Source organism: Chlorocebus sabaeus, chromosome 12 (assembly GCF_047675955.1).
Source record: "Chlorocebus sabaeus isolate Y175 chromosome 12, mChlSab1.0.hap1, whole genome shotgun sequence".
Taxonomy (NCBI): domain Eukaryota; kingdom Metazoa; phylum Chordata; class Mammalia; order Primates; family Cercopithecidae; genus Chlorocebus; species Chlorocebus sabaeus.
Window position 1 is genome coordinate 85130829 of NC_132915.1, and position 72089 is coordinate 85202917.

Genomic DNA, 72089 nt, shown 5'->3' on the forward strand with positions numbered 1-72089 from the left:
AGGTCAATTAAAGTTTTTTGGAGAGTCTGTATCCTGTGCTGGGTTAGGATTTTTCTCATGTCCTCTAACCTCGGATTATCATTCTAAAGTCTTTATCTCATCATGTTCCTTCCTGTTGCCCAAAGGATCAAGTTCAATTTTCAAATGTTGAGCAAGGCTTTCTAGAGTCTGAATGTTTGTCTTCTCTCCAAGTTCATGTTGAACCAAATCCTCAATGTGATGGTGTTTGGAGGTGGGGCCTTTGAAAGGTGATTAGGTCATGAGGTGGAGCCCTCGTGAATGGGACTAATGCCTTCATAAAAGAGACCCCAGATAGCTGCCTTTCTTCTTCCACTGTATAAGGGCGCAGCAAGAAGACATCAGGAAGGGGCCCTCACTAGACGTTGAATCTACTGGTGCTTTGATCTTGGAATTCCAAGCCTCTAGAAATGTGAGCATACATTTCTGTTGTTTATAAGCCACCCACTCCATGTTATTCTGCTACAGCCACCTGAAAAGACTAAGACAACTTTCATGGCCCTTTGTGACCTGTCCCCAACTTGCTTCTTTAGCCTTATCTCCTGCCTCCACCTGCTAGGTGCTGACTCTAACCTCTGCTTTAGATATGATATGCTTTCTATTTATCGAAATGTCATGACCACATATGGCCCCATGCTGAAATGTGTGCTGTACCTTCTGCTGGGACTGTCCTCAGTTCTTACTCCTTAATTAAGGCTTTGCTCAAATACTACCACTTCTTATAGAATTGATCATACTCATACTATCCTCTCTGATCCCTGGCACCTTGAGTTTCTTCTAATGTAGAGCTTATTGCAGAGCATCTCAATTACTTGTTGAGTTTGACTTTCCCTTAGTAAACTGTGACTCTTCAAGGGAAAAACCTGTATCTTCTTGACCTTGGTAGTCCCCAGTCCTAACCCAGAATGTGGTGCAGAGTACGTGTTTAGGAAAACTTTACTGAATGAATCAATGGATAAGCCATTTCAAGATAAAACTGAAGCAACAGTAGGTAGATGACATACCTTTTTTCCTCCCACCATCTTCTTGCTTTGCCTTGCCTTCACCCCCAGCTTAGCAATCTGCTCAGAAAAGAGAGCATCAGAACTGACCAAAAAAGGAATGAATATCCTAAGAAATGATGCAATTACATATTGCTTTGCTTGTGTTTCCCAGATAAGGCATTGATTCCTAGGCACTAGAATTATATACTATAATTAAAGAGATTTAAAAAAAATCTATCAACAAAGACCTAGAGTTTGAAAATCTTTCAATTTTCTAATCCAAGTTAGGGAAGAGTTACACAGGGTAGCATAGATCAAAGGGTAGGGCCATAAGACCTGGATTGGCTGGCTGAGGATAAATAAGGAAGTGAAGACTTAGTCCAATTGTAGCCCAAACTTGACGTGTAACATTTATACTTAGAAAATGTGTCATTCTTTCTTCCTTTATACAGATTTGTCTATCAGTACATTGGATTTTCTTAAACAACTACCATTTGATTCCCCTATTATAATTATTTAAGAGAATTCACTCTGATAAAATACAGTCCTTAGTAGTTTGCTTTAATGCTCTCTAAAATATTCTTGGAAAAATATGAACCTTTTTAAGTTGACAAGTGCTTTTATTATAAGTTTAAATAGTTGTGAGGGATATTGAAAATATAGTCATTTAAAATAAAACTGTCTAACTATTATAAATAGATTTAATGGATCAAAATTCCACTTTAATTTGATACCACCATTCATCCATTTAAAAATATACAAATAGAATCTTCCCTAATAGTTGAAAACTTACATAGTTTTTTTGTTTTCCTTAAATCTTTATTTCCATTTCATTTGCTCTATAGAAATGTTTCCTAATGTAGTAGATTTTTTATATTGGAAATTCTTTCACTGATCATATTATTATATTATTCTGCAACAAAACATGTATATAAATTCATATTAAAATTTCTTTAATGTTCTGTAAATATAAGATGCTAACAAAACCCAATTTCTTCTGCATTAAATTATCATAACAATTATTAGAAGTATACAACTGATCAATCTACCATACAGTTATTAAAATTTTGCTAAATGTGATGTGAAACATAAGGTTTTATTAGAAATGTTTCTCTGAATGAGGTGAACTTTTTAAAAAATTAAGCCATATGTCTGCTGAGGAATATTCATTATTGCTAACATGAAGTGATATTTCATAAATTATATTTACTTTTCATTGTTTGGTTGTAAGCACTGAGAAACCTATTCACAGAAATAAGTAGATGGGAAAATAAAAACTTTTGTTATAGCAGTGTTATAACTTCTTACCAGGTTGTATGCCGAAAATCACATAAAGGTCAATCATCAAACAGCATTTTTAATACTTTCTTAGCTGACATTTTAATTAGGTTCCCCTTCAGTTTTGTTGTAACCAAAGCATTGAAAGTCATCTGACTTGCAGAATGATTTGCTACGAGGTCATTAGTCATTCACTTTCTCAACACTTTTTCTCAAAAGAATTTTGAATTGTACCTTTGTTTGGTCCCCCAGAAATTTTTATACCCCAAGGCAACTCGAGATGAGTGAGAGGCATGAATTCCCTTTGTAAAGTGAAAGAAAAGCATTTAAGAAAAAGGGACTCTCTTCAGATTCCTGAGAAAGAGTGCAAATGAAAGCTGAGAATCTGAAAATTTCCTTATGTCTGCCAACTAGAGCCTGTGGAAAATCTTTGAGTAACTCTGGGGGTACTATGCATCACAGTCTGAAAATTATTGTATGAGATATCCTTTCCATATTTAAATTAAATTTCCCCATGGAGGCAGCATTGTTATACAGGTGACAACGGTATAACAATGCAAAGAAACCAGAAGTCAAGTTCATATGGACTTATATAGCTCTGTCTCCATAAGTCAGAAACAGGAAAACCTGACTTGTTCTTCATCAATCTAGGCTGACTTCGTGAACAAGCTGGCGTTCAAATGAATCCTTGAATTATGGAAACAGAATGTTAAATCTGGAATGAACTTCAGATATCATCTAGTATGGAGAGGACAATTAAATGTTGACTTTTATGTCAACTTGGATTAAATATTTGTGATTGCTTACAATTCTGTGTCAAGAAGGAGTCAGAGGAATCATTTGAGATCTGTAGGAAAGCATGCTGTAAATGGTTAGTTATGCCTGTCAGAGGAAGCAGGGAGAGAGGGGCACAGGTGATCTGCTCTTGCCACCCCAGGTACATAGTCCTTATCACATGAGCCACAGGGAAAACTGAGGCCGAGTGAGAGCAGGAAGCTTGACCAAAAGTCCACAGTGAATTATTGCCAGGATGGGTAGAATTACATATGTTTTATTCAGCATTTGGTGGTCATTGTAAACTTGGTAACATTTGCAACTGGAAAATATGGGATGTTTTAGAGCTGGAAGGGAGCAAATTCTTTTTTTTTTTTTTTTTTTTTAATGAAAAAGGTTTGTTTTAATTTTAAACTAAGATGACTATAAACAATTTCTTTAACCAATCTGATTATTTGATGGGCTTTTATTTCCAAGTATAAGGTTCAGTTCAATTATCTTTTTTTTTTTTTTTAATTTATTTATTATTATTAAACTTCAAGTTGTAGGGTACATGTGCACAACGTGCAGGTTTGCTACATATGTATACTTGTGCCATGTTGGTGTGCTGCACCCATCAACTCGTCATTTACATCAGGTATAACTCCCAATGCAATCCCTCCCCCCTCCCCCCTCCCCATGATAGGCCCCGGTGTGTGATGTTCCCCTTCCCGAGTCCAAGTGATCTCATTGTTCAGTTCCCACCTACGAGTGAGAACATGCGGTGTTTGGTTTTCTGTTCTTGTGATAGTTTGCTAAGAATGATGGTTTCCAGCTGCATCCATGTCCCTACAAAGGACACAAAATCATCCTTTTTTATGGCTGCATAGTATTCCATGGTGTATATGTGCCACATTTTCTTAATCCAATCTGTCACTGATGGACATTTGGGTTGATTCCAAGTCTTTGCTATTGTGAATAGTGCAGCAATAAACATACATGTGCATGTGTCCTTATAGCAGCATAATTTATAATCCTTTGGGTATATACCCAGTAATGGGATGGCTGGGTCATATGGTACATCTAGTTCTAGATCCTTGAGGAATCGCCATACTGTTTTCCATAATGGTTGAACTAGTTTACAATCCCACCAACAGTGTAAAAGTGTTCCTATTTCTCCACATCCTCTCCAGCACCTGTTGTTTCCTGACTTTTGAATGATCGCCATTCTAACTGGTGTGAGATGGTATCTCATTGTGGTTTTGATTTGCATTTCTCTGATGGCCAGTGATGATGAGCATTTTTTCATGTGTCTGTTGGCTGTATGAATGTCTTCTTTTGAGAAACGTCTGTTCATATCCTTTGCCCACTTTTGGATGGGGTTGTTTGTTTTTTTCTTGTAAATTTGTTTGAGTTCTTTGTAGGTTCTGGATATTAGCCCTTTGTCAGATGAGTAGATTGCAAAAATTTTCTCCCATTCTGTAGGTTGCCTGCTCACTCTGATGGTAGTTTCTTTTGCTGTGCAGAAGCTCTTTAGTTTGATGAGATCCCATTTGTCAATTTTGGCTTTTGTTGCCGTTGCTTTTGGTGTTTTAGACATGAAGTCTTTGCCCATGCCTATGTCCTGAATGGTACTACCTAGGTTTTCCTCTAGGATTTTTATGGTATTAGGTCTAACATTTAAGTCTCTAATCCATCTTGAATTAATTTTCGTATAAGGAGTAAGGAAAGGATCCAGTTTCAGCTTTCTACTTATGGCTAGCCAGTTTTCCCAGCACCATTTATTAAATAGGGAATCCTTTCCCCATTTCTTGTTTCTCTCAGGTTTGTCAAAGATCAGATGGCTGTAGATGTGTGGTATTATTTCTGAGGACTCTGTTCTGTTCCATTGGTCTATATCTCTGTTTTGGTACCAGTACCATGCTGTTTTGGTTACTGTAGCCTTGTAGTATAGTTTGAAGTCAGGTAGCGTGATGCCTCCAGCTTTGTTCTTTTGACTTAGGATTGTCTTGGAGATGCGGGCTCTTTTTTGGTTCCATATGAACTTTAAAGCAGCTTTTTCCAATTCTGTGAAGAAGCTCATTGGTAGCTTGATGGGGATGGCATTGAATCTATAAATTACCTTGGGCAGTATGGCCATTTTCACGATATTGATTCTTCCTATCCATGAGCATGGTATGTTCTTCCATTTGTTTGTGTCCTCTTTGATTTCACTGAGCAGTGGTTTGTAGTTCTCCTTGAAGAGGTCCTTTACATCCCTTGTAAGTTGGATTCCTAGGTATTTTATTCTCTTTGAAGCAATTGTGAATGGAAGTTCATTCCTGATTTGGCTCTCTGTTTGACTGTCACTGGTGTATAAGAATGCTTGTGATTTTTGCACATTAATTTTGTATCCTGAGACTTTGCTGAAGTTGCTGATCAGCTTAAGGAGATTTTGGGCTGAGACAATGGGGTTTTCTAAATATACAATCATGTCGTCTGCAAACAGGGACAATTTGACTTCTTCTTTTCCTAACTGAATCCCCTTGATTTCTTTCTCTTGCCTGATTGCCCTAGCCAGAACTTCCAACACTATGTTGAATAGGAGTGGTGAGAGAGGGCATCCCTGTCTTGTGCCAGTTTTCAAAGGGAATTTTTCCAGTTTTTGCCCATTCAGTATGATATTGGCTGTGGGTTTGTCATAAATAGCTCTTATGATTTTGAGGTACGTTCCATCAATACCAAATTTATTGAGCGTTTTTAGCATGAAGGGCTGTTGAATTTTGTCAAAAGCCTTTTCTGCATCTATTGAGATAATGATGTGGTTCTTGTCTTTGGTTCTGTTTATATGCTGGATTATGTTTATTGATTTGCGAATGTTGAACCAGCCTTGCATCCCAGGGATGAAGCCCACTTGATCATGGTGGATAAGCTTTTTGATGTGCTGCTGAATCCGGTTTGCCAGTATTTTATTGAGGATTTTTGCATCGATGTTCATCAGGGATATTGGTCTAAAATTCTCTTTTTTTGTTGTGTCTCTGCCAGGCTTTGGTATCAGGATGATGTTGGCCTGATAAAATGAGTTAGGGAGGATTCCCTCTTTTTCTATTGATTGGAATAGTTTCAGAAGGAATGGTACCAGCTCCTCCTTGTACCTCTGGTAGAATTCAGCTGTGAATCCATCTGGTCCTGGACTTTTTTTGGTTGGTAGGCTATTAATTATTGCCTCAATTTCAGAGTCTACTATTGGTCTATTCAGGGATTCAACTTCTTCCTGGTTTAGTCTTGGAAGAGTGTAAGTGTCCAAGAAATTATCCATTTCTTCTAGATTTTCCAGTTTATTTGCATAGAGGTGTTTATAGTATTCTCTGATGGTAGTTTGTATTTCTGTGGGGTCGGTGGTGATATCCCCTTTATCATTTTTAATTGCGTCGATTTGATTCTTCTCTCTTTTCTTCTTTATTAGTCCTGCTAGTGGTCTGTCAATTTTGTTGATCTTTTCAAAAAACCAACTCCTGGATTCATTGATTTTTTGGAGGGTTTTTTGTGTCTCTATCTCCTTCAGTTCTGCTCTGATCTTAGTTATTTCTTGTCTTCTGCTAGCTTTCGAATGTGTTTGCTCTTGCTTCTCTAGTTCTTTTAATTGCGATGTTAGAGTGTCAATTTTAGATCTTTCCTGCTTTCTCTTGTGGGCATTTAGTGCTATAAATTTCCCTCTACACACTGCTTTAAATGTGTCCCAGAGATTCTGGTATGTTGTATCTTTGTTCTCATTGGTTTCAAAGAACATCTTTATTTCTGCCTTCATTTCGTTATGTACCCAGTAGTCATTCAGGAGCAGGTTGTTCAGTTTCCATGTAGTTGAGCGGTTTTGATTGAGTTTCTTAGTCCTGAGTTCTAATTTGATTGCACTGTGGTCTGAGAGACAGTTTGTTATAATTTCTGTTCTTGTACATTTGCTGAGGAGTGCTTTACTTCCAATTACGTGGTCAATTTTGGAGTAAGTACGATGTGGTGCTGAGAAGAATGTATATTCTGTTGATTTGGGGTGGAGAGTTCTATAGATGTCTATTAGGTCTGCTTGCTGCAGAGATGAGTTCAATTCCTGGATATCCTTGTTAACTTTCCGTCTCGTTGATCTGTCTAATGTTGACAGTGGAGTGTTGAAGTCTCCCATGATTATTGTATGGGAGTCTAAGTCTCTTTGTAAGTCTCTAAGGACTTGCTTTATGAATCTGGGTGCTCCTGTATTGGGTGCATATATATTTAGGATAGTTAGCTCTTCCTGTTGAATTGATCCCTTTACCATTATGTAATGGCCTTCTTTGTCTCTTTTGATCTTTGATGGTTTAAAGTCTGTTTTATCAGAGACTAGTATTGCAACCCCCGCTTTTTTTTGTTCTCCATTTGCTTGGTAAATCTTCCTCCATCCCTTTATTTTGAGCCTATGTATGTCTCTGCGTGTGAGATGGGTCTCCTGAATACAGCAGACTGATGGATCTTGACTCTTTATCCAGTTTGCCAGTCTGTGTCTTTTAATTGGAGCATTTAGTCCATTTACATTTAAGGTTAAGATTGTTATGTGTGAACTTCATCCTGCCATTATGATATTAACTGGTTATTTTGCTCGTTAGTTGATGCAGTTTCTTCCTAGCCTTGATGGTCTTTACATTTTGGCATGTTTTTGCAATGGCTGGTACCGGTTGTTCCTTTCCATGTTTAGTGCTTCCTTCAGGGTCTCTTATGAGGCAGGCCTAGTGGTGACAAAATCTCTAAGCATTTGCTTATCTGTAAAGGATTTTATTTCTCCTTCACTTATGAAACTTAGTTTGGCTGGATATAAAATTCTGGGTTTAAAAATCTTTTCTTTAAGAATGTTGAATATTGGCCCCCACTCTCTTCTGGCTTGAAGAGTTTCTGCCGAGAGATCTGCTGTTAGTCTGATGGGCTTCCCTTTGTGGGTAACCCGACCTTTCTCTCTGGCTGCCCTTAAGATTTTTTCCTTCATTTCAACTTTGGTGAATCTGGCAATTATGTGTCTTGGAGTTGCTCTTCTCGAGGAGTATCTTTGTGGCGTTCTCTGTATTTCCCGGATTTGAATGTTGGCCTGCCCTACTAGGTTGGGGAAGTTCTCCTGGATGATATCCTGAAGAGTGTTTTCCAACTTGGTTCCATTTTCCCCCTCACTTTCAGGCACCCCAATCAGACGTAGATTTGGTCTTTTTACATAATCCCATACTTCTTGCAGGCTTTGTTCATTTCTTTTTCTTCTTTTTTCTTTTGGTTTCTCTTCTCGCTTCATTTCATTCATTTGATCCTCCATCGCTGACATTCTTTCTTCCAGTTGATCGAGACGGTTACTGAAGCTTGTGCATTTGTCACGTATTTCTCGTGCCATGGTTTTCGTCTCTTTCATTTCGTTTGTGAGCTTCTCTGCATTAATTACTCTAGCCATCAATTCTTCCACTTTTTTTTGAAGATTTTTAGTTTCTTTGCACTGGGTACGTAATTCCTCCTTTAGCTCTGAGAAATTTGATGGACTGAAGCCTTCTTCTCTCATCTCGTCGAAGTCATTCTCCGTCCAGCTTTGATCCGTTGCTGGCGATGAGCTGCGCTCCTTTGCCGGGGGAGATGCGCTCTTATTTTTTGAATTTCCAGCTTTTCTGCCCTGCTTTTTCCCCATCTTTGTGGTTTTATCTGCCTCTGGTCTTTGATGATGGTGATGTACTGATGGGGTTTTGGTGTAGGTGTCCTTCCTGTTTGATAGCTTTCCTTCTAACAGTCAGGATCCTCAGCTGTAGGTTGTAGCTGTAGGAGATTGCTTGAGGTCCACTCCAGACCCTGTTTGCCTGGGTATCAGCAGCAGAGGCTGCAGAAGATAGAATATTTCTGAACAGCGAGTGTACCTGTCTGATTCTTGCTTTGGAATCTTCCTCTCAGGGGTGTACTCCACCCTGTGAGGTGTGGTGTGTCAGACTGCCCCTAGTGGGGGATGTCTCCCAGTTAGGCTACTCAGGGGTCAGGGACCCACTTGAGCAGGGAGTCTGTCCCTTCTCAGATCTCAATCTCCGTGTTGGGAGATCCACTGCTCTCTTCAAAGCTGTCAGACAGAGTCATTTGCGTCTGCAGAGCTGCTGCGTTTGTTATTATTTACTGTGCCCTGTCCCCAGAGGTGGAGTCTACAGAGACAGGCAGGTTTCCTTGAGCTGCTGTGAGCTCCACCCAGTTCGAGCTTCCCAGCAGCTTTGTTTACCTACTTAAGCCTCGGCAATGGCGGGCGCCCCTCCCCCAGCCTCGCTGCTGCCTTGCCGGTAGATCACAGACTGTTGTGCTAGCAATGAGGGAGGCTCCGTGGGTGTGGGACACTCCCGGCCAGGTGTGGGATATGATCTCCTGGTGTGCCTGTCTGCTTAAAGCGCAGTATTGGGGTGGGAGTTACCCGATTTTCCAGGTGTTGTGTGTCTCAGTTCCCCTGGCTAGGAAAAGGGATTCCCTTCCCCCTTGCGCTTTCCAGGTGAGGCAATGCCTCGCCCTGCTTCAGCTCTCGCTGGTCGGGCTGCAGCAGCTGACGAGCACCGATTGTCTGGCACTCCCCAGTGAGATGAACCCAGTACCTCAGTTGAAAATGCAGAAATCGCCGGTCTTCTGTGTCGCTCGCGCTGGGAGTTGGAGACTGGAGCTGTTCCTATTCGGCCATCTTGCTCCGCCCCCCGCAAATTCTTAATTGAGCAATGTAACCTGTCCTTTCTTTCAGGCTTCTTCACATTTGATCTCTGTGCAATTTGATAAGAGGAGGAAACGGGCTGTCAATTATGAAGAGACTGAAAACCTGAAAATACTGAGTATGGTCTTAGTTTCCTCTCCAAATGGACCTCAGGAAAAAATGCTAAGCCATACAAGCCACTGATCACTCATCTGGCTATTGTTTCTACCTCACCCTGGCCAAGGAAGACAGATCTACTGAGGAAAGGTAATAGAGGCTGGCAAGGTTCCTAACTTTTACATCTATTTATAATATCCACTCATTCTTAGCATCTTGCACATCCACAGGGCCCTACAGGAGTCCTCTTGCCTTGTGTTATTCAATCTTGGGGTTGGGGTAGGAACAGACCGAGGTATTAGCAGAGGTCCAACAGGATGTAAAACATACATGTTGATGGAGGGGTTAACTCTATGTATAATAAATAGATTTTTACCATGCGTATCAAACTGAATATTCCTTCCTCCCTTTTCTCTCAGACCTCTTTCTATGTGTGGCTCATTCTTTTACTCTACAACATAATGTTCAGTTGATTCTGGACTTTTTCTGTGGCAAACAATGCTGTAATAAACATCCTCCTTGTGCATTCATCTGGGTGCACTTCTGAGAATTTATCCTTCAGATAAATTCCTATGCACTTTCAATTTCCATGGATTCTGCCAAACGGGTTTCTTAAGCTGTTATACCAATTTACACTCTCAGCTATGGTATATGGGAACCCCTGCTTTCCCACAACCTGCCAACACTGGTTATTTACAAACAAAAATAAATGGAGGGTTTGAATAGTTGTAGTTTTGAATTAGACTTGAGGCATCCCTCTCATCTGCCCCAACTTGTGTCTCCCTAAAGCAACCTAACTGGGGGATGGCTAATGCAACAGACTCTGAGGCTTACTCAGAGCAGAGGCCGAATGCTCCTGCTTCAGTGGGAACAGGGGGTGTTTCTTCAGTCTGTGCCCTACTTGGCATCTGTCCCTGACAGACCCAGCCAGTGTGGGGAGCCAGCCTCTCTAACCATAAGAAAGAATGGATTGGAAACAAATTGATCTTTTCACAGCTGGCTGTTCCCCTCTTTCCCCTCAACTTGGACCCAGCTCAGGACAAGGTTGCCGATGTTCTGCTGCAACAAAGACGGCATTATTGAGGACTGCCTTTTTGGGGGGAAATGTCGTTCTCCAAGAATCGCCTCTGTAGTTTCAACTATGACAAGGCTGGAGACTGAGCATAGCTGTGCATCTCCAAGGGTCTCCAAAGCGACACCCAACTCTATCCGTCCTGTTGATGACCATGTACTCTTCTATTGGTGTCCACAACTTTATTTAAATGATGTCAGATGGCTCAATTCAACAGAATCTAACCCTTTATTCATCCTCCCTGGAGACCTGTGGTCAGTGGATAGGAGAGTTTGGGATTCAAAAAGAGAACTGTGTGAACACAGGGAAAAAGGATCTAGTGTTTATTTCTAGCACCACCATTACTATTGCTGTCCATCTATTATTCTGCATTCTTTTGCTTCATAGCATTTTTTTTTAACTGAAAGAAATGGCTCCATGAAGGCAGAAATATTGTTTGGTTTACAACTGCATCATCAGTTCCTAGAATACCTCCTTGTACATTGGAGGTGCTTGATACACATTTATTGAATGGATGAATGAATTCAATGAGCACCTGTGTTGGACAATTTAATGTACATGATGACATTTAATATTTTAACTCTGTGGGGTATAGATATTATCTTTATTGATAGCTAAGGAAACTGAGTCTCGGAGATTAAGCAATGCTTCCAGAATCACACAACTGGTAATTGGTAAACCTAAGATTTCATTTAGACCTGACTGATCCCAAACCTATCTTTTAGAACGCTGGGATTACAGTTTATCTAACCTTAAGCTCAAAAATATTAAAATATTTTGCAATCAATGAGGGAAGTGGTCATCAAGGACATTTCTGGGTGAGCATGGTGTGTTCAACAGGAAGAGAAACTCCTCTGTACTCCCATCAAAGTGAGCAAGTACCAAAATGTTAAGTGTTAATTAAATCTTATTCATCTGGGGACAAGCAGTAGGGTGAATTTATATGTATGTGCATCAATTTTGAACTAAGTAACAAGGGGATTCTAAAAGGCCCTTATGCTGACAATGAGTCAATGTAGGCAAGGGCACTAATATTTAACAAAGCTATGTTGTGTGCTGGGAACCGTGCTTTAAATTTATGATTCCACTTAGTCATTATAATAATTTCTTTTCTTTCCTCTTTTATTGTCTTGCTCTTACCTTCCCTCTTCTCTCCCCTTCCCTTCCTCCTTCCCTCCCCTTTCATTCCCTTTGTCCTTCCCTTCCCCCTTTCCTTTCCCCCTTCCCCCTTCCCTTCTCGTCCCTTCCTGTCCCCTTTCTCTTATCTTCCCTCTTTCTTCTTCTCTCCCTCTCATCCCCTCCCTTTCCCTCCCCTTTCCTCCTTTTCCCTTCCCTCCCCTTCCCTTCCCTTCCTTACTCTTCCCCTCCCTTCCCTTCCTTCTCTTCCCCCTTCCCTTCCCCCTTCCCTTCCCTTCCCCTTTCCCTTCCCCATTCTCTCCTCTCCTCTCTTCTCTTCCCCCCTCTTCTCCCCTTCCCTTCCCTTCTCCCCTCCGCTCCCCTACCCTTCTCCTTTCCCTTCCCTTTTCCCCTTCCTTCTCCCCTCCCCTCCCCTCCTCTCTCCTCCACTTCCCTTCCCTTCCTTTCCCTCTTCTCCCTTCTCCCTTTCCCTTCACTTCCCTTTTTTCTTTTCTTTCTTTTTTTTTCTCCCTCTCTCTCTCCTTTCTTTCTTTTCTCCTTTCTTTCCTTCATTTCTCCTTTTTTCCCCCTTGTTTCTTTTTAAATTCCCAGACAAGAATTTTGAAGTTCAGCTTGGGTAAGCCACGCATAGTGATGGAACCAGCATTCAGATTTACATTTCTTGCTACCCATCATGTCACAAAATGTTAGGCAGAGACTGGGGTCTCAGTTGCCTAAGCAAAGTCACAGGCATGAAGGGTGCTGCAGGAATGACGGAGTGGCAGGCTCCTGACAGCCTGGTTGATAGACAGTGACCCCAAGGGATAGATACTTGGGTTTTGGCGCCATGCCTAGTATGACTTTATCCTTTTACTGTTTCTTTCTTTTGTCAGCCAACCCCCTGAGAGAGCCCTGTCTCCTCCTTGAAACTCTACTGGAATGAGAGGTCTCCACAAGCATTCCAGAAAGCCACACAATGTGTTGTGGTTTTCCTGAGAACTGGCTCCAAGGTAATGCTCTGAGATCAGTCCTTCCAGCTCCTATCTCAAAGATCTTCAAACTCCAGGCTCTCACGGGTTTTGAGCTGCCAGTTATGATGAAATATTAGCACATGAGAAAATAATTTTTTTCTATTCTATGTTTCTTACCAGGACTCCATGGTTTCAGAATGATTTATATACTTTGAATATATTCAAAAAATTTCTTTCAATGTTGTTTCTTCTTTAGGCATTTCTCTTATCACTTGGGCTCAGCTTGATGCTTCTCTGGAATTTTTCTTTTTTTTTTCTCCTCCCATTTATAAAATATTAAACGTGTGTCCCCGGTCTGGATCCATGGAACTGAAAATCATGGGGAAATTCTTTATGTAAAAAGCCCTATAGATTGTGTTTTCAGACAAAATCAACCCCTAAGAGTTTGTCCCCACAATATTTGTGAATAAAATTGTCCCTCTGAAATAAAAACACCACCTTAAATAAAGGAGTTCCTCCCAAGCATTTTGCTCTTTATTTATTGTTTGTTCATTCATGCCATCATTTGAAAAACACTTATTAAGTATTTACCCTGTGTTGTTAATTGTGCTGGGTACAAAGAACATAATAGTAAATCACATAAAATTCTTTCCTCAAGAATCTCATGTTGTATCATACTAGACAACTGAGTACAGCTGCTCCTCGACTTACGGTGGGATTACATCCCAATAAACCCATCATAAGTTAAACCTATCATAAGTCAAAAATGCATTTAATACACCTAACCCACTGAACATCATAGCACAGACAATGTCAGGGACTTTATTACATGTAGTAAAGTTGATATGACTCTTAATCCTACTAACAACCCTAGATAGATTCTGTTATTATTACCATTTCATGATTTAGGCAACTGAGAATCAGAGAGGTTAGTTGACTTTTTAAAGTGGCCGGGTTGAAATTCAAGTAGTACAATGTAAGAGCTTTTGCTTCTCCTAGAGCCTCTGTAAAAGTCTGTTGAATACCTGAGTAGACGATAAATTGATTGCAATGTAGTTCCCCTGTTGCTTTTTTGGAAGTGTTATTTTAGTAAGCAACCATAGAGAAATTATTATATACTGGACATGGGAATAGGAACGGTTTCCTAAATCAGGGTTGGCAAATAGTCTTTAGTTCAAACTAAAAGCCATCACTTCTGCAACCATTATGTGTCAAGCATAAGCTATACGAGATGAAAGATAAAGCAATATAGCAAATTTATTCATAATTCAGCAATATGAGATTATGAGAAGGAGCATATTCCTGTGTGCCCACTCTGAGATCACAGGAGACATCCATTGTCCTCTTGAGGAAAATAGTGAGAGGTGTTTACCTGAAGGCTCCTGGTTTGTGCTCCCTCATACCTGGGGAGAGGGAGCTGCTGCGGCCCTTTCCAGTGGAAGTTATATACCCTGTAGTGTCCTTATCTCTATTCCTTTAAGCGCCTCCAGCATTTTGGAAGCATAGAAAAAAGAAACAACATTCCTGGCATCATGGGGCCATTGATGAATAAGAATGTCTATAAGAAGGCATGCATCTTTGCACTGTATACATTTCCAAACCTTTTAGAAATGTATCTAAGAACTTCTTAGTTCCCCTCCATGGTTACTGGATCTACAAACTTGGAATTTCCCCATTGGCCCTCTGATTGTATTTGGAGTCTGTTCTTCATCTTGTGGATCCTCTGGGATCTGTCTTGAACTACTGGAACATTTTGCTCCCACAGCTGTTGGAAGTGACCCATTAAGGTAGCCAGAGTCAGTCACTCCACATCGTAAGGGCAAGACCAAAAGGGGTGAAAGAAATGGAAGTCATGGTTAGTAAGCGACTGACCTCATTCTGCAGGAATTCTTTCTGGAAAGAGCAGTAGAATGTTGTGACAGGCGGTAAGTCATCTGTAAGAATGTTTACCGTGCAATTCTAGCAAAAGAAATGGCTCAAGAAACTTCCTGGGTAACACAAATAGAGTCTGCTCAGAGGCCCCAAAGGAGAGTGACTGGAAAACTTTAGCCTTGTGAGGGAGGCTGTCTACTCCTGTGTTGGAGTCAGCTGGAGCTGCAGCAGCACTTGAGCTATCTAAACTGCTAGGATGGTGTTTATAAAAGAATCTTTTCATTATTGAGTCAATGTTGCTAAAACAGCCAGCCATGGGATGTATGGGAAAGAAGTGCAGAGCAAGCTGTTATTTATTGAACGTGTAGTTAGGAATTACTATTTCCATTTTATGGAGGCTTAAATCGATTGAGGAATTTGCCTGAGTTCACAAAGTTTGTTAAGCTCCAGACTCTGGGTTTAGACCCATGTGTGTCTGACTCCAAATCCTTCATGGTTGGCTTTTGTGAGAGCAGGGTTATGCATTGTACACATTTTTCTTCCTCCATTGCACCATTCACTGTCCTAGGTATATAGAATCCTGGAACACAGGAGTGGAAGGACTTTTAGGCATCCCATGGTCTAATCTTCTCATGGTACAGATGAGAATGGACTCAGAGAAGGGAAGGGCCTTGCTCATACTCACACAAAGGCTAGGGCCAGAATAGATGCTGCCTGACCCTCAGTTCAGGATGCTCACTCTGACGAGGCCCGTCACTTCACATGGATAGTTAAGGTATTTTGCTGGTTGGTGAAAAATAATTTAACGTATGGCAGAACCATCTCTCCTTCTTCTAGGCAAGCCATTGCTAAATTTCAAGTCCTTTTTTGTCCCACAGCTCCTTTTCTGGTTAATTATTATCATCATTTGGTCTATAAAACCTTTCACATTCATTTCAGTGAATAACACTGCTGCAGGAGACATTGCAGATGCAGAGATAAATCAGTCCTGGTTCATGAGCTTCAGGAACTTAGGAGCAAGTTGGAGAGTCAGATATGAGAACAGCTTGGTTTCATACATTATTATACAATCATATGTAATATATAGCTGGGGGGCTATAGAAGGGAATATGAAGAGACCTACCCCAATCTGGGAAATTAGAGGAGTCTTCCTGTCTTCCTGGAGGATTAATTGATTAAAGTGACTCATTATTTCATTCCTACAACAAATATTTAACAGATACCTCTTCCGTGTCAGATACTCTTCCAGATATTGAGGCACGCAACACTAAGAAAGCAAAAATATTCCTCACCTTCATGGGAGAAATGCAACAAGTGTAATTAAACAAAACATTATTCAAATTTGCAGCAGTGACAGGCCTATAACAAGGCAAAGGTCTACAGACTAATCAATATTAGAGTTGAGGATTTATTTTTACAGAGGTGGCCAGGGAAGCCCTCTTCAAGGGGAAGTCTTTTGATCAGAGAACTAAAGAAAGCGACAGTGAAGAACCTTGCAAATATCTGTTTCCCAGGCAGAGTAAAAAACAGGACCAATGTCTTGAGTCAGGAACCAGTTTGATGTATTTGAAAAAGAGCAAAAGCCGGGCGCCTGTAGTCCCAGCTACTCGGGAGGCTGAGGCAGGAGAATAGCGTGAACCCGGGAGATGGGGCTCCAGTGAGCCAAGATAGCGCCACTGCACTCCAGCCTGAGCGACAGAGTAAGACTCCGTCTCAGAAAGAAAGAAAGAGAGAAAGAGAGAAAGATAGAAAGAAAGAAAGAAAGAAAGAAAGAAAGAAAGAAAGAAAGAAAGAAAGAAAGAAAGAGCGAGCAAAAGCTAGTATGGGTGGAGCAGAGTTATTGAGGGTTACTGCAGGAGGAGATGGAGATACAGACATAGACAATGACCAGATTGCAGATGTTGTGCAAGTCACAGGTGAGTAGGGCTTGTCAATAATTTCCTGCCTGGTCAGCATTGCTGGCAATACTATGGCATCAATGCATAGAGACAGACAAAGCTAATAGCAAATGAATCATTCTGATCACGCATCTTGAGATGCTGCTATGGATTACGATTAATGCGTTCCTGTCCACAAGGCCAGATTCCATTAAAGCATCTTTTTGGAAAATGCAGCGAGCTCTCCTGGCCCCAACACTCCCACCCACCCCATCACACATCCTACATTCATCATCTCTTGCTCTGGTTCTTTGTCATGTTGCTAACATCCCTTGATGGAGATGGTGCAACTCCAAGTAAAACTGTCTCCATAAATATTTAGACTGAATAGAAAATGTGCCAAAGATGCAAATAATCTGTCCAGAGGGATAACAGACCTTTCTCTTTGTTGTTTTCCTCAGGCTTGTAATTTAATTCATGGATACATGTCTTTGAATAATACATAACTATCAATTTACCTAAAAGAGTCCCATAGGAACCTTAGCCTCTTCATCCTTCTACTATGTCCCTCGTGGCATTTTCTTCTTATGCTGCAGTATACATTTCTCTGCTTTTCTTTTATCCCTTTCTTTCTTCTTTATTCATGTGTTTTTGATCATATACTGTGTGTCAGGCTCTGTTAAGCTCATCTGTGCAGAGTCTATACTCACTGCCTGTCCTCCTCTCATAGTGACTTGTCAATTCATTTTCATTAGCCCTCTCCCTCCACCCTCCTTTCCTGAGTCTGTTCCCACTGAGGTCAACCCAGTGTTCATATTACCGAACCCAGTGACCATCTTTCTGTTTCTTCTTTTACCAGATCTCTTCACTGAAATAGGTAATGTTAATTAGTCTTGGCTGGAGCGCAAGTCTCCTTTGACATCTATTTGTACTGTTCCTCTGCTTGGACTATTCTGTCTATTCCTTCTCTGTACCTTAAATTTTTGGCTTCTTGTGGGTTGGGTTTTTGGTATTCTTCTTTGTCTGGCACCATCCTCCCTTGCCATTGTGCCCTCATTCAGGCCTGGGCTTTGACTCTAATAGCTTCTGAATCTCTATGCTCTGCCTGTATTGGATAGCTGGCTGGCTGTGGGCATGGGCTGCTAGGTCTGAGACAACTCACCCTGTCATCTGATAAGTGGGTTTTAATGTGACCCTTGTTGTACCTCCTTATTTCTATTTCAGTCTCATTTACTGCTTCCTCTTTACCTGTTTTCAAGTCTTCCTACTAGATATTTCCTTAAGAAGGCAGAGAAACCGTGCTCTCTTAGTAATTGCAAATTGAAATGATTCCTCTTGAATATTTGATGATGACATATTTTGACTTGATTTAGCTTTTTCAATCTTACGGGAATTGTAAAGCCGAAGGAATGTTTAAACTCCTTCCAGCTGCTGGTTTTATGTAAAGAGCTCTTTTCTAGACCTGGGGATATGAGGGACTCTTATATTCTCCTTTAATCAAATCAATTTAGACTGAAAAGAAGGCCAAGTTGACAGTCAGCATTTTACTGCTGGCTGTGCATTCATATATATATGGATGCTTAGAAAAGTGAAATGCTAGTGATATATATACATATATATGCACATATATATATATATATTTCTGCTTTACTAGATGAGAGGAGTTGCTTGATTTTAAGGGCTCTCAATCAACAGGCATCAAATGAACTTACAGCTTGCAAAAATATAAAGTGCTCAAGGCTCTACAAAGGTAAGGGGGCACAAACGTTTCAGTTGTCTACAGGTATTATCATCTGAAATTGACATATGAAGAAAGAAGGTCAGAGAAGGAATGTGACATGCCCAAGGCAATCCAACTGAAAAAATAGCCAACGTGGACAATAATCCTAGTTTATAGCTTCTAATGCAATGACTTGCCAGCACCCAGCATACCAGAAGATAATAAGCCCATTGATTTTCTTTAGTGAAGATTGCAAATTGTTTAAATCAGAGCACATGTGCAAAGTCCAGGGTACTAGTTGAATTAGTTCAATACTTCCATAATTTGAAAGCTAACAATTATAAGAATTATTGTCCTTATCCAACTGTTTCTTATATTGTTTCACTGTTGGTTAATACATTGAAAATTATGAAATCTTGTTTTTGGTTGGAAGAGTGGTATAACTTCTCTTAGGAATTATACTACTAGTATCCTAGTGAATTATCAATTCCTACACTTAATGAAGCACAATTACAATAGCATTGTTTTTCTCTATTTTTTTTGACAATAAATCAGTAAGTACTGCAGGACTACATCCTGCTAAAACTTAATAGTTGATATGGAAGGGAACTTACTCCTTATTCCATGTAGAGAGACATTGTAGAGTCCCTGGAAATGCTGGCTCTCCTCCCTCTTCTCATCTGTCCCCAGCAGGGGAGAAATGAGTTTATGTATTCAATTGATGAGTTTAGGAGCTGCTAAATATACTTAGCTCAATGCTCTTAGTGTGGTCCCAGGACCAGCAGCATTAACAGCATGAAGCAACATGTTAGAAATGCAGATTCTCAGGCCCCACTCCAGCCTCCTGAATCAGAAACTCTGGAGATGGGCCCAGCCATCTGTGTGTTAACAAGCCCACCATATAGTTCTGATGACCATTTGAATGTGAGAACCACTAGTTAGCTGTTTCCTTCACCCTCTCTGGACCTGCCTGCTCATGGAGAGGCTGTGTTTGTTTTCTGCAATGTGGTTAAAAAAAGGGTCTGCCTGGTGGAGCTGGGGAAGGACATGCAGTTATGCAGTGCTGTCCTTTAATAGGTGTTCCTGTATGCTAATTTTAGGTGCAGTGTTGGAAAACCCATGCCTTCACATACCTAAACCATGCTCTCCAACCAAACCTTACCTAATAAAGATGACATTTTAATTCCCTTGTTTGAATATGACTCTAATTTCAAAGTATGAAGTTGGTTCTGACTTTGTGGGTGGGAAGAGGATGTGGTATCTAAATGTGGGGCCCTTAAAATTACCATCATAGCCAATTACTTTTCTTTATGATCATATGTCAGGTACATTCTAAAGATGGAAGGAGCTTTGGGGTGGTCTAGTTCACTTTATAGTTGCTGGTAACTGGAGCCCAGAAAGGGGAAGGCATTTTCTCAATGTCACTCAGAAAGTAGCTGGAGATAGCAGGCTCCCAGTCCTGGGCTCAGACCAACACATCCAGCGAACACAACCATGGTGCACTTTAACCAGTTCCAAATTGAAACAGAGGAAATGCATATTTGCAGCAATTTATCTCATTACATTGAAGATTTCCTAATTTACATTTCTGCCTGGTAAATATGGATGCCTCTGTATCTACCTCATGGCTCCCTGGTGAATATGGCCTTTCTCAATGTCAGATCCTTGTATTCCTGCCCCAGCTTCTTACATCCAACTTTCTTGACAGGAACTGAAAATGAATTGCAGCTGTTCATCATCTCTGTGGAGGGGACCAATTTCTTAATCCTAAACTGAGCTCATCCCAGGGAAAACACGTAGTGCAACGAGGAAATCCTGTTAACTATGACGCTAAACTAATCCTTGTTTTTTTTTTTAGTCATTTTTATTTTCAGTCTACAGTCTAATTATTTCCCCAAATTGGGTTACTTGATCATCTGCCAAAGACAGTTTCTATTCATTAACAAATGTCGGCCTTTAGAATTGTATTTTCACCAATCTAATTTTCATTGGCATTATGCTTTTCTGTTTTCTGACTCCTCTTATTGGTTGTCTACTTGTATGCATTTTTCATGTTCAAAAGTTTTATAGCAGTTCCTCCTCACTTTGATGCTAGGGACCAACCAATTTACCTCTACTTTTATGGCTTGATATTGCCAGCTAATCTTTATTGGGTAATTACTATAGCAAGAAAAAAATGTGAAGTGTTTTATATGTGTTAGCTTAACTGATTCTCACTGCAATCTATGAAGTAGGTACTGTTAAAATGTCTATTTTTTAGATATTTAGATAACACCTGAGACACAGTGAAGCTGTGTAACCTTTCTAAGATTACCCAACCAGCAAGTGGTGGAGCCAACATTTGAGCTCTGATTATCAGAGCCCATAAATTGCCCATTAACCCTGCATTATACTATGATCTCCACTCACAGTGGTCTGGAAAATACCTTTGTATTACCTTTATATTATACTTTCCTTTTTTTTTTTTTTTTTTTTTTTTTTTGACAGCGTCTCGCACTGTCACCCGGGCTGGAGTGCAGTGACGCGATCTCGGCTCACTGCAACCTCTGCCTCCTGGGTTCACGTGATTTTCCTGCCTCAGCCTCCCAAGTAGCTGGGATTACAGGCACTCGCCACCACACCCAGCTAGTTTTTTGTATTTTTAGTAGAGACAGGGTTTCACTATGTTGGCCAGACAGGTCTTGAACTCCTGACCTCATGATTCGCCCATCTCAGCCTCCCGAAGTGCTGGGATTACAGGCAAGAGCCACCGTGCCCGGTCTATACTTTCTTGAAACACCATTCCTTTCTTTGTTCAGGATCTACTGTGGCAAGCATTTGAGCTCAGGTCATGGGTCTCCAAGACCATTTTATACAACGATATATGTGATGGTGTTCCGGGATGGAACACCAGTTGGCAGGTGGGGGAGGGATCACTGGGGTAGGGGACAGTGTAATTGACAGCCTTCGTAGAAGCCAAGCAAGTGGCACATTTAATTCAAGTTCAGTAGCAAGGGCAAAAATCTAATGATTCTTTGGGAAATGCTTAGGTGTTTTCTAGTAGTGTACAACAACTAAAACTTATCCCCATAGACAACTCTTGGGTCTGAAGAGATACATCAATACAGAATATGTGGTAGACCCTAGAGATCCTACTGCTCACCCTGTGTTCCAGATTGGCCCCAGGTCATAGGAAGGTCCCTGGAAGTCCACAGAAAGGATTCTCAAGTTCTCGTAGGGGGAAGTTTCAAATGTATGCAATCCAGAGAAAATGGATTCATTGGGGACACCTACAGAAATCAAAGATCTAGGCAGAATTTGCTCCTAGGATCTAAGAAGTGTACGGATAATAAAACTAGCTGTTTATAGAAAATTTATGTAACTTGTTTCACTGATCCAGGCAGAATGGATCAAGAGTTTGTGTTCTGACATACAGACTGAACTTTAGGAGGGATATAATGACTGAGTTGAATCCTGAAATGTTAGTAGGAGTTAAACAATGAAGGAAGATGGTAAAGGTTGGTGTTCCAAAAATTAACAACTTATTTCCTGATATCAGATAGGATGTGTTTGGTTGCCAGTGACAGAAAATCTGACTAGCAATGGGAAAAACAACTCTGAGTTTATTTTTTTCACTTATTAAGAAATCTGGCTCTAACAATATCAAAGTTGGTATCTGTATTTGATTTTATTTTTCATGATCGTCTCATTTGTCTGTCACAGTTTTGGACATTTCACTCTAATCAGGAGGAAGGGGGGTGAATGGCATTACCTACACTCAATCCTTTTTATCAGAAAAGGAAAGATTTTTTCAAAATACCCAGAAAATTTCCACTTGTTCAGGCCCAAAGAATGTAGCCATTCTTGGTTGCTTTTCTAGCTTCTATAGAAGGGATTGGTGAAGGAGAATGCCACCAGGACTGTGTGTAAGGTTAGGTTAGCCAACTGACAGTCTTCCATCACCCCTGCCATCCTGGAAGATTTATGAAGGCAGAGTTGATATTTGCTCTTTCTTTTTTTCTTCTTAGCATAGAGCACAGTGTCATGCCCAAAGAAGGGATAACACAAAACATTCATTGCAAGAATAAATAAATTGAGTTAATCTCAACAGGCATTTATTATGCAGTGTGATCTGTATGCCAGGAACTGTATAGGTACAGATCAAGGAACATAGAGCCCTGGGACCATTGGACAGATACTCAACATATACATGTTCCAATATGCCATGGTACATGTTAGGACATAGAAACACATAGGGGACTCTTCCAGTGAACCCAGAGTGGGAACACATGGTCCATGTTAGAGGGTTGAAGAAGGAAAGCAAAAAGGGAGTCAGTCAGGATAGTTTCAGTTATGCTTAGGTAACAAATGATCACTAAACCTTTATATGCAACCACAACTTTCATCTCCCTACTGTGCTATGTGGCCATGTTGCTTATCTGTGGCTCTGTTCTGCTTCAGTCTCTGCCTAGGGCCCAAATTGACTGAGCAGGCTCTATCTGGAACTCAGTCAGATGAACCAGAGAATATAGCAACCACACGTTGACTCTTAGAAGCGTCTTCCTAGAAGTGATGCACATCACTTCTGCTTATGCTTCCTTGGCCAAAACAAGTCCTGTGACTCCACCAGAAGTGAACAGGATGAAGATATGTAATCTTCCATGTGAGAGTCACAGGATAGGTGATCAGTAATATCGTCTACTACAAATGGCCAAGACAGGGCCTAACTGGTGGTGCTCTCTGCTCCTTCTGGTTTACCTCCCCGTCTTTCTCCTTTCCCTAGTGACCAACTGTCAACCTCACTTAGTGTGGGAGAGCTGTGAGCTGAGCTGAGTCGCCAGGGATGAGTTGGAGGAGCCAGAAGACTGACTTCATCTCCACCTGGTCCAGGAAGGGAGACTGAGGGAAGGCGCCTGGATCCAGAGCTGGAAAGATCTTGGCAGGATGTAGCTTTTTAGGAGGTAGAAAGATGAATTTCACCATCTGCCTCTTTCCTAATGTTGGGAGGGGTGTTCTCCCAGGATATAGAGGCTGGTGGCCCACATTCCTGAGATATCCTTGTCAGCCAGCACTGGCTCAGCACATGTCAATTGTGAAGAACGATTCCTGGCATGTGTGGGGCTTGGCATCTACAGGGGCCAGTAAGGGAGTGAACCAGGGACAGGGACAATGACCAGAATCCTCACTTGTTGTCAGTGGAAATAAACACACATAAATTTGTCTTTAGCACATGAAGACCGAGGATAAGACCAGCTCGACCTGCCTATATGGAGCTTTGGGTGAGAGATCATCTTAGATTTTTCTGCCACCTTAAGGTATTTCAAACTCCCTTACCTTAACCCTGCCTGCCAACTGTGTTTGTGGAGCCTTCATTCAAATCCTCCTTTAAAACACTATTTGGAAAATAAGTTTTAAGATCAATTGTTCTTAAGATACAAACTCAGGCTTCTATCTGTAGGCACCAAAAATTATGCTCTCGACTTCCAGCATGGAGGTAGTTAGAATACCTGTTAAGAATACATGCAATTGGCCAGGCACGGTGGCTCATGCCTGTAATCCCACCACTTTGGGAGGCCGAGGTGGGTGGATCACAAGGTCAGGAGTTTGAGACCAGCCTGGCCTATATGGTGAAACCCCCGTCTCTACTAAATATACAAAAATCAGCCAGGCGTGGTGGTGGGCACCTGTAGTCCCAGCTACTTGGGAGGCTGAAGCAGGAGAATTGCTTGAACCCGGGAAACAGAGGTTGCAGTGAGCCAAGATCGCACCACTGCACTCTAGTCTGGGGGACAGGGTGAGACTCTGTCTCCAAAAAAACAAAACAAAAGAAAACAAAAAACCATGAAATTTAGTTTTATTTTTGGCTCTGAAGTTTTCTTGGACCATCAGGCACTCATTAACTTCTCTGAGTCTCATTTTTCCCATCTGTTGAAAGGAGATGCTGATCATAGCTCTCCTGCTTACATTAAAGGACTACTGGGGGAATCCTGTGAGAGCCTTTACTTACTGAACATCTACTGTAAAGTAGACATTGGCCTTTAAGACAAGTGGGAACACATCGTCATTTATAAGATTTATGCAAAGTAAATAAAAGAAATTTTTATTGTTGTAGTTATTCTATTGGAGAAAATTAAAGTTGGGTACACAATTATGGATGGTATACCTCATTAATTCTTGCATCTGAATCTCTGCTTATGTCTTCAGAATGTTTGTAATAATCTCCAATTGTCCATTTTGGACCATGAATCTTTTGAAGTTGAAATTATCTTTTCTTATGTTGGCAGTGTTTCTCACCTGGATTATGGCAGTGTCCTCTTATCTCGCCTCTCTGCCCTCAGTCTCAGCTGATCTAATCCACTCTATGCATAGCAGACAAATAAAAAGATATTTCACTTCTGCTGAAAATCCTTCCACTGCTTTATGCTCTTCTGAGACATCCACATTTTTAGACTCTCTTTAGAGAATCTTTAAATCCTTACCTCTGATGGTTTCTCCAGGCATATCTCTTGACACATCTCTTCCTACCCCAATAATATAGTCATGTGCATTCCCACGCAGAAGCCAAAAATCAATATTGGAGTCTCTCTGAAATGCCTGAATCCTTAATGAGGTCCCAGCACCTTGGACTTTTGCATATTTTTGGCTAGAACATCTTTGTTCCTGTGACTTCCCACTTAGGTTCAACTCCAACATAGCTCTCAGATTTCAACTTGAAAGTTCCTTCGCTTCCTCTGGGGAATCTTGCATGATATTCCTTTTTTCCTTCCTAGCTCATATCAAACCTGACATCTAGTAATAGTAGTTGCTATTAGGCAGTGTCTGTTTCATTTTTAGGTGGCTACTAGACTTTGAGCTTTTTGAAGACAGGGATTGAATCTCACTTATATTCTCTTTTCTTGAATTATTTCCTTTCTTCCATAAATAGTACATGATTTTCCACTTTGGGCCAGGCACAGTGTTCTTAAAGTGCTCATATCTTCATGCCTAATATGGTGCCTGGTACAAAGCAAGCAATAAACATGAATGATGGAATGAGTCAACCAGTGAATCAAAGGTTTAGTTCAAACAAGTTAAGCCATCCCTATGATCTAGGAGCTTCAAGAGGATCAACACATTTTCTAACTTTTGCTTTTTACTATATTCTAGTTCCTTTTTTGTTTCACCCTCTGACAGAGAGACAGCTGAGTGGGAACAGGCTGCCACATTTTTGTAGAATATATCATCCGACTGGTGAATCACCCAGGCCCTTGATTTGGCTTACTATTTAACTTTTTTTTTTTTTTTTTTTTTTTTAAGATAGGCTGTCACTCTGTCAACCTAGGCTGGAGTGCAGTGGTGCAAATTTGGCCAGCAAGCCAGGGTAATTTTTATATATTGTGTAGAGACGGGGTCTCTCTTTGTTGTCCAAGCTGGTCTTGAATTCCTGGGTTCAAACAATCCTCCAGCCTCAGCCTCCCAAAGTGCTGGGGTAGGCACAAACCACCATACTCTGCCTATTTGACCTTTTTAACCTTCTTGTTAACTTGCTCTCCTGGGTAGTGGGAAGATCTTGGCTTGGAGTCCAAGGTTCTCTCACTTACAAGTGTCCTCTGTGCACCGTTGAGTATCCTTGTCCTCATCTGTAAAAAGGAGATGGTGATGCCTAGTCTTGTGAGAAACTACTTGAAAGATGTATTATAAGTACCTGGTTACTTGATATAGTCCTTGGCAAAGGGTGGATTCTCCAAAATTATATCTTCCTATTTATTTCATTCAACACCCACTCAGCCAGGATAAGACCATACCAGAGTAAGGAGGGGGACTATAAATAACAGCAAAAGGACAATATCTGCTGAGAAAGTAGGGAGCTAGAACACTGACTAAAGGAAAGTTTTCATATTACCCTGAGAAATGTTGGGCAAATCATTCATTGTTTTTTTGTTTGTTTGTTTGTTTTTTGAAACGGAGTCTCGCTCTGTCATCCAGGCTGGATTGTGCAGTGGTGCAACCTCAGCTCACTGCAACCTCTGCCTCCCGGGTTCAAGTGATTCTCCAGCCTCAGCCCCCTGAGTAGCTGGGATTACAGGCATGCGCCACCATGCTCAGCTAATTTTTTTTTTTTGAGATGGAGTCTTGCTCTGTCGCTCAGCCTGGAGTGCAGTGGTGTGATCTCGGCTCACTGCAACCTCTGCCTCCCCAGTTCAAGCGATTTTCCTGCCTCAGTCTCCTGAGTAAGCTGGGATTACAGGCGTGTACCACCACGGCCAGATAATTTTTGTATTTTTAGTAGAGATGGGGTTTCACCATGTTGGCCAGGCTTGTCTTGAACTCTTGACCTCAAATAATCCACCCACCTCAGCCTCCCAAAGTGCTGGGATTACAGGCATGAGCCACCGTGCCTGGCCTGGCTCATTGTTTTTATATATAAAACGTATATGTTTTCTTTTCTATGGGGGTGTAGTAATTACTAAATGAGAGAATGAATGTGAAGTCATTCTTCAAGGGATTGTCACATAGGGAAGCTTCAGTAGGTTTGGGTGACAGTTATATTATATGATCCATCTTCATTTCTATCAATTTGGTCAGCTAAACTGTACTTTTATTCTGAGATTCTTTAACTCTGACAGCTGGTCCAGACTGGCATAGATCCTGGGGACAATGACAGAGTCCAGATATCCCCATGGGCATGACTTGCAAATTATGTACTTTGACAGAATATGGTGAGGACAAGAACCAGACCATGCAGTGCTTTATTCTCACGCCAACTGCAGAGTCTAAATGTGTTTCCTGACACCTCAGAAACTTCTTGGGGGAGGGCATTCTATGCTAGGTGATGGGACATGCTGGGATTTTGTTGCTCTCCTTCCCTTGTGGGTCTTAATGGAAAAGCTAAGTCACCACCAACAGAGAAATAGCGGTGTCAGGCATTGTTGAAACTTTCCATGTATTCTCATGACACATCATTTCCAGTTATAAAAAGGATTGGAGGTGTTGGTCTCTGTTGGCTAATCGTAGTAAGAAGTCCCTTTTACTAGAATGCATTTTTTCATCACGGCGTCATGGTCAATGATCAACCATGTGAACTTGTGTAAGTTGTATAAACTTTTCAGTATCTTGACGTCTCTGTGGGAAAAGATGGAGGCCATATGTGAGAGAACAAGATCATGATTAGAGACATGGGAGAGAATTGGGCTCCAGAGTGCAGCTCCACTTCAGACCAGTGCATGGCATTGTACACATTACCTGAACTCTCTGAGCCTCAGTTTTCTCTCCTGCTAAACGGAACTGATGGTTGGTCCATTTTTATGGAGCCAATGTAAGGACTAAAAGCTATAATGCATGTAAAGTCCTTTGTCTGGCACACATTAAAGGATCAACCCACTTCTGCTACCATTATTATTAAGAACAAATACTTACTAAGAACCTACCATATTTAATATCACCTGAGTGCATTTTCATATTCAGTTCTCACAATGACACAAGGAGATGTTATCCTAATGTTGACCATGAAAAAAATTAGACCTGGAGGGTTCAAGTCACTTGCCCAAAGTCACATGGGTGTGAGTGGCAGAGTTGGAACTTAAACCAAGAATTATTTGATACCAAAACCTATTGAAGATCTTTCTACTGAAAGATACTGACTAGATGTCACCTTGCTTTCCCTGTCAAATGCTAATCAGAGGTCAATGACTAATCCAATAGAACTAATTAATTCTGAGTCAATAAATATTTACAAAGCCCCTCGTATTTGCCTAGTGCCATGGAGAGGAGAGCTACCATGGACAAAAGGATGGTCACTCAATCCTCGGTGATACAGGACTACTGTAAATGCCCCAGGAGGTCTTCCCTGGTTCCTAGGTTGATACCTTCTGAATCACTTATCTCTATTCACTGCCTTGTCAATAGTGGTTTACTTGACTGTTGCCTTGGGTGATACCTTGAGCTTATTTATTTATTTATTTTTGAGATGGAGTCTGGCTCTGTTGCCCAGGCTGGGGCGCAATGACGCGATCTTGGCTCACTGCAACCTCCACCTCCCGGGTTCAAGCGATTCTCCTGCCTTGGCAGCCTGAGTATCTGGGATCACAGGCATTTGCCACCACGCCTGGCTAATTTTTGTATTTTTAGTAGAGACAAGGTTTCACCATGTTGGCCAGGCTGGTCTCAAATTCCTGACCTCAAGTGATCCACCCGCCTCAGCCTTCCAAAGTGGTGGTATTACAGACGTGAGCCATCGTGCCCGGCCTCCTTGAGCTTCTTGAGAGAAGGCACTGGATCTTTCTTCTTTGCTGCTTTCTCTGCAACACACTGCCTGGTACATACCAAATGCCAGAATCTTATTGACAGGCTTGCAGGGAGGAATGAGCATCTACCTTGCTGGATAGATTGCTTCTATCCAGAGTGGTGATCCCTGGGGAGATGTTTTGCAGTTGGCCTTGTGGCAGATGGGTAACAAGTGCTGGATTCCAGAGAAATGATGCATTCATCAATTCCTGAGTTGTGTCTATAGTGCCATGCAGTGAGTTCCTCCTGCTCCTACTGCCATGGGCCTTGGGATGCACCTTGAGCAATGGCCCCACCTTGTCATGCTTCCTATGTGATAAGTTTCTTTTTGCAGCCAGATAGCTCTTTGACTCAATATTACGTCAGTATTATAAACTGAGTGATTGCGTTTTCCTTCCTCCAATCAACATGTTGAAGCCCTCCTTCCCAATATGATGATGGAATTAGGAGGTGGGGCCTTACAGAGGTAATTAGGATTAGATGAGATAATCAGGGTGAAACCCTTATGAATGGAATTAGTGTCCTTATAAGAGTCATGAGAAAGCTTGTTTTCACTTCTGCCATATGAGAACACAGAAAGAAGATGATCATCTGTGAACCAGAAAGTGGGCCTTCACGAAATTCTAGGTCTTGGAGTTTTTGATCTTAGACTTCCCTGACTCCAGACTGTGAGAAATAAATATTTTTTGTTTAAGCCACCCGGTTTATGGTATTTTTGTTATAGCAGCCCAAATGGACTAAGACACACAGAAACCTTCCTGTGGTCTCCTGGAAGACCATTATTATCCTGCAATTTTTCCAGGGCTGTCACAAATTTAGACTTCAGTGTGGTTCCAGAACTAGTGTGCAGAAATATAAGGCAAAGCTCATAACCATCCTCCAGTGTTCAGGCTCAGTATAAGTCCTCTAGGAAACCTTTGTGCCTTTCTTTGGACCTCCCCCACCATAGCCCTCACCATGCTATGATTAATTGCTCAATTATCTTTCTCTGTACATTGTCAGTCATTTTTAGCTTTAATTAGTTTGCCAGATAAACGTATCAGCTACAAGCCCTTAGAGGACTTAGAAGTCTGGAAACTTTGGAGAAACTGTTTCTAGGACTGGCAGTTTTTGATAGAGAACATAGGAAGTAGAAAGAAAATACCTGGGTAGTCTTTGGATATTCCCCAGCGAGGGTCTCTGAGACTGATATCATTGAGCAGCTTTATGAATTAGACTCAGGAGGAAAGGCTGGAGAAAATAAGTAAAACAAAGGGAAACTTTACTTACTTTTTTTGCCCATGAGCTAGTCATGAAAGGGGGAATCAAATGTGATCTAATCAAAGATGTTCTCTCTTGAGATCATAACTGTATGTGTGTATATATGTGTGTGTGTGTGTGTGTGTGTATGCACACATTTTTTTTGAGAGTCTCTCTGTCACCCAGGTTGGAGTGCAGTGGCATGATCTCGGCTCACTGCAACCTTTGCCTCCTGGGTTCAAGTGATTCTTGTGCCTTAGTACTGAGTAGTTGGGATTATAGGTGTGTGTCACCATACCTGGCTAATTTTTGGACATTTAGTAGAGATGGGGTTTTGCCATGTTGGCCATGCTGGTCTCAAATTCCTGGTCTCAAGTGATCCACCTGTCTCAGCCTCCCAAAGTGCAGGGATTACAGGTGTGAGCCACCACGCCCAGCCCATAACCATATATTCTTAAGTGTGTATGTGCATATGTATGTGAGCATGTGTTTTGCTTTTCAACCTAAAAGCAGTCATACAATATTTCAACAGCCTTGTGTGTTAAGCACAACCGAGTTCCTCTCATTCATAAATGAAGAGTCTGAGACTTGAGACTTGGTTTGCCCAAGTCCTGTAGCATCAATACAGGCAGCCAGATCTTCGGATAGCTGCCCAATTCCCTTTTCACATCTGAAATATGTGAAGTCTTCAGACATCTTGGAGATAAATATTTGCTCTCACCTCCTTCCTCAAAGAATTAAATGTGACTTGCCCTCTTGAATTTTATTATGAAAGATGGTAATGCTACTCAATAGTGGTATCATATAATATTACTTACCATGGAACAAGATTACAAAAACTCCCCCTGAGAAAGTGCACTAAAAGTAAAAGATCAAGACCAAGGAAAGGGAAAATACAAATATTCAAACACTGTGTATCTAATATGATTAATATATCTGAGATACATATGTGGCTCTGGTTACCAGAGTCCAAAGAAGAAAAGGGAAGTAGATTCATGTATTTGTCCTTAGGAATATAGCAGTTTCCCAGTCAAAGAAATATTTTGCAAGCATTTAGATCTCAGAGAAGTCATTTAAAAGGGCTTTAGCATTTATTCAACAAATACTTATTTCCTAGCTACTATGCACCAGGCACTATACTAAGACATGAACATACATAATGAAGACAAAATGTCCTTGTTTCCATGAAGCTAAGCCTAGTGATGGAGAAAGATGTTAAAATTATACTCTTCTATATATTATGATATGGTCAGTGATATTGTTTGGCTCTGTGTCCCCACCCAAATCCCATCTTGAATTGTAATAATCCCCACATGTCAAGGGCAGGGCCAGCTGGAAGCAATTGGATCATGGGGGCAGTTTACCTCATGCTGTTCTTTTGATAATGAATGAGTGTCACAAGATCTGATGGTTTCATAAGCATATGGCATTTCCCCTGCTTGCACTCATTTTCTTTCCTGCTGGCCTGTGAAGCAGTGCCTTCCACCATGACTGTAAGTTTCCTGAGACCTCCTCAGCCACGTGGAACTGTGAGTCAATTAAACCTCTTTTCTTTTCTTTCTTTCTTTTTTTTTGAGATGGAGTCTTGCTCTGTCACCCAGGCTGGAGTGCAGTGTCACAATCTCAGCTTACTGCAAGCTCTGCCTCCTGGGTTCACGCCATTTTCCTGCCTCAGCCTCCCGAGTAGCTGGGACTACAGGCCCCCGCCACCATGTCTAGCTAATTTTTTGTATTTTTAGTAGAGATGGGGTTTCACCGTGTTAGCCAGGATTGTCTCGATCTCCTGACCTCATGATCTGCCCACCTCGGCCTCCCAAAGTGCTGGGATTACAGGCATGAGCCATCATGCCCGGCCACCTCTTTTCTTTATAAATTACACAGTTTCTGGTATTTCTTCCTAGCAGTGTGAGAACAGACTAATACAGTCAGTAATGGAAAAGAATAAGATGATGGGAGAGAATTTGGAAGGATTTGGTTTATTCTGAGAGCTAGAAGATAACTTTTGTTAAAGTGATGCTATAGTTGAGATTGAAAGGTAACTAGGTTTTAAAAATATGGAGCATTGGGAAGAATAGCGTTCAGCAAGAACAGCAGATGCAAAGGTCCGAAGTCAAGTGCAAGACTGATGTATTCCAGAAACTTTAAGGACAATGTGTTAGTGTGAATTTCAGAGGGCAAGGGGGAGAATAGTCTGGGATGAGCCCTGAGAGTAGCAGGAGCCCAGTACCCTTGCCTGCAGAGCCTTGCTAACCTTGGTGAGATGTGGTCTGGAGAGAGACATTAAAACTACTGAAGGATTTCAAGAGGGAAAGTGGCTGTCAGATTTGCATTTAAGACTATTGCTCTGGATATTGGAAATGGTAGCAAGAAAAGTGGGTGAAAACAAGTCTGGGAACTTGAAGGAGGTTATGGAAGAGACACCCTTGCCAGAGATTAGGGTGGTCTGGAAATACAATAGAAATAGGAAAAACAATAGAAAATAGGCACTCTAGAGATAAAAACTCAACGAGCTTGATGCAACCATCTTGTTTCAGGGGAAGGCAATTACTGCACAGAGAATAATCACGGACAATGCCCCTCAAACCTCCACATCCCAAAAATCAGGACATATAGGAGAAGGTTGGAGCAAAAATACAACCTTGGCTAAAATGATTAATAGTGTTCTTTTTGCTTCAATTTGCAGGAGACATTCAGAGAAAATATCCACACTCAAAACCGAAATATGAGTGCCACACAGTCGCTGCAGCTGACATCTGGGAATTTTCACCAAGCAACTGAAAAAAAGGCTATTTTCAGTTCTTTCATATGCTCTTTTTGTCATAAGTTGGGTTCGGGGGGTGGGGTTCAGACCCATAGTTGCTGTGGTGAGAGGAGCAAATTTGACAGCTTTTGGCAGAGCAAAGCACAAGTATTTCCTGCAGAGTTTTTCAAAGTAAATGGGTCTCCCTCCATGGGCAGATACTGGCACTCCTTGATGACTCACTTCTGAGGGGCTTAGCCCATCATGGATTCAAAGAAAGGAAGAGGCCTGGCACTAGGCCCAGTGCTGGTGACAAAGTGCCTTCTTGCCTGCTTTTTTGTAGTTGCTCCAGTGGGCACATCTGTGCCCGGAATTTGTCATGTTGTTTGAAAAGACAATGAGGGTTTGTTCCCTGTATCCTAAATGATGACTTCATGATTCTTTTATGGCAGAATAAGAGTTGGAGCAGAGGAGGTAGAGGATTAATGGAGTTAAAGGAGCATATTACAAAGATTGAGTTTCATATTGGCTAAGATCTAAGATGCTTTCTATCTGGCAAACTGTAAAGTCCAAAGCATTAACTACATCGGCAATAAGGACCCAAGTTTCCTCCCATTTAGCTGATTTTGAAAGGAATTATGAGTATCCAAGCCGTCAGGGTGATGTGTGTAGATTTTGTTTCCTTTCCTGTGTCAAAAGCATGATGTTGAGCAGTGGCCTTTAACATTTTTTGACAATAACCCATAGTCAGAAGTACATTTTTTATTGTGACTCTCAACACACACACATAGTGAAAAAAGTTTCATAAAAAATACCACTGTAATAAGTAACATACACACAGTTTCTATATTTTACTTATTAAATTATTTCATGTGTAAAAATGTGCCTGTGACCTAATAGATTGTTTTCATCACCCTGTAACAGGTTGTGACCTGCAATTGGAAAACATAGATGTTGAGGAAAGAACACAGGTCTTGGCTATTGAGGCTCATGACCTACCTCCCCAGCTGTAGGAGATTTTTCTGTGCTTTATTGTATGAGGAAGCATGAGCGAGGTGATGCTTCAGTAATACATACTCCCAACATTTCAGTGGCTTAAAACAACAAAAGTTTATCTCTAATGCTACACTGGAGGCTTGACTCCATATGATACAGAGATCCAGGCTGCAGGAGCCTTCACATCAACCCTACTTTCTCCTCATCTGCTGCAAGAGCAATTTGACTTCCAGCTCTCACTCTTTTTTTTTTTTTTTTTTTTTTTTCCTGTATGGAGCTGGGAAAGTCATAGAACCAGGGCTGGCTTTATGGGCTTGTGACTTAGGCAGTTGTGTAAGGCCTGGTGCTCAGAAGGGCCTTGTGGCTTGGCTTACTACTCTGCTGTCACTGCCTTGAAAGTCTTAATAATTTTTTAACAAGAAGGCTCTTTTTGGACCAGGCCACACAAATTAGGTAGGTAGTTTCCATATAATCTTTTTTAAGCCTCCATTTCCTCATCTGTAAAATGGGTTAATAGAGAAGAACTCATAGCATTCTTAAGAGGACTAAAAGAAGGAGGGCATAGTACATATACATGTCATTTTCAACTTGCTGCCCTTATCTTCAGTAGTAGCTCTCCAGAAAACTTGTACCTAATCAAGTTAGACTTCTCACCTTGAAAAACTGTACTTCCTTATGTTGCCCTCCCTACTTCCTTCTGTTTATCTAAATTTTGTTCATTATTCAGGGCCCTACTCTAACACCTCCTCAGAGTCCTCTTCCATGACTGCCCAAGCTGCTTTCAGAACCCCTATACCATTAACTGTGGATCCCTTCTCTATGACTCTATTACTTTTGTTTCCTCTTCTCCTTTGGACTCTTCCTTGGTTAGGATCCCTCCTACCTCACCTGGAACATTAAACATCTTCCTTATTAGTAACCTCTTTAGTAGCCCCCTCTCCGGTTTGCCCTCCAATTCCACTCTCCATCATACCAGGGTCATCTTCCTGTTATCCCGAAATGTCTTTTCTATCATGTCATTTCAGTTTTCAGGGACTTCAATGGCTCTTCTCACCTACAAGGCACTGCCCTTAGTCTTGCATTTAGGATCTGGTTCTCAGGTCACCCTTTGGGTCTCATTTTCCTCCACTCCACTCACACGCTGCTCCTGCATTCCTGCTCTACACCATCTCTGGAAGACAGCTTATTCTCCTGCCTTTGGTTCTTTGCACACTCTCTTCCTTCTACTAAGATGGCCTGCCACTATGGGCATGGTGGCTTATGTCTGTAATCCAGTCACTTTGGGAGGCTGAGGCAGGTGGATTACCTGAGTTCAGGAGTTCAAGACTAGACTGGCCAATATGATGAAACCCCATCTCTACTAAAAATACAAAAATTAGCTCGGTGTGGTGGCTCGCACCTGTAGTCCCAGCTACTCAGGAGTCTGAGGCAGGAGAATCACTTGAACCTGGGAGGTGGAGGTTGCTGTGAGCTGAGATCATGCCACTGCACTCCGGCCCGGGCAACAGAGGGAGACTCCATCTCAAAAATAAATAAATAAATAAAATAAAATGGCCTGCCCCAACATTTACCCACACCCTTGAAATAATCCAATCTACCTTTTACTGCTTGGCTGAAATCTTGTCTCCTCCTCAAAGACCTTCTGTGCCAGTTCAGGATGAAAAGTTTCCCTTATTCCTTGGAATCCCTATGGCATTTCTTAGAATTTGACATACATCCTGTATGTGTGGGGCAATTCCCCCAACATCTTGGTTGCCTTTTCTGCTGGGTCTGTGTTCCAGGGAATAAGGACAATAACAAAATATGGCTAGAGTGTCAGTCACGCTTTGTAGGAACTCCCTGGAATGAAGGGCTCCTGCAGAGATTGCCTGGGGACTTTCCCGATCCCCTCAGCTGTTCTGAATCATCCTCCTCCTCTGGGTTCTCCAGGAACTTTGTATATTCTTCTAACAGAGCACTGACTACTTTCCATTTGAGTTATTTCTTAACATGACTGGATCCCCCACTACGCATATCTTATTCATTATTGCAACTCTAACGGGGACTGGCATCAACAGTGAATGGATGGATTGATTGAAGGATAGAGACTAGAGAGGAAGGGAAGTTGCTGGGGAGAAGATTCCCTATATATGTAAGTGTGAGACAAGGTGGACTGTAATAACAACCTCTTACTGGCACAAAACAACAAAAATATATTTCTCATTGAAATTCATGTCTACTGTGAGTTGACCACAATTCTACTCCACTGCCTTTTTTTTTTTTTTTTTTTTTTTTTTGGAAACAGGGTTTGTTCTTTTGTCTAACCTGGAGCATGATCAAGCTCACTGCAGCTTAGAGCTCCCACATTCAAACAATTCACCTCAGCCTCCTAAGTAGTTGGTACCACAGGCCGGCACCACTATCCCTGGCTACGTTTTAATATTGTTTTGTGGAGACAGGGTCTCTCACTATGTTGCTTAGGCTGGTCTAGAACTCCTGGGCTCGAGTGATCCTCTCGCCTTGGCCTCCCAAAGTGTTGGGATTATAGGTGTGAGCCACTGTGCCTGTATTCCCTCTTCATCCTAGGACCAAGCCTGATGGAGAATCCCTAATCTGGGGCATGCCATTCAGTGGCAGAAGGAAAGGAAAGATGGCAGAGACACACGATGGCTCTCGGAGCATCTGGGAAGAAATGGCTCATGTCATTTCAACTGACATCTTGTTGACCAAAGCAAGTCTCATGGCCACAGGAAGGATAACAACCTCAAAGGGATGAGCCCAGGAGAAAGGGGCAGTGAATATTTTGACAAGGATACAATCTTCTACAGTGGGGGCAGAGCTTCATGTGGAATTCCACTCACGTAATGTAATACTCTTTGTCTCTCTGCATATCCACACTCGTTCTGACCAGGGAGGATGGAGGGGACCATCCACTTGGTGATTCCAGGAGCTGGGTGTGCAGGGCGTTGCATCGGTCTCTTCTCTTGCTATTGAGCATAAGCTGCCTCTAGAGGGCATGCTTTCTACCTTGCCCTCTCAGGGATTGAGAGAGAGACTCTGGATATAGGGTTGTCTACAACTTGGTAGGTAGGTCTGTCTAATCCTGGAGCTCCATTTATTCATCGGTAGAGCCATATCCTCTTGAGATTCTCTTGAGATCTATAAGTAACAACGGTAGTTTTGACTCCCCGCATTGCCTTTACTCCTCTGTCTTAATTTTCAATTGGTTTCAAGCTTGGACGAGAAAGAGAGTTCAATTTTTTGATCCCCCTCTCATGTCTCAATAATAGAGTTTGCAGATATCAGGTCAGGTCCTGTTACTGATGTGTTTATTCTCATGGGCAGGAAGAGACATTTCAGTGTTGCTGTTGCCAGGATTGTCTCACTTAAAGGACATCTCCAGCTGTCAAAGAAAGAGTGATACTTTGAAAACAGTCTCTAACATGCTGCTTCCTGCTCTAAGATCATCATATAGAAAAGATACTACATTCATCCTGGGCCAACCTGGTCCCTTTATAATCAGATACTAGAGAACAATGAGAAATGAACATGGGGATATCTTTAGCGAATATCCTTAGTGAGTATCTGTCTCTTCTTTTCCTGTTGGGCATGAGCTGTCTCTAGAGAGCATGCTTTTTACATTGCCTGCCCCCCACTCCCACCCTGAAGGATCCAGGAATAGACTCTGCAAATCCAGAGTTGTGTACAACTTGGTAGGTATGTCAGGTAGGAAGGTGTCTGGCACAAGCTAGAGCTGGGGTTCATATGTGTCTGGCAAGTGGAGTTAATGGTACTCTTCCCTATCAAGTGTCCAATTGCGTAAGTTGTTATACAAAGACGGTGCTTTAGTTTTCAACTGGAGGAAGAGGGAAACATACTGACATGTGGGAGAGAGGGTAGAGAAAGAAGAAGTAAAATTGAGAGGGAATACCATGATTAATTTCTACTCAGCCTGGCCTGATGAGAGAGTGTGAGGGTGCTATACAAAGCTTGAGGAATCATGTTTATGAAAAAACTATAAGATTCTGGGAAGCAGCAGGGCTCTTTGGAGATTGGCAACAAATATGACAATTTACTCAAAATATTTTTCTTTCTGATAGTTCTAGACTGAGTTACAGCATTGAACAAAGATGTGTGGAGCAGGATGGTAGCTGGAGGAGTGCCAGAGACAGACCTGGGCTCTCACCAAGATTACAGTGTCTATGGCTTTGTGAAGATTCCTCCTAAAATTGTCTGCTCATAGGATTTCAAAGAAAGACTGAGTGAACTTGTTCCTGAGAATGTTTGAAGGGACAGGGAAAAATTAAAAAATAAAGACAGGGTTATTGGAAATTGATGGTGGTGTTGGTGGGGGTTGTTAAGAACTACCATTATTTACACACTGATGAACTTGTGATCTCATCTATATTCACAGGCTGCTGGTCTCTGAGCTATTGGGTTGCACCTACTTATAGGGATGTTCTTTATATTGGGGCAAATGTTTTGCTTGTGATATATCGCTCTGTATTAGTTTCCTATTGCTAATTTAACAAATTAGCACAAACTTAGTGACTTCAAGTGCACGCGCACACACATACACACACACACTTATTATCTTACAATTCTGGCAGTCATAAGACCTAAGTCAGCCTCACAGGGCTAAAGTTAATGTGTCAGCAAGCTATGTTCCTTTTGGAGGCTCTAGAGGAGAGGTTTTTTTTTTTTTTTTTTTTTTTTTTTTACATTTTCTAGATTCTGTGACGCCCTGCTATCCTTGGCTCATGGCCTTTTCCTCATTATCAAAGTCAAAAGTACAGTATCTTTCAGCCTTTCTCCTAACTCTGATCCTCTTGACTCCATTTCATAAAAGTCATTTATCTCAATATCCTTAACTTAATCACATCTGCAAAGATTTTTTTTTTTTTTTTTTTTTGGACATATAGGGTGACATCTCCCTGGAGAGCATTGTTCAGCCTGCTATATTCTCCAAATAGTTGTCGTTGGCTTTGGTTTCACCTTATCAAGCAGAGATCAATTCAACCTTCACTTTGCACCCATTGAATACCTTTTCTCTGCTAGAAATTTTGCAGGCTTTATTTCAATCAACTCCCACTTTGATTCTGCAAGGTAGGTATTTATGTGCATTCTATGAATGAGGAAACAGGGTTGCATGCAAATTGATCTGGCTTAAAAACTCACTCTTTCTTTACAACTTCAAATATTTCATCTCCAGAACTACTATATTGTCATGATTGAAATGATTGGATGAGAAATACTCAGAAATTTCAAGTCACTGCTCCCCTGGTGGGTACAGAAGAACAGTTGAGAGGCCTTTCAGTATTTCTTAATAGACAGCCACTTTCCCTCTCTCTGGAGTAGATGAGATCCCTGACTCCCTCTGTCTTTCTTCTGAGACTCTGCCCAGGATACCCTGGTTTTGTGGAATGAACACACCCAAATGTCCTGAATGACTCATAAACTCTTCCCAAAGCTAACATGTGATGAGAAGGGAAGGCTCTTTCTGCCACAGCCTGTGAAATGGTTTCCATTACAGTGTTTCTGCCAAGAGCAGCAATTCTGTCTTTATCCTTTTCCCAATGACTACAGAGCCTCCGACATCTGACTGAGTTGACAGAAGAGTGAGGGGGACACTGGAGAAAGCCCCAGACTGGAGGCCAGGAGATCTGGAGACAGATATTGTCATTGCCTCTGACTAGTCCTTTGCTCTTGAGCAAGCTGCTCCAGTGTCTCAGTCTCTGGTCTCATTTGGACTAAAAGTCTTGGGATTTCTTTGTGCTTACAATTTAAAGGAGCACTGCGTAGCCAAAGGGTACCATTCTAATGGCGTGAACAATATCAGAAAGACTTTAGATAACATTCATTTGGAGATAACTTTGCCATGTGCTTCACTCCCTCTAAACTAGCAATATGGCAGAGTGGTTAAGAATGTAGAATCTGCATTAAAATTCCAGCTCTGCCTTTATTGACTGGGTTATCTTGGGCAAGCCGCTTAGCCCCTGTGTCTTATATTCTTCATCTATCCAATGGGGATAATGATAAAGATGATGTTCTCCCCCTAGGGTTTTGATGACTGCTAGTTAGACCAGCACTGACAGCTGTTCAGTCCAGTGAAAGTATTTGTCTCATGCCCTGCTATTCATTCTTCCTCAATCTCCCATAGAGAAAGAGACTTCAGTTTTAAAATCAGAGCCTTTAAAATAGATCATCAGCTGTGTGACCTTAGGCAACTCAATTCAACTCTCTGATCTTCAGGATTTTTCAACTTTAAAATAAGGTTAACAATAAGAGCAACTTCATGGTGAAGGGGGATAAGGATTAATAAAACAACACATGTAATGTTTCTAGCAGGGTGCCTGGCATATGGAAAATGTTTGCTCCCTTTAGATGTTATCCTTGTCTTGTGTGAACCTTAACATTTCTAGCCTGCTTCAGATTTAATTCCGCTTCCTTTCTAAGATTTGAGAAAACATAATTTGATATTTCAGGCAAAGTTAAGCTTTTTTATTGAACTCACACAGTTGTAAATATGTGCATTAAAGTGTGTCCTTATGAAGAACAAAGGGCATGGATTTTTCCAACACCCTCCATCTCCCAACTCACAGCCTCAACATCTGCAAATAATTAATGCATAGAGGAAGTTTACGGTTGGCCACCCAAATGCATCTCAAACATTAAATTTAAAAAACTAAAAGGATGAACCCAGAAAACTGCTATAAACTTCAAAGAATCTTTTAAGGACTTAGACATATGGTGTTAAAAGATATGTTCAAGATTTATGGCACTGGTCCTACAAAAAAGAATTGTGGATGGCCCTCTGCTATGTGAAATATCAGGAAAGGGTCAGCAGAGGTGAGCCCTGTGTCCCCAACTGCCTGGAGTGACCTCACTAGCAGAATGAGATAGCAGTGGACTTAGCTCAGTTCTTGGCTCTTTCAGAGCAAGCCAAACTTCAGTGCTTAGGGCAGTGAGAATGTATTGGACAGAGAGCTGCTAAAGATGGGAGAAGATAGATCCGATCTGTTTTGCACTTAGGTCCTTTCTCTTTTTTTTTTCTACCTGGAACACAGGCAATGATAATTATGGCCACTAACCATATTGAGCAATTGAGCAATTGCAATGTGTTAGATGGCTTTACATTGAATTTAATTTATACCTCATAACAAACTGTAAAGAGTGTACTACTGTTTTCTTCTTCTAGAGGGGAAGAAGCTGAGGTTTAACAAGTTTAAGAAAGTTTCTGGGAGACATATAGCACACAAATATAAAACCAGAATTTGAATACACATCCATTTCATGCTGGACTACTTTTGTGGGACTATTAAAGGAAACAACTAATGTCCGAAATGAATGGTTTAGTCATTGATCTGCTTGAAGTCTGAGCAGCAGATCAAATGGCCTCTTGGACACCCAAGACTTTGGGAGTCTAAGATTCTGCCTTTCTGAATTGAATACCTTATATATCTACATGAGTCCTTCCAAATAAGCTGCTCAGCACCCCTGGTCTATAGATCCTTTGTAATTATTGTGTCCTCTCAAAAGCACAACATTGATTTTATCCACCTGAAGTTACTGTCTGCCCGCTTTTAGATAGAGAGCAAATTTCCTCTTTGAATAAATTCATACAAAACTCTCACTATAGTCAGAACCCAGGATATGTTTTAAAACTGATTAGAAGTGTTCCTTGAGCTTTTACTTCCCTTCTGTTTGTGGAGGAAGGAACAGAAGTATTTCTAACTTACCTTATATAATAATGACTGCTACAGGTGTGATCTCAGACCCAAAGTTTGGGGATGGAATTTTCTGCCTTTGATCTTGGTTTGTACTGGTCTCTAAGATGTGGCATCCTCTTCTACACTCTTGCCACCCAGCATCCATCTGTCATGTTCCAAACCGCCAATGTGTGTCACCTAAAATATTGGATGACCGAGTTGTTCTCCCTGCCTAGAGCTTTGCCTCCTCTAATTCACTTCATTTAAAAAGAAAGACTTTTATGTTATAAAAGAATACAAGCATATGGAAAAGTACCTAATAATATAACAAATAACTGCATTGCCTACCATTAGCAACTTTTAAATTACATATAGATGCATCAATAAAGGCAATATATAGTATTGTTTTAAACACATTTAAACCTGGTTTAAAGTTTGACACATTACACAAACCATTATGTAAATTTCTTTTTAAAAAACTCAACATCATGTTTTGCGAATTAGGTCTGTTAATATATGTAGATAAAGTTTGTTTATTTTTCACTGCTCTATGGAGTACTTTTGTGTGAATATTCCACAATTTAATTAATCCACTCTCCTACTGGTATACATTTAGGTTGGTTTCAATTATTGGTTGTTATAAACAACACTGCAATAAGCATCTTTGTACACATTTCTTTGTGCATATTTGCATAAGTACCTGTGGAGTACATACCTAGATATAGAATTTCCAGACACATAATATTGTCATATTTATATTTACTAAATAATATCAAATTTACTTTCTCAACAGCATTGTACGAGTTTCCATTGCCTGACATTCTTACCAATAATTGGAATTGTCAGATATTTGATAATCTTATGGGTTTGACAAAGGGTTTCATTTCCTAAATTTGTGTTTGTTAGTGAGGAAAATTAATTCACATATATTTATTAGATTTTAATTTAAATTTATTAGTGAGAATAATTATCTTTTGTACGTGTATTGACTGCTGGGATTTTCTCTCACATGACTTGCCTGTTTGTGTCATTGTGATTTTTTTGTCTTGAATTTTTAATATTTAATCTGTTGATTTGTATAAATTTTTATCCCTGCATAGTATGCATACTAATTTTGACACAAAACTTGCAAATAACTTCTTCAAGTCTGTGGTTTATTGTTTACATTTTTTTGGTGATATATTTATCATTTACAAGATTCTTAGTTTTACCGCAGTCAAATTTATAAAACTTTTAATGTTTTTATGGTTTGAGCTTTGATGTCTGACTCAATAAATCCTTGTTTCTGAAGTCAAAAAGTTACTTTTCATTTGTTTATCATTTATTTAATCTACTTATCATTTTTTAAGTTTTAAAGTTTTACTTTTCATATTGTGATCCTCAATGTATCTGGAATTTATTTTGATCTAAGGTGGTCTTCTAATTTTGTTTTGTTTCCATATGGAAACCCAATTGCCCTTGTACCAATTATTGAATAGTCTATCATTTCTCTATTTATTTATAGCGACGTCTCTGATAATGCCAACTTTCCATGGATTTGTTTCAAGGTGCTTGATTGTATTATATTGATCTGTTTGTCTCTTTTTTGTATAACTAACATGTTGTGTTACATACAGTGTTAGAATAAGGCTTGTATATGGTCTTGCATGCTTTATTCCCTTCCTTCAAAGTTTTATTTCTTTATTCTTCCTTATGAAGAGTTTAATGAAAACCTTATTGATAATTAACTAAAATCGCAACAAATATGTAGATTATTCTGGTGGCAGAACAGGAACCTGTTTAATAATGTCTTCTGTTCCATAAATATTTATTCAGGCTTTCTTTTATGTCTTTAAAGGGATTCTTAAAATTTTCTTCTAAAAGTTTATTTACATTTTTGCTAGAAGTATTCACAGGATCCTGAAGTTTTTCTTGCTATTGCAAAAGTATCTTCAATTCCCATTACATTTTATAATTGGTATGGCTGATTTCTAGAATGCAAATAAATTTGTGTTGATCTAATAACTTGCTGAATTCTGTTATCTTTTGTAACATTTTATCTGTTTTTTTTTAGATTTCCTAATCGTATTGTTTGCAAGTGAATGTCATTGTATCTCTTTTTATCTGTTTAAAAAATATTGTGTTTATTTTTCTTATTGCATTGGCCAGGGCTTACATATAATTTTGAATGGTAGGAGTGATAGCGGGCATTTTTGGCTTTTTCCAGATTTTAAAGGGAATGTTTCTAATGTTCCATCATTAGAGAGGCCACATAACATACTGGTTAAAAATGCAAGATCAAGTAGGTTTGGATTTAGGCTCTGTCACTTAAAAGTTGTGTGATTTGGGCCAGATAATTTAACCCCTCTGTGTTTATGTTCTACCATTAGTGAAATGAAAATAAAAGCAACAACAATAGTAATACTTATATCAGAAGAATGTTGTGAGGATTAAATATATATGTGTGTGTACGTATGCGTATATATTTGTGTATGTGTGTATAATATTTAGAACAGTGCCTAGTATAAATTTAATGCTCCTTAAGTATTTAATAATGATAAAAAGTGATGTTTACTGTATTTTTAAAAAAGATTCTTTATGTGCTTGAGGAAATTTCTTTATATTTCTACTTTTCCTAAAGTTTTCTTTAAACTTGAGGGTTAAATTGTATCAAATGCTTCTTCTTCATCTAATAAGATAAATGATACTTTTTTGTTAGTATTGTAAAATGGTGGTTAATTTTAACAGATTTTCTGCCACTGAACTATCTGCATTCTTGGGCTATCATTTATTGTTATTGTTGATGCTATTGGTACACTATATATTTGAAATTACTATTTTGCATTCTCATTTAGAAGTGAGACTGGGCTTTTAAAAAAATTTTTGCACTGCCTTTTTACATTTTGAACAAGAAAAAGATTATTTGTTCTCTGATGATTAGTAAAATGTGACTGTATTAAGTCATCTGGGTATTGTTTATTTTTGGTATGAAAACTGCCTATCAATTAAAATTATCTAATATCTAGTTTTGTGTAGGATTTTTGCTTGTATTGATGTCAATATTGATAGTTTCCAAGGTTTCCAGAAAGTATTTCTCTTCTGCTACATTTTAAAATTTGCATATTTGGAAAAGCTATGAAATCTACAAATTGAAAAATCTACAAAAAATAACATGAAAGTTGGTTTAATTTACAATGATTTAAACAATTCTGTACTGTAGCCCTAATTGTGTCCCCACTTTTTTACTATATTTTAATTTGTGATCTCTTTTTTTTTTGGCTTTGTTTAATAATCTCTTTTGCTTCTTTGTTTTCTTTTTCATTAATATTAGTTGTTTACTTGTTTCTGTCAGAAGCATTTGAACCAGAACGACTCCAGTAAATTAGGCATTCAAAGTCACAGATGTGTTAGGAGGTCCACACAAGATACAGGTCATAAAGACCTTGCTGGTAAAACAGTTTGCAGTAAAGAAGCTGGTCAAAACTACCAAAATCACGGTGGTGAGAGTGACCTCTGGTTGTCCTCGTGGCTCATTGTATGCTAATTGTAATGCATTAGCATGCTAGAAGACACTCTCAGGAGCAGCATGACAGTTTACAAATGCCATGGCAATGTCAGGAAGCTACCCTCTATGGTGTAAAAAGGGAAGGAGCCCTTAGCTCCTAGGATTGCCCAGCTCTTTCCAGGAAAACTCATGAATAATAACCCTTGTTAAGTGTATAATCAAGAAATAACCATAAAAATGGGCAACCAGTGGCCAATGCTGCTGCTCTGCCTGTGGAGTAACCATTCTTTTATTTCTTTACTTTCTCAATACATTTGCTTTCACTTTACTCTATGGACTTACCTTGAATTCTTTCTTGAGCAAGATCCAAGAACCCTCTTTTGGGGTCTGGATCAGGATCTCTTTCTGGTAACCTTTCCCATTATTTTAATTTTTATTGTTTCATTACCTTTACTTTCTTGAGTTGAATGCTGAACTTGTTTACTTTCAATCTTGCTTTTTTTTAAAAAAAACTAATAAATGTTCTTTAAGGAATACATTTTCTTCTATTGACAAAAAGCGTCAAGTTCCATAAAATATTTGAAGAGATTTATTCTGAACCAAATATGAGTGACCAGTGGCCCATGATACAGCCCTGAGGAGATCCCAAGAACATGTGCCCAAAATGGTGAAGTACAGCTTGGTTTTATACATTTTAGGGAGACAGGAGACATTAATCAGTACATGTGAAGTGTGCACTGGTTTGGTCCAGAAAGCCACAACCGGAAGTGGAGGCTTCTAAGTCCTAGGTAGATTCAAAGATATTCTGATTGGCAATTGATTAAAAGGGTTATTATAAATAGGAAGGAAAGTCTATGTTGTGATAAGGGGTTGTGGAGACCAAGGTTTTATCACGCAGATGAAGCCTCCAGGTAGCAACCTTTAGAGAGAACAGATTATAAATGTTGCTTGTCGGACTTAAAGAGTCTGCCCTATCAGTAATTCCAAAAGGGAGGAGGGTATAATGTCTGGCATTGTACCCTCCATTATAGCATGTCTGGCTCCCCTTTCCCATTATGAACTGAAACTAGTTTTTCAGGCTAACTTTAGAATGTCCTTGGCCCAGAAGGGTCCATTTAGATGGTTGGGGAGGTGGAGTGGGCCTTAGAATTGTAAACCAAAAATAAAATTCTAAGGCCCCTCCCAACGTACTAAATGGACTTCGTTTTTAGTCAGCGTTCTTAAAATTAAACTTGAAAGACTAGTTTAGGCCATGAAGGGAAGTGGGGGTCAGACTTGCCTCATTATACCTCTCTGGCATTAACAACAACACAGACTTTAAGTCTGATAAGAAACATTTTACAGCCTGTTCTCTCTGAAGCCTGCTAGCTAAAATCTTCATCTGCATGAGAAAATTTTGGTCTCCACAACCTCTTATTGCAACCCAAACATTTCTTTCTATTAATCCCAGGTCTTAAGACAAACTCAACCAATTGTCAACTGTCAGCCAGAAAATATTTAAATTTGCCTAGAGCCTGGAACCTACCCTCCTCCCTGCCCCCACCTCCTCCCTGCTTTAAGTTGACCAAACCAATATATTTCTTAAATGTGCTTGATTGACGTCTCATGACTCCCTAAAATGTATAAAACCAAGCTGCACCTCAACCACCTTGGGCACATGTTGTCAGGACTTCCTGAGGCTGTGTCACAGGTGCGCATCCTTAACCTTGGCAAAATAAACTTTCTGAATTAACTGGGACCTGTCTTACATGTTCTGGGTCTACAGAATTTTATTTTTGGTTTACACTTACTTCTAATAAACTTCAGAAGTTTTTTTCTGGCAACTCAGAAGTTTTGATATTTAGGAGTTTACTTTTACTTTTCCAAATACTTATTTTAGAACCTATATCTTTTATTGTTGATTTTGCATTTAGCTGTTTGTGGTGCAGAAGGACGTTGGCATAATTTCCTATTGTAACTAGTGGCAATAAAAGCAACATAAAGGAATTACATTCTCTAAATATATCATGTGATATATAATAAATATTATATTAAAAATGAATAATTAAATCCAATTTCTGTGTTCTTCTCATGTCACATTAGTCACGTTTACAAAGGCAAAATCTTAAAGTATGAGCATTTGTTTGCCCTTTGGTGTTCTTAAACAGCAGAACCCCCAAACAAAAGCCTATCCAGTGAAGACTCTTATTTTGCTAAACATTCAAGCACTTCATTTCTGAAGTCATTTGAACCTCAGTGCACAGTGTGTGAATCAGTGTCACTTTTAAAGAATAATTTTGAAGAATAACACACATGCAAAAAAGTGCACAGATGTATCTATAGCTCAAAGAATTTTCTGGATGTAAGCACACTATGTGGCCTGCTTACAAATAAAGAAACAGAATACGAACAGTCCTCTCATGCTTCTTCCAGTGATAGCTCTGCCGTCACCTGGGGTAACCTCTATCTTGAGTAATAGCCACACATACGCACTCTTCCTGTTATTGAACTACACTCTCGTTTGTGTCTGTCTTCTTTGGCTCATCATTATGTTTATGAAATTCACCAATATTATTGCATCGTTATGTAGTATTGCCTTGTAAGAATATACCACAATTTATTTATCCATTCTCCCTTTGGTGGACAGTTGATCTGGTTTCCAGTTTTGGATTATTATGGATAATGCTACTATGAATATTGTTGTTACATTTTTGGATGAATATGTCTATGCATTTTTGGGGGGTTGTATACATGATAAGTGGAATTGCTGAGTCATGGGATATGCACATGTATGTTTAATTTTAGTAGATTTGTGCAAAAAGTATTCCAAAATGGTTAAATTGATATAATTTATTGAAATTTCTGGTTGTTCTGTGTCTCTGCCAACACTTTGTATTTTCTGTCTTCAATTTTATTCTGTACTTCAGTAGGTATGCAGTGATATTGCATTGGTATTTGATATTGGAAGTTACCTAATGACTGATGAGGTTGAGCATTCTTTCCCATGCTACTGATTATTTGTGACTCAGTGTTTTGAAGAAATTTTTAGTCTTTTGTTCATTTTTCTATTGTGGGTGCCACTAACTGGGGCCAGTGTATTGGGTGGTAAAGGAATTTACCAAGATACTTGTGGGGAAAGAAAGGCATATTTATTAAAGAAAGTACTAAGATATGTTGCAAGGGTGCAATGGGCAGCGTGGCAGAGAAGGTGCTGTCTACAAAGATGCAGGGGCTCCAGGGAAGTTTTATAGGGTCATAGTGGAGGGGGCTATGTGTGGAATGAGATAATTGGGAAGATGATGTTGTGCTAAGGAGTTGTCTGTGATTAGCCATGTCTCAGAACAATGATTCTCCCACTTTGAAGCCCTTGGAGCCCTTTTCCATTGTTGCTGACTTACCAGGACTTACCAAGACTCCACATTTTCTACTGGTTTATAATTTCTTCTTGATGTGCATAAATCTTTTACATATTTTCTTGATATATATCTTCTGTCAGATACAAGTATTGTAATTTTTGTAATTTTTTCATCCTAAATCTCATTTTCAGTTTTTAATGTTTTTTAATAGATGTTCTTAAGAATGTAGTATAGTCTAATTTATCATATTATTATTTTACAGCTGTTATTTTTAATGTCATCTTTAAGATGTTTATGCCTACTGCAGGTTACTGAATAGTTGTCTTTGGTTTTGTCTTACAAATTTTATCATTTTGCATATACAAAACATGTTTATCTTAATCTAACTGGAATTGATATTTGTGTATGGTGTCTTATGGGGTCAAGATCTATTTTTTTCTCTGTATTTCATTTTACTTCTGCCATGTGGATATTTAGTTGTCGCAGCACCATTTATTAATAAAGCATTCTTTCTTTTTCTGCACTATCATCTCACCTAATTGTACCACCAATCTGGTAACCACTATTCTACTTACTCTTAGGTTGGTGCAAATGTAATTACTTTTAATGGCAAAAACATGCAGTAGGCAAAAATATCTTAAAGATAACATTAAAAGTAGCAACTATAACAATTATAACATTAAAAGTAATGGCAAAAACTGCAATTACATTTGCATCAAGCTAATACCTCCATGAGATCAATTTTTCTTAGCTTCCACATGTGAGTGAGAACATGCCATAATTGTCTTTCTGTGCCTGGCTTATTTATTTCACTTAACATAATATCACATTTTCTTTATCCCTTCATTCTGTTTCTGTACATATTTTTTATTTTTTAATTTTTGTGGGTACATAGTAGGTTTATATATTTATGGGGTGTAAGAAACATTTTGATATGGGCATGAAATGTGAAATAAGCACAGCATGGAGAATGAGGTATCTATCCCCTCAAGGATTTATCCTTTGAATTACAAATAATCCAATTCTACTCTTTAAGTTATTTAAAAATATACAGTTATTATTGACTATAGTTATCCTATTGTGTTATCAAAAAATGTCTTATACATTCTTCTATTTTATTTTTGCACACATTAACCATCCCCACCACCCCCACTGTACTTCTTAATGCTGCTTCTTTTTTTTTTTTGAGACAGAGTTTCACTCCTGTTACCCAGGTTGGAGTGCAATGGTGCAATCTCAGCTCACTGCAACCTCCACTTCCCAGGTTCAAGTGATTCCCCTGCCTCCACCTCTTGAGTAGCTGGGATTACAAATGCACACCACCAGGCCCGGGTAATTTTTGTATTTTTTTGTTGTTGTTGTTCAGTAAAGATGGGGTTTTGCCGTGTTGGACAGGATGGTCTTGAACTCCAGACCATGGGCAATCCACCCACCTTGGCCTCCCAAAGTGCTGGGATTATAGGCGTGAGCCACTGCACCCAGCCAATGTTTCATTTTTAAAATTTATCTTAATTACTATAGCTTTAGAATAGATTACGTAAATGTTCTTTTTCAAAAAGAAAATATCCATATGCAACGTCCACCTCTTGGATTCAAGTGATTCTTGTATCTCAGCTTCCCAAGTATCTGGGATTACAGTTGTGTGCCACCACACCCAGCTAATTTTCTGTTTTTAGTAGAGACAGTGTTTTGTCATGTTGCCCAGGCTGGTCTTGAACTCCTGAGCTTAGGTGCTCCACTCCTGAGCTTAGGTGCTATTGTGAATAGTGCTTCAATGAACACGGGGGTACAAATGTCTCTCTGACATACTGATTTTCTTTCTTTTGGATATATACCCCCCAGTGGAATTGCTGGATTATATAGTTGTCCTATTTTTAAGTTTTTGAGGAACCTCTAAACTGTTTTTTTACAGTAATTTACATTTCCACCATCAGTGTTTGAGCATTCCTTTTTCTCTACATCCTTGCCAGCATCTGTTATTTTCTGTCTTTTTGATAGTAGCCATTTTAACTGAGGTAAAATGATCGCATTGTTGTTTTGATTTGCATTTCCCCAAAGATTAGTTGTTGCAGGAAGTCAGGGATCCTGAACGGAGGGACTGGCTGAAGCCGCGGCAAAAGAACATAAATTGTGAAGATTTCATGGACATTTATTAGTTCCCCAAATTAATACTTTTATAATTTCTTACGCCTGTCTTTACTGCAATCTCTGAACATAAATTGTGAAGATTTCGTGGACACTTATCACTTTCCCAATCAATACCCTTGTGATTTCCTATGCCTGCCTTTACTTTAATCTCTTAATCCCGCCATCTTCGTAAGCTGAGGTGGATGAATGTCGCCTCAGGACCCTGTGATGATCGCGTTAACTGCACAAATTGTTTGTAGAGCATGTGCTTTTGAACAATATGAAATCTGGGCACCTTGACAAAAGAACAGGATAACAGCAATCTTCAGGGAACAAGGGAGATAAGACTTGGAGTCTGACTGCCGGTGAGCCAGGTGGAAAAGATCCATATTTCTCTTCTTTCAAAGGCAAATAGGAGAAAAGTCACTGAATTCTTTTTCTCAGCAAGGAATATCCCCGAGAAAGAGAATGTGCCCTGGGGGTAGGTCTATAGATGGCCCCGCTGAGGAGGCTGCCTTTTATGGTCCAAGCCAAAGGGATGAAACAAGCCCCAGTCTTCTGTAGTGCTTCCAGGCTTATTAGGATGAGGAAATTCCCACCTAACAAATTTTGGTCAGATAGGTTGTCTGCTCTCAAACCCTGTCTCCTGATAAGATGTTATCAATGACAATGCATGCCCAAAACTTCATTAGCAATTTTAATTTCACCCCATCCCATGGTCCTGTGATCTTGCCCGCGATTGGGGAGCATAATGGAACCTGCCGACGTGTCATGTATCCCCCAGACACCCAGATTCAAAATTTCTCTCTTGTACTCTTTCCCTTTATTTCTCAAACCAGCCGAGATGCTTAGGGAAACAGAAAAGAACCCACATTAACCATCAGAGGCAGGTTCTCCCAATAATTAGTGATGTTGAGCATTTTTTCATATAGAGGTTGGCCATTTGCATGTTTTCTTTTGAGAAAAAATTACAGATCTTTTGCTTATTTATAGTTGGATTATTAGGGTTTTTTTTTTCTCTTGAATTGTTTGAGTGTCTATATTCTGGCTATTAATCCATCAGGGACATAGTTTGCAAATATTTTCTCCCATTCTGTAGGTTGTCTCTTTATGCTGTTGATTGCTTTCTTTGCTGTGCAGAAGCTTTTTACTTGCTATAATCCCATTTGTCAATGTTTGCTTTTCAAATCCACAGATAATAAAATACTAAATTAAAAAGAAAAATTGAAGGCTTTTCTCATAAGATCTAGAACAAGAAAAGGATGATTACTTTTATCGCTTTCATGCAACATAGTACTGGAAGTCCTAGCTGGAGCAATTAGATAAGAGAAATAAATAAAAGGCATCCAATTTGAAAAGAAAGAAGTCAAGTTGCCCTTGTTTGCAGATGACATTATCTTATATTTAGAAAATCTTAAAGATGCCACCAAAGAACTATTGTAACTCAAAAGCAAATTTAGTAAAGTTGCAGAATAGAAAATCAACATACAAAAATCAGTAGCAGTAGCATTTCTGTATGCCAATAGCAAAAAAATCCGGAAAAAAATACCAAAGAAGCAATTCTACACCTAAATATAAAAATAAAATACATAGGAACAAATATAACTAAGGAAGTGAAGATTTCTACAATGAAAACTTTAAAACATTTATAAAATAAATTGAAGGGGACACAAAGAAAATGGAAATGTATTTCATGTTTATGAATTAGAAGAATTAATATTGTTAAAATGTTTACAGAACCAAAAATGATAAACAGATTCAATGCAACCTCTATCAAAATATCAATGACAGAAATAGAAAAAACAATTTTAAATCTCATTTGGAGCCAGAAGACTTTGGATAGTCAATACAACCCTGAGTGACAAGAGCAAAACTGGAAGTATCACTGTACCTGACTTCAAAATATACTGCAAAACTCTAGTACTCAAAACAGCATGGTACTGGCATAAAAACAGATACCAATGGAAAAAAATAGAGATCCCAGGAATAGATCCATGCATTTACAGGCAATTCATTTTTGACAAAGGAGCCACAAACATACATTGGGGAAAGGACAATCTCTTCAATAAATGGTGATGGGAAAACTGAATATCCATATGCAGAAGAATGAAACTAGAATAACTGAAACTCTCTCACCACATAAAAATCAACTCAAAAAGAATGAAAGTCTTAAATGTAAGACCTGAAACTATAAAATGACTAGAAGAAAACACTGGAGAAATTCTCAGGACATTTGTCTGGGCATAGAATTTTTTGAGTAAGACCTCAAAAGCACAGGCAATCAATTTCCTCACTTTGGGTCACAATTTTCTGTTTTTTATTTTCTCTGAAAATTGCAACTCTACCTACTAAAAATCTTTTATTAGATTAGAAATTTATTTTTGTTTATAGTTTATTTATCTCCCAATTATTGCTTTTATCTTGATTTTTATATGGTTGTGATCTGTTTTTTATGTTTATTGGGTTTTGGTTTTGCTGTTTGGATGTTGGGCTTTCATTTTCAGGATAGCTCTTTCACATATTTTGTAATTTTGTTTTGTAGAATTATCTTATATTAAAGGAATGTTGTTTTGTGTGAATACATTTTCTCTTTCTTTAGAACATATGTGATGCTTTCGTCCAATGGCCCCTGGATCTGCTATCCAGAATTGTGTTTTATGTCAACTATTTGAGATTCCTGCTCCATGGACATAATGAGGCTATTTTGATACCATTACTCAAAGTAGCATATAGCCTGATTCAGCTTGACTTTTGACTGCAAGACTAGGTTTGCATACACTACCTTTTTTGTCAGGTGGCTGTAACCCTAGACAGTGGAAGATTAATTTCCAGTCTCTCTTATTAACGGGGGATCTCAATCTCCCTCTTAATCCTCAGCAGGGAGCCTGACTTCAGTCTAAGGCTTCAACTTCATGTTGGCTGAACTTTTTCTCTGTTCTTCCCATAGAAGTAGAAAATCTGAATGCCTCTTCCTGTGTGGACTAGGAGCCCAGAAGCCTGTAGCATCAACCCATTTTAACTTTTACTTATTTTATTTCTCATCCACAGAGATGTTGTGTATTTGAAGCCAGCTAAGCATTTGAATGATCTCTTTGCAACTGTTATCCATTATCATTGTGAGTTTGGAGCAATGCCACTTGCCTGGATTTCTTCCTTCATTTCCTACCTGGCAAACCTAATGATATTCCCTAAACTCCAAATCTCTGCACATCATTTCCCTGTTTATAATGTTTCATTCTATCCCCATTGGACTTAGAACAAGTGTAAATGCATTACCAGACCTTTGAAGACCTTTAATCACAGGGCCTCTGCTCCTATTTATATGAAGGTGCTTTCAGTTTCCCGAATGCACTGTGCTTCCTCCAACCACAAGGCCTTCACATGAGCTTTTTCTCCATCTGATACACTCTCACTTCTCTGTCTTGTTTGTACTTAATCTTACTGATCTCTCTCATCTCCATTTAATGTCACTTCCTCCCCTGTTCTTCACTCCACAGACATTCCTTCTTCCACTTTCACTTCTTATGTAACACTTGTCCCATTTCCTTGTAATTACTTTTTAATCAACCTTTTCTTATTGACTGAAGCTTTCTGTGAATAGAGAGCATGTCTTGCTTATTCAATCCTTAATCACTGCATCTAGCATATCATAGTAGCATATCATAGACACCCAGTAAATATTAGAGAACAGATAAATTAATGAAGAGGCAATTTACTCCATCTTATTTCTTCCCTTGCTGTCCAGACATAGTCCTGATTTGCATGTGATATAGGGAAACAAACTGTTCTATCTGTATTACCAGTTAACTAAGGAGTCCTTCAGGCTCAGCTATGAATTCCATCAAGAAAATTCCGAGCTTTTTGGAGTAATGGGGGGGAGAGGTGATGGGATTCTGTTGTGGAACTGAGAGGGTCCAGTGGAAGTGAGTCAGAATGTCCAGTGTTCTGCAACAAAGACATCCCTTCACCACCACTTCATGCTGTTGACACACATCACACAGACTCTCCAGGTCTAGGGCGGCTTGTGGCCTAAGGTGGTTATTACATGCACCTCTATGTACTGAATTTGTTGATCTTTGCAGACTAGCAATGCAAGAGCTGATCTGAACTCAGGGGTCCCAGGGAAGCAAAGTCATGCCCCCCTATTCTGAAGCAGCCGTGCATAGTTCCTTACATTTGGACACAGGCCTGAGACCTTGGCTACAGTGAGTTAGTGCTGGGGAGTCTACTTATTGATCACCAGAGCAGCTGCTTAGCCTGGCTTTCAAGAACATCCCTCACGGAGTGCTTTCACTGTGCCAAAATCTTTCGTTCATTTTCCTCTACCATTTTAATATGCAATTTAGTTAAAACACTTGCCTTTCATGTATGTGCCAAGATGGTGACTTCATAAAGGTCAGGAAATGGGGAAACAAGAACTTCCTTGAAAGATTTAAAATAAATTATTTTTAGTAATAATAAATGACAAATTGGGAGATTTAAGACAAAGATTCCTGGTAGGTGAATGCGCTGAAATCTGTGATGTTTGGGGATTGTTAACAATCTTTTTCCAGGATTTGAACAGTTTTTTACTTGTATTTTCTCAATCTGCTATTCTTTATTTGCTCTCCTTCCTTTAGAATGGAGAAACTTTTGTAAACTTTTAAGTTTTCTTTTTCCTTGAGGTAGTGAATTGGAGTTGAGCTACACAGTTCCTCTTTCCTGATATCCCCTTTCTGCTATTTGATGTGAGATGGCTCTTGAGGTTAAAAGTGCAGTGAGGGAAAGAGAGTCATATTAGCAGAGCTATCCAGAATATTCTCTGGTTATTTTGGAGCCTGTTTGTAAAATAAGCAGGGAAGTGTTTGGGGAAGAGTGTTGGCTTAGGTAGGAAAGAAACCCTCCTTGGTCTTTGCCCTGCTGTTTGCCAGCCACAGGGCCTTGGGTAAGTCAGTCAAGAAATACAAGCCTACTAACTGTCAAAGCCTCAGTTCCTTTTACTCGTAAATGAGAGAGTTGAATTAAGTCAAGGGTAGTCAGTTCAATGGCTTGCAGAGAATAAGGGAATTTAAGAAAGCAGAGAAGTGACAGGGACCATGGAGAACAAATCATGTGTAGCTAATACGTAACTCCAAAGGATGGTTACTCCACAGAAAAGCAGATCAGGCATTGTCAACATATCTGATTATTTCAAGGGAACCACAGATCTGGATTTTTATGTAAAATATTCTAATTTCACATATAATTAGCAACTCATTAAGAAAAAACTAAGAATGTCCTGTTTAGGGCAAAGGAGACATACCTGTGGGCTCAACACTGCCTGTGGACAATCTGTTTGCAATCTTGGGAATAGATGACCTCTGATACCAGATTAATCATCTGCCTTCAAAATTGACTAACTTCACTGGACCCAGCCCCAGGTGGAGAGTCTGGAAGCCTAGAAATTGCTGCAGCAGCATCAACTTCCTGTTGGAAGCTGGGGAGGCAGGTTCTTTCCCTAAGAAAGGGTTGAATCTCTCTTAAAATTTTGAAAGGCCAAAGGCAGTGTCAGCATTTGCGATATGGCAGGAATAACACTGTGCCATGGATAGGGTGCTCTGAATCCTTACCTTGACTGTGCTAAAAACATAGCCTGGACTTGGTTATGTCACCTCCTTTCTCCAATGCTCTCTTGGTAGGCTTATAATTTTAGATTAAATCGGTATTTCTCAAACTCAATGATTGGTGTATTACAGTATAGTAGCCAGTCTCTGAGATGATTCTTATTTCCTTGTCTTTGCTTCCTTGTGAAGTTCCCTCCCATATGGAATAGGAGTGATTTATGCAACTAATTAGAGATTGCAGAAGTGAGTGTGTGACTTCTCAGGATGTGTCATAAGAGACATTGCCATTTTCACCTTGATCTCTCGGATCAGTTGCTCTGGAAGCACAAGAGCTGCTATGTCATGATGACACTTCAGCAGCACTGTGGAGAGGTCCATGTGGTAAGGAGCAGCCAGCACCAACTCACTGGTGAATGAACCACCTTTGGAAGCAGATCCTCCAGCCTCAGTCAAGCCTTCAGGTGTCTACTGTCCTAGCTCACATTTTGACTGCAACCTCATGAGGGACTTTGAGCCAGAATCACCCTCCAATTCCTAACCTACAAAAACTGAGAGATAAAAACATTTATCACTGCTTAGGCAACCAAGTTTTGCATTATTTTATTATGCAGCAATAGATAACTAATATAAAGTCATGATTATTCCTATATTGGCCTGCCATTGATAATGTTACATATGAATGCATGCCAATGCATTTAAATGGTTTATTCTTTCAATTTAAATACATTTATTTTAAGAGAAAAAGTTTTATGTTGTAAATAAAAAATAAGCATCACTAACTACAAAATAAAAATAACTCAGAATTTAATTTCCTTTTTTTGTGACTCATTTTTTATTTTTATGTTTTAAAATAAATTTTATTGTGTGTATTTAAGGTATACAACATGATGTTATGGAATACATATAGATATCAAAAAGGTTACTATAGTAAGGTAAATTAACATATCCATCATCTTACACAGTTACCTTTTTTTTGTTTTTGTTTTTGTGTCAAGAGCAGCTAAAATCTACTCATTTATCATGAATTCCCAATATAGTACAATTTTATTACCTATAGTTCTCATGTTGCATGTTAAATCTCTAAAGTTATTTATCCTACATATTTGTTACTTTCTCTCCTTTGACCTACATCTTCCTACTTCTTCCTTTTCTATCTCCTCCTTTGCACCTGGTAACCACTGTTTTGTTCTCTAGGTCTGTATATTTGATTGTTTTAAAAAGATTCCACATATAAATGAGATCATGCAATAGTTTTCTTGTTTTTCTTTCTATATCTGGCTTATTTCACTAAGCTTAAGGTCCTCCAGACACATCCATGTTGTGGTAAACGGTAAAATCTTGTTCTTTATTAGGCTGAATAATAATCCCTTGTATATACATATACCACATTTTTGTATCCATTCATTCATCAATGGACACTTAGGTTGTTTCCATATCTTGGCTATTGTGAATAATGCTGCAATGAACATGGAAGTGCAGATATCTTTATGAAGTGTTGATTTCATTTCCTTTGAGTATATTCCCAGGAGAAAGATTGCTGGGTCATATGGTAGTTCTATTTTTAATCCCTTTAGAAACACCCATACTGTTTTTCATAATGGCTATCCCAATCTTCTCCAATATAAATTCCATTCAGATAATGTTGCCTGTAGAAGACTCTGAGCCTAAGGCATCTCACGTCTTTGGAACAAAACTAGGACTTTATCCTTGAATTAAACAAAGTGACTGATACGCAACTGAGCAGGGAATAACTTTCTCACAGTGAAATTTGATGTTAAAATGCCCCCTCTCTCTACATCCCCAAACTGTCTTATAGTCTTCCAAAAAAATGTTGGTGTTTTCTATTTCCCTGTTTGGGAAAATTAGCTAAAATTTATGTGTTTCTTCACATTCCAAAACATTCTAAGATAGCATATAATCTCTGTGTCAAGTAAGATGTCTTATAATAAAGTCCTGTCAAATAGCTCATCCCAGCTTTTTAAAAATATTGCTACTAATATAACGCTTTGTGGTTATTTAAAGATGTGCGGTTTCTAAAACCCTACTCTCTTCACTGGGCTTTAGTAGCAACCAAGAGACTAGGTCTGCCTGAGGATTATCATCCTTAAATGTATAGATTAGGAAGTTGAAGCTTGGAGAAGTGAAATTAAGATAATAAGGTAATTCATCTGGTAATTAGTTGGGCTGGGGTTAGAACCTGGGTCCTCTGGGCCCTCCATCACTCTTTGTGGCCTGCATAGAATCCAGTCTGTGGACTCTTCACATGTGAGGACTCTAACTGCACATGTGGGACTCCCAAGCAGGTATAGTATATCAGAGCTTGAAGGAAGGCTGGCTTGGCAGGATCTGGGGTGGTTTGGGAGCCTAATGCACGGTTATCAGAGAAGGATCTTTAAGGAATCTGAGAAGCTGAGAAGGCGGCAATATCAAGCTCGCCAAGCAGCTGCCATGGCAAATGAGATTACAGAAGCAGTCTTCCCTTCATCCCAGAGGCGGTCACAACTCAGAGTTTAAATTTGCAGTTTCAGAAAGGAGAGCAGACACACAAATGTGCACACGAACACACACACACACACACGGTCTCTCTCTCTCTCTCTAATGCTCGTGTGATATCAAATGTAGCCGTGACAATGTTCCAGCCCCCACAGAGATGCTAGTCTCTCCAACTCCTTGGTCAACTCCCTGAACCCCATCTCCCTACATGACTGTAGGATGTTTTTCAATTTCTACTAAAAAATATTTCTGAATCTTTGCACGTCTTGAATTTGTCCGGGACTAAAGAAAGAAACGTATATTTTGATGTACAGGAATGCATGGAGCTTTGTGGTTCTCTACTCAAGTGGAGTAGTATTTTTATGTATATTGGGTGACAAAATATTCAGATTACATGGAAACCAAACATGTCAAAGCATTTTGGAGAAATAGTTTGGTAGCTATTTCCAGATGCAAAAATACTTCTGTTTCTCAGTCATGTTCTTCGTCCTGTTTAAACACAGGTAACTAGAGCTACTAATTGTCTTTTCTTAGGGTATTTTATAGGTCCTGGAACACAAGACTGGAGCCCTGGAAGGATCAGATTGTCTCATTTTACCAGAGGAGAGACTGAGGCACAAGAGGAGACCAAGGCATGGCTCCAGGGATGCTAGTGAGTCATCTGCAGATGAGATTATTCAACTGTATAAATGAAATCATGTTTCGCCTGCAACGAAAGAAAGCACAAATCACTAGATTTGATTTCTTTCTCTTCTTTTATTAGTTTTAAACGGCTAAATGGATCACCTCCCTTCCATCTCCCTACTTCATCTCCCTTCAATTTGGAAACCAATTACATTCCAGGGAGGTAGAGATCTGGTGATAAAAGACTCGTTTCAGGTTTCACACTTGAATATATATTTACAACTTGCTTATAAAATTCTGAAAGCTGGTCTCCTAGTAGAAGGGCAGATGCTGTCAAATGCTAAATGGTGCAGTTAGAGGGACATTCAGACTTCTTCTCTAGCCCTTCGTCTTTTTCTGGCAACCAAAGGCACCAGCCTTTCATGTCAGCTGTGCAGGCTCCTCATTACTTTCTGGGATCAGCACATGGATCGGCTCCGCGGGGTATCAGACCCAGTGAGTCAGCAAAGCAAAGCAAAGCAAAGCAAAGCGGCTGGGCTGAGACAGTGAACAGCCGCCCAGATCAGAGGCTCATACACCAGCAGCAGGGGAGGAGGAGCTGTGCAGGATCCCCATCAGAGACATTGACCCACGGGCATCGTTCTAATAGAGGGCTTCCACTTTTAATACTCTTCTTTGTTGTCTGGTATGATGCTTAATCAGTTGAAGATTTAAAGGGAGGGTGTGGGGGAGAGTCTATTTATTCCTTGTAATATTTTTCCACCAATTTGAAATAGAAGAATTAGTTCAGACTATGACATTTTGGCTAATGCAACCTTATTTTATTACTTATTTTATTATAGATCAGAGTAAAAGTTGAAGTCATTAAATTCAGGTCAAATTCTAAAAGAAAGATATTACTCAACTTATAAACTATATAATCTGCATCAAGAAAAATGGCTTTTGTCAGCAGCTATCAAACTCCCTTATCCAAAATAGTAAAATCTTGAGACTTCCAATTTTAATGTAGTATTTTCCATTTTAAATATGGATAATTATTTGTGCTAAGTAGCTAAATATAACCAGAGACGTTAATGGACAAATGATAATAACACAAATAATCTATTTATAACAGTTAGCATTTTTAAGCACACCATTTACCATATTATAGCCACATTGCAGAGAAATTTATTTTAATGGATACTACCTCTGTAGTTCCCCTAATTCTGAAAAGACTTTGTTTAATCTTCTTAGCAACTCTAATTAGTTATTATCATCCTCATATACATTTATTAATTTAACAGATATTCATTGCAAATTATGTGCCAAACATGATTTTAAGTCCCTGGGATTCAAAAAAGTTGGTTAAGATGTACATTCCTCCAGCCCTGATGTTTATAATCCAATGGGGTTGGAAACATTGACAGTTGCATGATTCTGTTAGAAATGTAAACAAAATGATGAGAAAGACTAATCTCAGGGGAATGGAGATCTTCAGTCAGGATATGAAGGGAAGGCCTCTCCTTCTAGATGATGAGTTTCCAGGTACAAAGAGATGTGAAGATTGTCCCAGGGCAAGCTCCAAGGTGGGCAAGGTATTGACCAGCTCTAGAAGGTAAAAGAAGGCCCATATGACTGGTGATGGTGGGGAAAGGGACAGGAGGGAGGTTGATGAGGTCAGCAGGGGCCAGGTTATGTAAAGCCATGTGGGTTGCGGTGGGGAATTGAGAAGAGAAAACGGAGACACTGAGAAGCATTAAGTCTCTTTTCCAAGGCCACAATGCTAGTCGGGAGTGGTGACAGGTGCCTGTAATCCCAGTGATTCTAGAGGCTGAGGCAGGAGACTTGCTTGAACCCAGGAGGTGGAGGTTGCAGTGAGCCGAGGTCGTGCCACTACACTCCAGCCTGGGTGAAAAGAGCGAAACTCCATCTCAAAACAAAACAAAAGAAAACAAAACAAACAAAAAGGAACCAAAGTGCAGCTAAGCCAGGTAAGAATTTATCTCTATCTCTATGTGTATCTCTCTGTCTTATGTGTATTTCCTGTATCTCAATTTCTAAATCTGTATATTATCTATCTATCTATCTATCTATCTATCTATCTATCTATCTATCTATCTATCATCTATCAGCTACTACGTGCCAGGAATTGTAGACCGAGGAGATGTGACAATAAACACAATTGCCAGAGTTCTTACTCTCATGGATATTTAGTAAGTGCAATAAAGCAAACTAAAATAGGGAAAAGGGATGTAGAGTAAAAGGGTGCTTTTGTGGATAAGGTACTTTAAACAAAGAATATCTCTGAGTGGAGGGAGGAATCAAGTGTGGAGGCAGACATCAGCTTTGTGTCTGCAGCAAAGATAGCTTCGTAATTAGCATTTTCTAAATACAGGAAAACATGATTGTCTTTATTGGGTAGTGTGAAACATGCCATGACTATCTTGAGGTGTGTATGTGTGTGGGTGTGTGTGTGTGTGTGTGTGTGTATGTGTTGATCAAATCCTTTCCCAGACCAGAGAGAGCAAGAAAAGGTCAGCCTAAGTTGTATAAACAAAGAGGATTTGGAGGCTTCAGGTTAATAATGTTTTGCTGGGTTTAGAGAGCCATGGAGGTGGTGTTCACAAAAATAGAGAACTCAACCAGACAGAAGTTTGTGTGTGTTTGAGACATGAGTCTTTGGTATCCACACACCAAAAATCAGTTATACCTGGTGAAACAATTAGGACATTTTCAACACAAAAGTATATAGGCTTGGTTAAGATATGACTTCCACAAAAGATTAAGGAGAAATTGATGAGTTCAGCAGCAGCCAATAAAAAATCATGAGAAGCTGAATGTTGGAGTTCAGTTACATTTGGGTCTGAGAAACTGCATTATATTCCCATAAAAGACTGAAGATTAAGCCATATTCCTCTCTCTGTGCATTATATTCCTTGTTTTTTCTTTTTTCCCCAACAGAATTTTAGTTGCTTGAAAACAATTACCATAGAGCAGAATTTTGAATATGGCTAGGATTAGCTATTATAGTATAAGGTAAGTGGGAAAGAACCCGTTGTCATGTTGAGTTTTTGGAATGTCTAGACTGAATAAAAAAATAAAAGGTATCATCGATTGTTTCTGTTTTAATGAGTATAAAGTGAATTGGGCAATTCACAGGCCAATTCCAACCGTTTTGGGCTTCCTGATGACTAGGGCCAAGCCATTTCAAAGAGTACTAGGTGATTTATTTAGGGTCTTATGCAATCATTATTCCAAGGAAAGAGATGCCGTGTCCTTGGCTTATGGGTCTGGAACCTACTCATGCATCTGTCTATCCAGGCTTCTGTCCATGTACCCAAGAGGCTTTTATGGAGCTCTGTGAATGAGACAAAAATGAATCAGGCATGTCCTCTGTTCCCAAAAAGCTCACAGCACAGCCACAGATGAGGAAATAGACAATTATTTTTTAAAAGTAGGGTAAGTGTAGGATGATGGCAAGGGTTAGATGTTTTGGGATTGGAGAAATGATCCCAAATTGGATTAGAGCACCTGGTAACAGTTTCTCAGAAACACTGACGATTATGTTCATCCCAGAGAAGAAGAACGTGTGGAGGTTATGCAGGTATAGAAGGAAGAAAGAGGTTTTCCAAGCAGAGGGCATTGTGCAAGCCTGGGCAGAAGCACAGAGGGATGGAAAAGCAAGACTCACTCAGGGAATTGCAGAAAATTGGCACAACTGAAGTCCAGACGACATGTTTGGTCAGGCAGTGGGGTAGGTATGGAGAAGGAAAGAATGGCCAAGAGTGAGACTCAGATTATTTGGGATAGAGTTTTGAGAGGCCTGGGGGACACTATAATGAACTTGGATTTGATGCTAGTAGCTCTGAGGAGCCATGTATGTAATTTAAATTGAAGGTGTTTCACTAAGATTATGGAAGTTGCATTGGGCTCCTACGGGGTGAGTAGAATTCTATAGCAATTTTTTGCAATAATTATGGCACGAGAGTGAGGCCAAGAGTAAATGTTCTGGAGGGTGAGAAGCCACTTAATTCTTTGTATTTTGGTCGTTAAGGTGTAAGCATCCCTTTCATGGACCTTTTGTAGGTCCAGTGAATGACTTCAACATGAAACATTACAGATAATTTTGAAAGAAAAGGAAAAAAAAAAAAAAAACCTCTTCAATGATGAAAAGGTCTCCATTATATTTCCAAGCTATGTGTAAATTTTTATTATATATCAATTACTTTGCAAACACGACCATTGTGTGACATTGTTTCTCATTCATGAAGGGAACACTTCTGTTTTGAATCCCCAGCGGTGTCTGGTGTAGTGCCTGAGACAGAGAAGATGCTTAGCAAATGTTCAAGGCGTTGGTTTGCCAATGATCAAAACCAAGCTGTGTTTGGGCCCATTTGAACATTTACCGAACCATGTTATTAAATATAAGGAATGTCAGTAATAACCACAAAAGTAAGTCAGTAAAGACAACAGAGCAATATCTTAATAGTTATTATCTACTGAAGATTTGCTATAAGCTAGGCATGGTCGCAGGCTCTGTATACATCATTTCACTAAATCCTTACCATCCCCACATTATGTCTCTTTTATTATCCCCCTTTACAGTTGGGAACACTGAGGTTAACTGTGTTTACTCAACACTCTCAAAGTCACACAGATGCAGAGTAGAAAAGCAGGATGTGAACCTAGGACTAAAGGCAGACAAAGTCTATGCCTTTTCTCTCCTATTGCAGTTTCCACATATCAGCAGATACTTCCTGTGAAAGAGGAAGCGCATTTGTTCTCCTGGCTCCAGAGAAGAGAAAGCAGACTGGGGGCTCTCCCATGAGGGGAAGAGGAGGACTTTGACAGGACTTTATGACCACCAGGGAGAACAGAACGATCTTTTCTGTATGGCTGTGGCCACCTATCCCTGAAGATGAGATGCTGATGTAAAAAATGGACAGCCGTCTCTTAGAGGATCTGCAAAATAATTTCTATTCTGGCTGGAAAAATTAAGTACATTCCCTTTATCTTTATGATCTTGAGATATGCTTTGGATAGTAACAACAGCTCCTGACATCTGGAGAATATTTCATTTTAGACAAAACACTTACATGGAGAATCTTATGAGATCCCACGTGGCGTTCTTTTTGGGATAAGGTAACTGTTCCTCAGAGAAGCAGCAGGACTTGTCCAAGGACACACAGGGTGAATGAAAGACTTGGCAGTGGGATCCGGGTCCAATAATTTCAAGACCAGTGCTCCTTCAACTATGCATGTTGTCTACTGGAGTGAAGCAAAAATATGGGTCTATAGGGCAGTATTACGCAGAATGAGTAGTTTCTTTCCATTATTACCATGAGCCATACACTGAAGCTATTTCGGAGACAGTCATCCTTTTCTATGTGGGTCAATGTTCCTGAGGCATGGACTTCCTTCTGGGGACAAAGTGTCCTTTAGGATCTACCTTAATCATCCTCATCAGTGTAATATGTTGCCTCCTGTCCAACTCTGCCCCATTTCCATAGGCAATTTATCTGTATCCATGGAAACACCAGAGATCTGCTTCTTACTTCAAATGTTTCATATCTAGGTTATTCTTCCTGACATGAGAGTCCAGGGCACAAGTCTAAGGCTCCCACTTATACAGCCTAGAGGGACTGAACCCTGCTTTCCACAGTCAGGTCAGGAGCACACTGACTCCTGAGTGTGGAAAGTTTGTCTGTGTGCTAAGTGTAAGCAGATGTCCCCAGCTGCCGGATCCTTTGGCCATATGAAACCAATCACCCACTCTACACAAACATGCATCATCAGGCTAAAATCTGAAGGTGCAGTGAACTCACCCTGCTTCCCATAGGACAGTGGGTGAGTAGAGGCTGTGGGGAGTTCGGTCAGAGCAGTCCATCTAAGGGCAAAATTTGTGTCGTTTAGTGAGATGAAAGTGGTGAAGTGGGGCCAAAGGAAGTGCACCTCAGAGTTAGGATACATACGGGTTCAACATCATCTGAGCACTTTCAACCCTATACACATGGGGGCACTAAGGTTTGGGGATAGAAGTGACTTCCTCATGATCTCATAGCAATCTAGTGATTCTCTCAGGGTTTTATCGCAGATCAGAATGCCCAGGCTGGTACTCATTCCATTATGTAAGGCTGACTATGACACTGGCTTTCCCTTGAGCTTCTTCATATGGAGTCCTTGCATCTCTTATGTTTTAAATCCTGGCAGTTTTGGATTGAATTTTCTAAGCCATGTGAACTTTCCTAGAGGATAAAAATGATGATGCCATTGATTGCGGGTTAATATTAGGTTAGCCTAGATGTTCTATGTACTTAATTATATTAATAGCCCTAACATACCATGAAGTAGGTCTTCTATTTTAAAGAAGAAGAAGATGATACTCAGAAATGGAAAGAGGGTTGCCTAAGGATATGGCTTTTAGATGGCACAGCCTGAATTCCCATCAAGACAGGCTCCAAAGACATAGTTTAAAGAATCAATGAAGTTATATTGAGGCATCTGATTAACAATACAAGATGGCTGCATGATTAGTATTATTTATTCACTTAAAATAATTTATTGAGCATTTATTATGTGTCTGGCAGTATATGCAGTTTCCAAGTTGAGCATGACATTACTCTATTCTTTTAAGAAAACAGTGTAGTGGTGGAGTCAGAAATACAAACAAACCCCTCATTTATGTTGAAGCAATTGTTAGATGGATGATTGATCAGGTATAATTGGAATAGTGTAAAAGGAGCGCATCAGTTTGTCTAAAGGATAAGAGATGGTTTGTCAGAAGAGGTGACACTTTTCTATCAAACAGGTGAGGATGGAATTCAAAGCAGAAGTTGACAGTCTGTTTAGAGAAGTGAAAACAGAACAAATTACGGAATTGTGGAATATTTAGGGAAATACAGATCATTAGGTATTGTTAATTTGTTAAAATACAAGCAGGGAAGCTGAAAAGATGATATTAAATACACAGGTTACAAGGACCTTATAGGTTTTACTAAGGGAGTTAGAATTGTTCTCTGAGGGCAATTGGGAACCATGGATCAGTTTTAAACAAAAAAATGCATGATTGACATATTGTTTAGGATTGGGTTTGATTACTAGTAATATAAAACTCTAAGTTAATACTGACCTAAAAACAGTAGGAGTTTGTTTTTCATGTAAAAGTCTAGCATTACAAGGATTAATATGATGGCTGTTTAGGAATTCAATATTTTTTCAACCATCACCATATGTGACCTTCAGACTCACATTCTAAACCTATAATCATGGCAACAAGGTGGAAACAATGATAAATAAGAAGAGAGTTACACAGAGGTACCTGTGTCCTTTTAAGGAACGTCCTCAGAAGCTTGCGCAAGACACTTCTGCTTTTACCTTATACATCAGAACTTAGTTACATGTCTACACTCAACTGCATTAAAGGTTGGGAAATACAGTCTTTGCTCTGCATGGTCAAGAGCCCATATAAAAAATCAGGCTTTGTGGTTTTCTGCTAGGACTGAAGGATGGATATTGAGGCAAGTTATCAGTAAATATTTTCATATTAAAGAGTTCACTTTAATAGTTCTGTGGAAAATGGACAAAGATAAAGGGAAGACACTGAAGATAGGAGACTGAGGCTGGTGATAACCATGAGACTGGGGAATGCTTTCCCCTTCAAATTACCTAGGCTTTGCCCAATTAAGGAAATTACTTGGAGTTACTTCTTTTCTATTGAGTCAGAGGTAGATATATGTCTCCTTCAGCAAATGAGTCATACCCAAGGTTGGGTAAACTTGTTTAGATATGCAGAATGAACCACAATATGAACCTGGCTCGGACTGTATCCCTCACTGACTTAAAACTCTGCTCATCATTCTTGTGACCTCAAATAGTCAGATCAGATTTTTTATTCTGATCATCTATAGAGCTAAGATAGGTAAGAGGAAGTTTCTATCCTTTTCATTCTGGTTAGCTGAATTAACATGTTTTGTCTGTTAAATATTCATGGAATTAGGATAAGAACATGAGTTTTAGAACCAAGAAAAATGTGAATGAAAAACTCCGCTATGGTACTAATCCCAGGTTGTCTGGTTTGTGAGTTAGTTCTGATCATCACCACACCATATGGCATCCTCTGGCTCTTGGCTTAATTTTCCCTCTTTTTTAAACTGTTCATTTTCAAGTAACATGGGGAAAGTCACATCAGTCTTATTGAGTATCCTCTAAAAAGTGGAGGCAGAAGAATAGAATTGAAGATAGAAGAATTTATTCTTGGGCACTAAGTGTGCTCAGGTGGCTATGTCTATCTCCATACCTCCCCTTTAATATTCTTCTCCTGGCCCAACAAGTATATTCAGGGCCCTGTAAAGGAAGTAATCCAGCATATGTCCAATGTTGGTTCACCCAGTCCTCATCAGCTTCGAGCCATCTCACTTTGCTTCTAGTATTCCTAAAGCCCCTCTTTTTCAGAGTTCTTACTCCTCTATTTTACTCAGTTTCTCTTGATTCTATATCGTGGCTTCATTCTTGTCTACAGTGTTTCTAGGAATATGAAAGAGTAGGGATGTTGTCTGAAAACTCCAAGGTTGAGCTGTAACACACTGTTTAATAACAGAGATGCTGAAATCAAACTGGTATGAATTTATGTCTTTCCCTCACTGCTAGTAATTCTGGACCTTAAGTAAGTTGTGTACTTTTTTCAAGTTTTCTTATCTGTAAGAAGAAGGATAATAATAATTCCTATCTTGTATGTTGTCAGAATTTAATGAGTCAATACATATATGTAATATATATTTGATATATATATACACACACATTTTGGTTTAGTGTTTGGCATATAGTTAAGTGCAAAATAAATATTAGCTATTGATATTAATTTTGGGGTTGGAGGTCAAAAAATAAGGTTGGAAGGTTGGGAGGCTCCATTGTGAAGAGTGACTTAATGATTAAGAAGCTGGATTTGGAGCAAGAAAAAAGAGGGGCTTTGGACAGGAGAGTGTGTTCATTTTCTATTACTGCCACACAACATGAAACTTAGTGGTCTGAAACAACACAGACTCACAGTGCTGGAGATCAGATGTGTAACATGGGTAGGCAGATTGCATTCCTCTGGTTTTGGGGAAGCCTTACCTTTCTCAGCTTCTAGAGGTTCTCTGTATTCCCTGGCTGGTGGCCAAGCATATTCCGAATTCTGCTTCTGTTGCTACATCTTTGTGTCTGCCTCTGATTCTACTGCGTCTCTCTCACAAGAACCTTTGTCCCAGATAGTCCAGGACAATCTCCCCATCTCCAGATCCTTAATTTAATTACACTGGCAAAGTCCCTTTTGCCATGTAAAGTAACATATTTGCAAGTTCTGGGGATTAGAATTTGGGCTTTGACAGGGGACATTTCAGCCTACCACAGACAGTAACATGGCTGTCTGGGGATTTTCCAGGAATGCTTGTGAGATTAGAGTTAGGAAGGCCAGTTAAGATGCTGTTGTGAGATTAGGGATGGGGAATGTGAATGTAAGCATTAGGGGCAATCAGGACACTGTAGAGGAATGGCTGCTGAAGAACTAAAATCACCAAGACTTGGCTAATGAGATTAGGAGAAGGGCTTCTTTCTAGATTTCTAGCTGCAGGGACTTTCAGTGAGGGGATGATGGTGTCAGCAGGAGCTGGCACATACAATGGGAGGTGACCGACAAGTTGACTAAGGCTTTCTGAGAAATCTTGCTTCCTGTAGCCTGCAGCCATTCATTATAAAACACAGAGAGCAGCCTGGCCCAGAACAGAGTTTCCCACACTTCACTTATTCTTAACAACTTTTTCCAAATCTGTCTTTTTAATGTTTCAATTTTTGAATATTTTTCGTTAAATAGACTCCAGTAAAAGTAGCTTCATCCTAAGCAATTAGTTTCACAAAACCACAACTCTGATACGCCTAGATATTTGGATGCACATACAATTCATACATACTCATTAAAATGGAAATGTATTTTTCCATGCACCAGCTAAAATTATTTCTGAAACCATCAGTGCTAAGCAAACCACATATACACAAATGTCAGGGAAATGACAAGAACACAGACTGAGAGATTCAAACCTAGACTTGAGTGTATCACTGGAGTCCCTGGACTTTTATTTACTCATATGTGAAATAAAGATAATGCCTAACTTATTATAATAACTTAATTAGATAATTAGAGTGCGGAAAATGCAAGGTACCATATCTTATAACAGAAACCCAGCCTATTATATGCATTTATATTGTTGAATCTTGTGATTATTTTTCCTTTATATATTTTAAATAAGTCAGTCTTTTCATAAGACCTGCCAGTTAATTTTGATAAACACACTAGGGAACTCACTGTCTTTGCAGTCTAGGTGGCAAAGCAATTTTACTTAATGTTTTTTATTACCTCATGAGTCTTCTTTACTTCCAGGGTACTTAGGATCAAGTGACCAAGGGGCTTAGGGAAGCCATTCATCCCTGTTGATTGTGCTAGGAGAACCCTGGGTCAGGAGATGCTGGACTCCTGAGGTAGAAAACCTAGCTCTTTTAAAGATTTAAAGTAAAGATTTGAGATGGAAAGCCCTACTGTTTTCTAGACTATGTTAGAATCATTCCTCTGCTCATGGCTCTGGATCATATTGCTTATAAAATACCAGCCTTGTGACCCATTTGAGAACATCACTGAAGGTCCATAAGATAGGACCAAATGGGTTTTAAAAAACACCCCAGGATGTCTCCCTACTGAATCCCTACCCAGTCTAACAGAATTAGACTCAAAGCAGCATTTGCAGAAGCTAGCCCTGTTTGCATGAGCTTTCCAACGATACATCTGGTTTTCCTTTTGAAAAAGGCCCTCAAACCTCATAAAACTGAAGTCTTTTGATTCAAACCACAAATTCCTTATAGCTAACCTCAGCAAAACTCCCTACGCACTCTGTGTACTTAGTCCCTGTAACCCTTATTCATCTTTTCTCTTCCATCTTCATTAAGTTAGTGGGAACCAGACTTACAAGGATAAATCTGATTGTTTTGTTCAATTCACTTCATATTAATAAAAATTATGGGTCATTTTTCTGCCTTAGACCTTTGCTTTAGAATAGCTACTATGTATTAAACTCTAACTACGGCCAAGTACATTACGTAGCATCCCACTTAAACTTACCACAGTCTTACAAAGTAGGTGGTATTTTTCCTGTCTTTCCAATGAGGAAAGAGAAACAAACAAACAAAATCTATTGTTTCATTGTCTTACCGCTGCTAGATGATAGATCTAGTAATTCAAATCCAGTCGGTATAACTACAAAGTCCTCATTTCTCATGTTTGTCTCTCTATATAAGAGATGCCTAAGAGTTAATTTTCAAATATGATATGATATATTAACAATTCCCCATTTGCCTCAGGCAATTGTTATTCTGATTATTGACTTCATGGTGATGACAATTATTGCTACTATTAATAACAGCTCTTATTCTCTTAAGTGTTATACTGAGCGTTTTACATACCTTGAATACAACAACCTCTTGAGGCAAGTATTATTATCTCCATTTTATAAATTTGTAAACTGAGATGCAAAAAGGTTTGTTAACATTTCCATGATCACGCAGCATTCAATTAATGGGAACTGCAAATACTAACAAAAGGAAAACATTGTACATGCCAGCACTTTTGAAACATATTTTACATGGTTAACTCATTTAATCCCCACAACAACCCTGTAAGGTAGACAGTATTTTCATCTGCCTTGCACAAGTGAGGAAACTGAGGCACAGAGAAATAAAATGATTATTCAAGGCCACACAAGATAATCAGTGAAAGAGCTAGAGTGTGAATCAGTATGGCCCTGGGTCTGACTCAGAGCTTGTTACCACAGCACCATGCCGCCTAGCTATCTGACTGCAAAGCCTCTTTGCTCTGGGCAGGTATCTATGTGAGTGAACTTGAAACTCTATCACTCATTCCAATTCTTTTATTCACTGGTGATTTCACTATGTTGAAAGGACAGGATTTGATGCATGCTGTATCAGTGATGATCACTGTTATTGAGATAGATTTGCTGATGTCTGGGTGTTTGGAATGAATGTTAATAACATACAAAGGTGAACTGCAAGAAATATACAGCTCTGTCAGAAAGCTAGAGTTCTGCTTGGCAGAGAGAGTCATCATGGATTGTGACAGATTCTCCTTCTGTCAAGGCTTATCTGAAGGCTAAACAAATCATACTGGAATCTTCTGGGATGTTGGAAGAGGGGAAAAAGTATGTATTGGGTTGGGGTAGGGATGTGGAGGAGGTTCAGGTGGAAATGGAATATTGAATAGAACAAAGGTGAACTTGATGTCAGCCAGTGTTCTTTTTAGAAATGAAGGGCCAGGAATGGAAGTTAAAAAAGAGAAATATTTTCTTTAATTGCAGGCATGGAAATAGAGAAATCAACATCTGAAGAAATTCTAAGTGACACACTGGGCTCTAGATAGATGTTACTCTATGTTTGATTCTCAATTTTTTTTTTTTTGATCTAATGTTTTTGCAACTATAAAGACGTAGTTACACTACAGCATAAAGTGAACTCCTTCATAATGAAAATTTATTTGACACATATTGATAACTGATAGCTATAAATTCACATTTAGATTGGCTTCAATATAAAATACTCACTTAAATTCTTGTGTGGTTACATTTCTTAACTTTCCCAAATTTTCAAGTATAAATGATGCCTGATGTTTGGCATTAGTTTTGAGGATTCACAAGCACAGCTTTCTATACCAACATTGAAGAAGTGTCTTCACACCACAGATTCATAGAAAGATATCCTCCTGCAATACAGAGACTATGTGAATAGCAGTGTGAAGGTGACAGATATTTGTCACCTATGTTATGTCAGGCACTGTGCTAAGTGTTATATATGTACCATCTCATTTAATAATAACAACTGACATGCAGAGTTGTTATTATTAATCCCCATTTTATAGACAAACATTTCCAGGACTCTGAGTTACATTGCCCAAGGCTCCTGGATGTTCTAATCATGCAGCAGAATTTGAAAATCAGTCTGTCTAATTTGAAAACTTGTGTTCTTTTACCAGACCACCATATACTGCCTCTTAGAGTAAAGGAGAGATAA

At 39.5% G+C, this 72089-nt stretch overlaps 1 long non-coding RNA gene across 1 annotated transcript; it reads left to right on the forward strand.

The window, feature by feature from the left end:
* Window positions 1-266: 266 nt before the first annotated feature.
* LOC140713085 (uncharacterized) lies at window positions 267-13407 on the forward strand. Its single transcript, XR_012094946.1, has 3 exons — window positions 267-430; window positions 9766-9981; window positions 12913-13407. It is a non-coding gene; the product is annotated as an uncharacterized lncRNA (long non-coding RNA).
* Window positions 13408-72089: the final 58682 nt, after the last annotated feature.